This window comes from Oculina patagonica, chromosome 2 (assembly GCF_052425735.1).
Source record: "Oculina patagonica isolate OP01 chromosome 2, crgOcupat, whole genome shotgun sequence".
In the NCBI taxonomy this organism is placed as follows: domain Eukaryota; kingdom Metazoa; phylum Cnidaria; class Anthozoa; order Scleractinia; family Oculinidae; genus Oculina; species Oculina patagonica.
This window is the reverse complement of record NC_135759.1, coordinates 2,647,893-2,708,512: the sequence shown is the minus strand read 5'-3', so window position 1 is coordinate 2,708,512 and position 60,620 is coordinate 2,647,893. Positions and strand designations below refer to the sequence as shown.

General features: G+C 38.1%; 3 protein-coding genes across 5 annotated transcripts; all 3 read left to right on the top strand.

Moving 5' to 3' along the window:
• Positions 1–2,378: 2,378 nt before the first annotated feature.
• Positions 2,379–16,097, top strand: LOC144642579 (uncharacterized). 2 transcript variants are annotated; one of them, XM_078501564.1, is made up of 4 exons: positions 2,379–3,906; positions 7,171–7,803; positions 14,021–14,176; positions 15,203–16,097. In XM_078501564.1, the coding sequence occupies exons 1-4, from the start codon at positions 2,592–2,594 to the stop codon at positions 15,487–15,489; spliced, it is 2,391 nt and encodes a 796-aa protein (XP_078357690.1). In that variant the 5' UTR covers positions 2,379–2,591; the 3' UTR covers positions 15,490–16,097. The 2 variants fall into 2 exon arrangements, with proteins under 2 accessions (XP_078357690.1, XP_078357689.1); XM_078501563.1 differs by having other exon boundaries at positions 14,021–14,182.
• Positions 16,098–21,405: 5,308 nt separating this feature from the next.
• Positions 21,406–30,680, top strand: LOC144641701 (uncharacterized). Of its 2 annotated transcripts, none has more exons than XM_078500735.1 (4): positions 21,406–21,692; positions 22,413–23,880; positions 26,127–26,777; positions 30,105–30,680. In XM_078500735.1, the coding sequence occupies exons 2-4, from the start codon at positions 23,202–23,204 to the stop codon at positions 30,425–30,427; spliced, it is 1,653 nt and encodes a 550-aa protein (XP_078356861.1). In that variant the 5' UTR covers positions 21,406–21,692; positions 22,413–23,201; the 3' UTR covers positions 30,428–30,680. The 2 variants fall into 2 exon arrangements, with proteins under 2 accessions (XP_078356861.1, XP_078356860.1); XM_078500734.1 differs by having other exon boundaries at positions 22,410–23,880.
• A 4,241-nt stretch (positions 30,681–34,921) lies between these two features.
• LOC144642584 (p53-induced death domain-containing protein 1-like) lies at positions 34,922–52,612 on the top strand. Its single transcript, XM_078501570.1, has 8 exons — positions 34,922–35,077; positions 37,463–37,812; positions 38,528–38,754; positions 42,200–42,492; positions 46,908–47,225; positions 48,286–48,418; positions 49,149–49,203; positions 50,962–52,612. Exons 1-8 carry the CDS (start codon positions 34,962–34,964, stop codon positions 51,228–51,230), a joined length of 1,761 nt encoding a protein of 586 aa, XP_078357696.1. The 5' UTR covers positions 34,922–34,961; the 3' UTR covers positions 51,231–52,612.
• Positions 52,613–60,620: the final 8,008 nt, after the last annotated feature.

Sequence of the window (60,620 nt, the reverse complement as noted above, 5' to 3'; positions counted from 1 at the left end):
AGACGATAAACTAAAATTTGATTCACACATTGCGGACATTTGTCGCAAGGTGGGGAGCCAAATAAACGCTCTAAGCAGGTTAAAGAACATTCTACCTTGTAATACGAAGGAATCCTTGTATAGAGCTTTTATTTTACCTTATTTTTCTTATTGTAGTCAAGTTTGGTATCACTGTGGAAGAAGAAATATAGAAAAACTGGAAAGAACAAATGCGAGGGCCTTGAGATTTGTGTACAGCGACAAGACCTCGTCGTACGACGCGCTCTTGCGGCGTATCGGATCAAAATCAACCTTAGAAAATCGTCGCACTCAAGATATGTTATTGACTGTAAACAATATTATTCAAGGCAGGGCACCATCCAGCTTCAAAAATCTTATAACTGAAAAGAGAACAGCGTACAATCTTCGCGGTAATTTTAATCTTTCCATACCTAAAGTGAACACTACCAGATATGGTCTTAAGTCGTGGCGTTATGCTGCAGCAAAGCACTGGAACATGCTACCTCGTGATATTCGTTCCATGGCAGGCTCAAAGGACTTTTTGAAAAAGATTAGACAAACTGATTTCAATGTTTAATAATTATATTTTATCGCTTTTAGATAGGATTTTTATATTTATATATATATATTTTTAGGAATCTTAATTTAGCTAGATGGTGTTGTTGTTGTTTTTTTTTTTTTTTTTTTTTTTTTTTAATCATTTTAAAATAGTCTGATGTAATACTTTTATACCCTTTGTTTTGATGTAAATACTTTTGTAAATACTAAACTTTTAATCGTGGAGCACCTGTAAACTAGCTAACAGCTAAGTGTGTACTTTTTCCACGTTAAATAAAGTATGTATGTATGTATGTATGTATGTATGTATAACAAACAGAAAAATCTTTATATTTAAGAGTCTGAGAAAGTCCAAGAACGACATACAGAAAGAAAAAAAAGAAAAGCAAAGTATGAGGTTTGTGGGTTACTTCTAAAAAGAAAGGAGGGTTTACACCCGGGGTTTACAGTTTAAATCCCGTTGATTATTTTGATCAGTCATATAAATTTAACATGATTGTGTGAAATAGTAGGGCGTAAAGTTCCTTTGTCCGGCCAAAACCTGGATCTAGATTTCGAAATAGCGAAGAATAGTAAGCGTGCGTAATCATCAATTCCTTCCAAACGCGCAGAGCGAACGAACTTGTATTGTTCGTTCGTCCGTTTGAATTCTTAAATTTCAAATGTATTTTCCGGTATCTGAGAGAAATTAAAATCAAAATTTTCCCGGGAGAGCATGCCCCCAACCCCCCTAGCTCGCCCAGGCCACGCTCACGCGTTCTCGATAAGCTCTCTTCAGTGTTGCTTTAATGATGTGCCGTCAATGGACGTTGGACTTCATAGCCCGCTAATTTTTACAGGTACTCCAATAAATTAATTTATTGTTTGTGCATGAAAATGTCCATTTTGGTTGGAGAAAATACAAACATGTTGTTCTTTTTCTGCAACGTTCTTTAACAGCTAAATCCTAGAAAACAAAATGCAGAGAAACTCAGGAACCAGAACTAAAACGTGGAATCCAGCCATTTTTGGAATCCGGAATCCACTGTGGCGGAATCCGGAATCCGGTCAATGGAATCTGGAATCCACAGCACGGAATCCAGAATCCAGGACTGTCTTGGATTACCTTACATGGGGCGAGAGGGAACTGAAATCCATCAAAGAAACAAAAATGTTTTACAACAAGGAAATGGAAATATTAAGTGTTAAATACAAAGTGATTTGTGCTTTCGTTTATAGTCTTCGGTGATAAAATAAAGAAAGACTGCAACGGCTGGCCAGACATCGCGTAAAAGGCGTAAATACAATATATTATATTTTGGCCGGCCAAGACCAGCCTTCTTCAAGTTTATTGAATGAAACGCGATATATATGGTCTTTATATAATAGACCAGAACTAAGACAAATAACATGACATGGCTACGAGATGTGTAAAAATATAGAAAAATAATGATTAAAAAACGGAAATATAGTATAATAAAGAAAAGCCGGAAAAAGCTTGTTCGATTTTCGCGGGTACTTAATTTCGCGAAAATGCAACAGGAATATTTCGCGAGACTTAATTTTCGCGATTTGGCCAAAAATACGTAATTAGCATAAAAATTACAATAGAAATCGTTTAGAATTAATTTTCGCGGGTCTTTAATTTCGCGATTTTTTGAAAATCGCGAAAATCGCGAAAATTAAGTCCCGCGAAAATAAGTAACAATAAGGTACATTTCATCTGTTCTGTTGAGACCTGCAGGCCCTTTCTTCTTTCTTCGGTATTCTGTTTACATATATGGGTTTAAATTTAAGGCCTTGTAGGCGCAAGGTTGGACTCTAGGCTCAGTGTCGGCTCAGTTGGCTCGAGTCTCCACTCTTGTTTTGCTGAGAAAAAAAAAACATTCTCGTAATCTCGTCCCGTTCGTTTCTTTCGGCTTCGTTTCTCGTGGTCAAGGCCCTGGGAACGAGAATGAAATAAAAACCCGCGAAATTTGTGGTGCGCCCGCGATCCTTTCCCAACATCTTTGATTTCATGATTTGTTGTCGTCCATTTTGAGCAGATTTTAGCCATGACTAGCAGCAATGATCCTACAATCACTACTTTATCAGAAATAGTTGGTGTTAAAAAAGATGAGCTGTATAAGAAGTTCAACCTGGAACCCTGGTTCTGCGACCCTCATCATAAGGAAAATTTGGTTTTCCTTTCTCCCACCGTGCTCCTGGATGACAGGGAACTACGAGAAGGCGGCTACAAGGACAGAGGACCGAAGGAAGTTTTGGCACGTCTGACAAATGATATATTGTCTGACAAAAAGTCTAATCAGTGGTCTTCCTTTCAAGTGCCGGAAATTCCTTATCTCCACATGGGCTATGGGAAGACATCGGAAACTAAGAAACATAACATGGCTTTAACGGAGAACGAAGCCAAAGTCTGGATGAATTTTCTTGATCTGTCAAACCGGAAGCAACCTGGGGAAGTTTTGAGAGAGGGTGAAATTCCCATGGAAGAAGACGTTACTTTTCCAAAGCCTGAACGTCCTGAAGATTACCATGCGTTTGAATTTGAAAAAGGAGACGCAGAGGAACTAGTTGATCCGTGCAACAGTGGTCTACAACGTCGAATGAAAGGTTCATACTTGCTGTTTTTTTCCATTTTACTGATCTTCTACAAAAAGAAAGATCCAGCAGCAAATTCAAACAGTAAACAAGAATCAATCGGTCCAAATAAGATATCCGATTTCCTTCTCTTTTGGATTATACCTTATCTTTTGAATTTTACCGAGCAGAAGGTCAATGAGATAAATGAACACCACAAAAATAAAACCGGAGAGGAAGGTGACTCATTTCAAGTTCCAACTGTGCCAAAGTCTGCAATGGCTATTATCCAAGAAGCTATGCAGTCGTGTAATGTTCCACTAGAGCTGGAAAAAAACCTTCTGGACAAATACAGAAAGTATTATGGCACAGAGAAATTGAATGAAAAATACACTTTGCCGGAAACCAGAGCTCACACGCCAATAATTCTGGTCCCTTTGAATTACAAGGTGAGAGACATGCCAGTGGAAATTGAAGACATTGGGACCAAGTGGCAGGAAATTGGTGACGTCCGTCTTTTTGACGAATTTGTTAGCAAATTTGTAGAAATTGAAGAAGTACAAACAGATTTCTTTAATTCCTTTGGATACCTGACAGATAGATTTGCTACAAACTATGGAATTATTCTTCCAGATGAAGCAACCTTTACTGAAGTGATAGAAAAAGTAGAAAAGAAACATCCTGATCTCTTGCGGGAATTGCCAAAACAGGGACGCAGCCTTGCTCCACGTCTAGGCCTCTTGAAGGATGCCGAGAATCAGTCTGTTTGTTTCTCCTACTTCAGTAAAGGTAAGTTTATCGCTTTTGGAATGAGTTGATGTCTGGTTTTGTAAACATTACGTTTTTTAGGTATTAAAGCCCCTCCCCTATAAACCTGCTGTGGTGTCTCTTTTGCCAAGTTGCAGAATACCCTTGTTTGGTGTATATAATAGATACTGGCTTTACATATTTACTATTAATAACACCTTTTATTAAAAACAAACCAATAGCTATATTGCAACTCCTGAGTATTGATTGGTTTTACAGGCCATAGTATATGAGCTCTAAAACTATTGAATACAAATATGGTAGGTGTATTCATCAGCAAGAACAGCTTTTCCCCAGGGTTTTGACCCAGAGGAAAATTATAAGTGGAGAAGTAGCCTGCAGTGCAGGCGTTTTCCGTGGGCGCACCTAATATTAGTTCGCGATCGAGTAGATTCGCCGCCATGTTGGATGAGGACAGATTTGCATCACTCCTACTACCCTAGGACACGTTTCTCCTATCCCCAATCCTCTCCCAAGTAAGAATCTAAGATTTTTTTTTTTTTTTTTTTTTAACTAATACTTTATTGACACTCAAAATAATACAAACAGAGTATATAACAGTTTTAAATAACATCAATGTTAGCAAAAATAAACTTAAATACACATAGAACAAGGAAAAAAAAAGATACAACATAGGAAACGATTGAAAAGCGGTAATTTTAAATATATATTAATGTATCGGCTAAAAGGAAAAGGAAAAAAAAAAAAAAAGAAAACGAGATTCGAGGATATCTAAACGTAAATACTTAAAAGTTAAAGGAAATTCTTCCACTGCTTATTAAATTCTTCGAGTTGTTTATTTTTTATGGCAATTTGCCTAATGGTATCAATCCTGGTACCGAAGAAAGGGGGAAAGCTGTCAAAATTTATATTAGTTTCGTCTTGAAAGCAGCAGAATATAAAGTATTTAGCGACAAGTGTAGCGTAATTTAGGGGATCTTTGTACTTAGTGTTGTTGTGCCAACCGTATAGTATATTACGTTCATTGAGTTCGAAAGTCTGATTAGTTTTTTCACACCACCAAACTTTGAAAGCATTCCAGAAAGCGGAGACTACATTACACAGGAAGAGCATATGCGGAAGCGTTTCTGGCACAGCCTGGCAAGCGCGGCAGAGATCGGACTCAGACAACCTCGCGCGAAACAGGAATATTCTCGTTGGAAGGATGTTTTGTATAATTTTATACTGGAACATTTGTAATTTAACTTCTCGCGTTGTTAAGAAAGGCATCATATAGACATTTTTCAGGCTTTCTTTAGTAAAGCCATAACGTAAAATTTTAGTCTCAGCTGTAGGTGGTTGGAAGAAATGGTCTAGGATGGCTGCGTAAGCAGAGTGAGTAGTGATATTTTGGGTGAGGGGTTCAAGCATGTCAACTGGATTATGGTTGGGGGGATCTATTAATTTAAGTTTGCGCCGCCAACTAGCGGGGATGGAATTTATTAGTCCAAAATATACGGTAAAGGGAACATGCATCAAAAGTTTTTGCTGAAGTTTGTCAATGGATAAAAAAGTAGAGTCAACATCAAGAAGGTCGTGCAGGCGTAAGATTCCGTTTTGAAACCAGTGTTTGAAGAAGATTGTTCTTTTGTCTATTATTATATTGCTATTGTTCCAAATTATTTCATTATGGATCTGTGTATTGTCATCAATAAGATCTGATCTGTAGTCTTGCCAGTACTTCAGTACCGAGCAATAAAAAGGAGGCAGGTTGTGTAACTGGAGTAACTTTAAGTCATACCGGCATTGTGATAAAAAGGAAAGGCCACCTACTTGGCTCAGCAAAAATTCTGGTATGGCTTTCCAGCCAGCATCAGAGTTTTGTTGTATCCTTGGAATCCACGCGATTTTTAGGGCAGATTCCATTATACTAAAATCTATCATCTTAAGACCACCACTGCTTTTCTCACCAATAATTGTGGCTTTTTTTATTTTCGGAGGTTTACCTTCCCAAATGAAATTGAAAATCAGATTGTTGGTTTCATCAACAACACGGGGTGGTACGTACAGGTTGGAGGCGTTAAAGATCAGTTTTGACAGTGCTAAAGTTTTTACAATGTTAATCCTGCCGATTAATGTCAGTTTTCTGCATTTCCATACATTCAAAATTTTTTCCATGTTGCGTATCTTGTCGCCAAAGTTTAATTTGTCTGCTCTAGGTGAGTCATACGAGAAAAAAACACCAAGCGCGCAAATAGGTTCTTGTGGCCAGTTAAAATTGAAAGGGGTATCTTGTCTATCTTTCCAACAGCCCAACCACATAGCTTCGGTTTTTGACGTATTAACCTGTAAACCAGAAGTAGAAGCGAAATTCTTTAGCATATGTAGTAAATGTTCTATTGAATTGAGGTCGCTTACAAAAACGGTGGTATCGTCCGCATACATAGTGGATTTTATTTCTTTTTCTCCGATTGTGATACCTTTAATGCGATCATCACGTTTGACAGCTCTGGCAAATAGTTCAAGGCCAATAACAAAAAGTAAACCTGATAGTGGACAGCCCTGTCTCACACCTCGGTTTATTGCGAAAAAGTGTGAAGCGTGCCCGTTGTTTATAACGCAGCTGGAGATATCAGTGTGAAGAGTTTTAAACCATTGTAAAAAATTAGCGCCAAAATTAAAATGAATAAGGACCTTTTCTAAGTAATGCCACTCAATGGTGTCAAACGCCTTGCGAAAGTCAAGAAATAGGGCAATTCCTGGCAGATTTGTTTTGTCGGTGTAGAACATAAGGTCTTGTATAAGCCTGATGTTTTCGCCGATATAACGCCCTTTTACATAGCCTGTTTGGTCAGGATTTGCTAGCTTCGGTAGAACCTTTTCTAGGCGCTTGGCCAAAACTTTAGTGAGGATTTTGTAATCCACATTTAACAGAGAAATCGGTCTCAGATTTTCCAAAATTGTTTTATCCTTATTTTTGGGATAAGAGAGATAATTCCGCGTAAGAATCTAAGATGGCGCATGATCAAAATGCATTCGAATGCGCTTACTAAATACGCCTGCTCTGCAGGCTAGTGGAGAAGTGGTCACAAGTGCTTGCTCACCATGAGTCCCCCATAGCTCAGTGGTTATTCCAACCGGTATTCTAGAAGGTCATGGGTTCGACTCCCGTTGGGGAACTCGGAAAATCTTTTTTCCGAGTATTTGACTTGCGACCACTTCTCCACTTATTTTCACTTTAATCCAAGTCACCACTTATCCTATAACATAATAATATATTATTCTTCAATTTAATTCTATTTTCAGAACATTCAAACAAGGATTTATTCAGACTCACTAGCTCATATCGCCTCAGTCATTTTAACCTTGTTGTGCTGCATGGTGCATGCATTAATCCCAATGATCCACAATGCAAGTTACTGAATCTATACCCTGTAAAGGCTTATAGAAGGTCTTTGTATGAGAAACAGGTGAGACGACTAGGTGGAAAAAGTGAGGGCAGGTTTAGTAGACTTGAGTTCCCAGAAACATTCAAGAAATGGGAACGAGAGGTCGGCAGTGACAATGTGGTGAAGAAAGTAACAAAAGCGAGAGGTGATCCCGAATTGAATTACTCGCCAAAGTATGTTCGCGAACAACCACTGGAGGTTGTTTACACCACAGCAAAAGATGTGTCAAAATTGAAAAAGGATGTCTTCGGAGCTGCTGTCGCAAAAGGCCTAGAAGACCTGGAAAAATGTCACATAAGAGCAGCAAACTTGAGTGGTTGTTTGTTACCAGACATTGCCAAGAGAGGCCGCCTTACAAATGTGTCAGTTGTTCTAGCCATTAATGATATCCTACAACCATATGGTGCCTGCTTACCACTGCTAGAAGAAGCTATGAGGAGGGTTATTACCCATTTTGTACAAGGTGTTGTTGTTGCTGGTCTTCCTTCAGGTGAGATAAACAATTTCATACTGTCTTCTACAGTGCTGTTGTATTTTTTTTTGTGGGGGAAGGGGGGGGGGGGTTGAAAGGGGGGCTAGAGGTAAAATGCAGGGCTCGAAATAATGGCCAGTCAACAGACAATGTCTGGACTGATTGGGGACTTGACCAGTCAAATGTTTGCCTTGCGGGACATGTTTTCCGGTCACAAGGCGAAAAGGAAAATACACAGAAAATAAAGAAAGAAAATAAAATACACTGTAAAAATACTACAGTAATCAACTGTAAATTTACTGCAGTAATCATACCCCTCTTTTGGACCCCCACCCCAGTCCAAAATCCCGGCTTAGCTTCATACTTTCCTTTTAAATGTTTCGGGTTTAAAAACCTCCCTCCCCTTGGGATTTCCAAGAATTTACCATGTTCAAAAGAGGTGGGTATGGATATTAGTTTTAAAGAATAAATCTTAGTTCGCTGCGTGGCACTTCTAACTGTCAATATTGCGAAAAAAAGTGTATTGTAAGTGCCAAAAAGTTCATTATAAACCAGACGTTTCGGGCTTAGCCCTTCATCAGTGGTGAATTGGTCGTAAATAAAACGACCGTTAAAAATACGCCACAAGAGTATGTATTTAAAGTCATGTCTCTAGCACGCGCGCGCACGAGAACCTCAATAGAAACGGAAATCTAAGTTGAGGCCGCGCGGATGGCAGGTGCCAAGTTGGAAAATTAAGCGCATCTCTTTCGCTTAGCGCTTTCTTTGCTTGTTACCGCCGCAGAGCTTGACGCCGCGGACGTGCGTCCGCTGAGCTGTGTCCGTTTGAGCTGAAATGCTCTGCGACGGGGAGGCCAGGCACACTCTTGGTAATGCTTCTTAGATGTTCCCCAAAACGTTCCCTTAGAGTGCGCCCAGTTTCGCCAATGTAAATGGCAGGGCAGCGGCGACAGGAGATGCAGTAAATGAGTCCTGAGGACGAACACGTGAACAAATCCCGAATGTTAATAGAATTCTTTGGGCCCTGAATGTTGGTGTTACTCGAGATGTGGTCACAAGTATGACAGCGAGAGTTTCCACAAGGGTAAGCGTGCGGTAGCTTGCTTGGAGGCTGTGTGAACCAGCCTCCAATATTAATACTCGTATGGATATTACCACCTTGGGCAGGGGCATATTTAAAAAAAGGCTATCAAGGAGTATTTAACAATTATTCCATTAGCCCGTGTTGGATACGAGGTGGTAAATAGCCAACGAGGCGTTAAGCGCCGAGTTGGCTATAACGACTCGTATCCAACAAGGGAGAATGGAATAATTGGTTTATTAAATTATTTTCAAGTTTAAATCGACTGGACATTTCATTATGATGTAAACGAAGTGATAGTATGAGGAGGCGCGAAAATTTCTGGTCAACGCGGTGTTCACTTCTTGAGTTGAATGAAACATACGAGGAAAGGAAGCGAGAGAGTTTTCTTTCCAAGATTTTCCTCAAACAATCCCCTCTAAAGTCGTCTAAATATCCTGGAAATTGTGACAACAGTTAAGATATACGAGAAGACCTGAAGCAAAAGCTTTTCTGGAAACTACAAGTCTTGTGCAAGTCGAACAAAGCAAGTGTTGACATTGTACTTCTCTACGGCTCCACGGCTGTAATCAAGACTACTATATTATTTGAAGCGAAATTGAGCTCAAAGTGGAACAGGTTTATTGAAGTATAAAAGGAAAAAACCAAGATTGAAAGGTAACAAACTTTACTGAAGTGCTGAGCCTAGTTTTATGACGTACACTGAATGAAACTGTGTCAGTTTGTCGTTCTTTCGTAAATAATTTGCTGCTTTTCTACTTTATTCACTCGCTCTTGTTGTGCGTTGACGAGTATTATTAATTAAACTTTTCACATCAATCGTTTTGTTTCGCGTAGTTAATTTTACTATCAATGGCATTTCTGTCGTGTTTGTAGGCACCGCTGATTATTTCTTATTCATAAAGCTCGCCAAATTTGCTGTTTTCATCCATTTTTCTGATGGAACTGTCGCTTCTCGCGGAAAATTTTTACACTGAACGGCATTTGCCGCACTCATTTCCCCTATAAGGTCAAACATAGGTATACCAGCTGATAACCAGGATTCAGTGAACCAATCAGAAAGCTAAAAATGCAATATCCGAGGTTGAGAATTTAATAAGATATAATTATAGTGTACATATAGAGCCTTAATGATGACTAAACTAAGATGTTTATGTACTACAGGTGTAATACTGTATTGGACTGTAGATTGAGCATATTTCAGGAAGCACTCTGTCTGTGTCCTTCTAAACAGACTTGCAGTACTTCAGCACAAAATGCAAAGTACTGGAATTACTATAAACTTTTAGTTTCTCTGATATTGAATTGTATTCCTCATCTTCTGTACTAGACAGGGATGCAAATAACAGTCGGTCATAGGACATTGGCTGACCAAAATTTGCTCATGTCCAACAAAATCCCAATTGTGGTTGGACATGATGTCCGGACAATTTTTCGATCGTTTAATGGCAACGGGGAATAAAAATCTGTCCAACCACAATTTTGTTTTGTCCGACCAAGATGGTGTCTTAGTAGACATAATTATGTCCTTTCAAGTGAAAAAATTTATTTGCAGCCCTGCTAGAGATTATGTCAACTTTGTTATTTGTTACATTTGTATCTTTTTACTCTCTGATTTTATAGTTACCATAAAAGTTCTATAAGCCCCCTTCTCTTTGAACAGCCCCCCCCCCCAATTTTTAATGATCATTTCCATTCCTAGATTGTAAATTATAAGTTTATGAACAATGAGACAAGTCAACTTTAAGCATTTTAAGGTTAAAGGGCCAACCTTTGTTATACGGTTGCCGTAGAAAAAAAAAATTAAAAAGGCAATTAGGAATTTTAATGAGGCATATGTTTGATATTCACCTGAAGAAATGGCCTCTAAAAAACATCTCAAAATACACATAAATCAATTTATCTAATTGTAATATAGTCCGGCGGCTTAGCTCCTGAATTGTGCGATTTTTGATACAAGCATCAAACTTTGCAGGATTACAAGCATTCGCATACTAATCAATTCTTGATATAGTGCCAACGCCAATTTCCTATTTTCAGCTAGTAAACAGCGATGAAATTTTTAGCCGAGAGGCCCCCCTGCCCCTTCCCCACAAAGTATTTCTTCTTGTACTTTTATAAACCTTTTATTGTTGATTTTTATTCATAAGTACAGATATGAATGCTTTTAATTAGGCTTACAATTGTTATTTTTTTACCATCTGTTTGATACTAATAATTTAATAAAAATTATTGCATGGGAAAAGATTTTTCGTTCCCCGCCCTCTGCTCCCTCGCGTCTTTCGTTTTGCGCTAGCGTCCAGGTCTCTCGCGATTGGTGAACCGTTCGCTAACAGAAGAAAGATAGGAAAATATAGGGCTGTGAACAGTCTAAATTACAGCATTTCAGTCTAAATTTTGTACGTGCGACTTGGTATCACTACCCGGCATAATAGTATTTGTCTATAAACCAGGACAAACAAATATTTCACGAAATTTCATTGATTTTAACCCTATCCAGACCGGGAGGGGCGGAAAGTGCCCGCGCTGACTTTGAACGCTTATAACTTTTTCAAGATTCAACCGAACGCTACCAAACTTTGCGAGTTTATCTAAAATTTATCTGGAAATAATTTGGTAGATTAAGTTGTTGTGTCGGGAACTTGACGTCACCATGGCAACGGCATTTTGACACGCAGGTTTTCCCAATTTTGTAATTTTCGTGTTTCTATTAATGAAAAATAATTTTAATGCAACTATTTTCATCCTTTTACGGTTTTTAAGCACAGTTTTATTGATTTTGAGTACTTTGCAGTAATTTTGGGCGGTTTTATGACGTTTTGGAAAAAATCCGAAATCCAAGATGGCGGATCCAAGATGGCGGCTGTTTTGACATTATGATGTAATTTTCACGTCATGTAACGTCATCTTCCCACGTGACGTATACCAAAAGATAGGTGTTTGGACATACTGTATATTCCTTAAGTTTCATTGTGATTGCTTAAATATTCTGGAAGTTACGGAGGTCTGAAAAGATCCAAAAAAGCCCGGTCTGAATAGGGTTAATAAATTAGGGTTTCCATGGAAACCGGTGTTTTTCGGGCTTGGCACTATATCTGAAAAAAATTCTGTTGGTGACCACTTTCATTGTGCCAAGTTTCATGCTTGTATCAAAAAGTGCACAATTCAACTAAAATTTCGAGCTAAGCCGCCGGACTAATAATCTAATCACACAATTAATAAGTGTATGAGAGTTTATTGCAATAAGGTGTAATAAAGGTTTGAGTTTTTCAGGGTTCAAGTTACATGTATCTGGATATAACTGTATCATTGATAATGATCTGAAATAACACCCCCCCCCCCCAAAAAAAAAAAAAAAAAATCTTTTAGTACTCCTTTAAGGGGTTTTAAAAATAAATTATTACGAAAATTGTGACCACTTTTAGTTCACATTCTTTCATGCAGTCACAACCCTCCAAGTTAAGACCATTTTAGTTGCCATGGCGACTAGAATTTTGGAGCTGGCAACTTAATTCAGGACAACTCGGATTAATATTAATCGGATTAATATTAATCCTAATGATTATTATAATCCAGTAATAGATTATTATAATCCAATAATAGATTATTATAATCTATTACTGAGGTTTGAGCCGTGCCTAATCTTATGTAAGATTAATATTAATCGGATTAATATTAATCTTAATAATAAATCTCAACAACTCAATCCTAGTCCAAAGCTTCCGAAGATTGGACCCACATGTACTTTGTGCGCCCTTGCAAGTCGACCGGAATCTCCCCTACTCCACTTTGCATCTTCAGCTTCAAGCACTAAGCTAGGAATAGATACGAAGCTTGATGTGACATACTTTATTGTTTGAAACAGCTGAAATAGTTTTTTCGTGAACTTGACATCATATACAATATGATTACCACGTCATAGTTGCCATTGTGATATGTCGACTCCGAACCTCGAAACAGTTGGTGTGTTTGGGATTGTCGTTATTTCTTTGCAGCTGGTAACGATTCCCTGTTGTTAGGTCTCCTTTTTTTTTAAAAGAACATGCCCACGGCACAGATTCGCTGACCCAGAGGCACTTGATCCTTTTCTTTTACTTCTAGGGTCAACAACATCATCTAATCTAACTTTAGCATATGCAAAAGTGTTCGTCATGTGACGGATGTGATTAGTGACTTATGTCCTGTCAGACCTGTGTTTTTAGTCTGCAGTGTGTTTGTCATATACATATCTGTCAGATAGTCAAATAGACATATCCAGGGTTTTCATTAAGAATTGTAATAGCAGGAGAATAGTGTAAAGTAACCGGAGAATGATTTTTAAAGGTTTCACAACTTAATAAGAAAATAGGTAGAGGCCTTTGAAATTTAGCCGGAGAATTCTACGTAGTAGAAGGAGAATTCTCCGATCTCCGATGCCTAATGAACACCCTGCATATCTGTTATCGGAACATTCACGGAATTTTATCGGGATTATAATAGAGATTAATATTAATCCGGATTATAATATTAATAATAATCTAATCCTTCCAATTTTTTGCCGTGCCTTAATCTATTACTGGATTATAATAATATATTACTGGATTATAATAATCTATTATTGGATTATAATAATCCTATTATAATCTATTATTATTATAATCCGCGGATTAATATTAATCCGAGTTGTCCTGTTAATTGGAACCAAAGTTGCCTGCCTGGCGACTAAAATTGAGAAGAAGGATTGAAAGCATGACCTTAATAAATTATTAAGTGACTAAAACTTTTCACTGGCGACCAAACTTGAGCAGTCGGTGGCCAAATGGCCACTAAGGAATAAAAATAAACTCTTAGGGTTGAGTCATTATTCAAATCAGAAGCAAAAGACAGCTTCCAGTTTACTTCTGGTGAATTTAATCTGCACGAAAGAATATAAATACATTAATAGTAGTCAGACTTTCAGCTTCTTTCTGTAACACACAAGTTTTTAGAAAAAAATGTTTGCCAACCACATTGTTTCGGATCCCCTGCAATCCTAAACAATTTATTTTGGTTTTCCCTTGAGAGTTTAATAAAGTGGGATTTTACTGTACTAGAAAATCACCTAGAAAGGTCAGTGAGGCCGAGGGTATTAATTTTTGCTTTTATGACAAATTTTTTATCTTGTCAAAAATGCAGTATATCCGCCTGAACCAGATGATGGTGGAGATGATGAATCAGAGGAGGAGATGGATGAAACTTCTGATGATGAACAGCCTGTCACTTCAGGATTGACCAGTTCTGGTGAGAGTGGAATTGTTGCCAGCAATTCATCATCTGAAGCAGCACCAGGAGGTACCGGTTAATGAATCATACTTTCCATACTTGATATTTTGCGTACTAGAGATTTTACTGTGTAGTTCCAGAAAATATTAATGGTCCCTACATAGACATTCCAAAGGAGGATGGGGTCAGGATATGGAAGTTTTCAGGGGGAATGAGTGATTGAGGAAGGATGTTTTTTAGAGGGTTTTCCTCCTTAATAACTTGTATATTTAAGCTTTTAAGCTTTAAAAGATGTTAAAAAAAATAAAAATTTAGAAATTGCAATGACTATTTTAGTTGTGCTAAGAGAAATAAATACTAGTTATGCAATGCTGAGCTCCTCAGCTGTTTTCGTTGGCACGTGTTGGCTACCCTATTTGTGGTCAATGGTATATGAGCTCATATACCATTGGCTGTCAACCAATCAAAATGCAGGAATTGCAATATACCATTGCTAGTTTTTAATAATATGGAATATCCCACAAGTCACTCTTATTTTCTCGGTATACACACAAGCCTTTAGGCAAATTTGTTTACCGAGAAAGTGTTGTGTTACTATTTTATACCATGCCAACAAAAATAAGCTTAGTAAATTTTGTCGAGAATAAGATCACAACACACAATGAGAAGGTTGAGTTGAATACATCAATTGTAGATTAGATGTTCCCACAGCAAGTACCGGTACATCTCATTGTCATTTTTTAGGAAAAAGGATTTAAACTTCCAAGAGATTGGGTGGGTGAAGAGGGAGAAGATTGGAGTTTGCTTCAGAAAAACAGAAAATCCTTGGAATTTCCAGGGAAAGGGGATTTATAATCATAGAGGGGTGGACTGGATCCACAGAAAGAAACATAATCTGTGACGTAAGGTAACAGAGATTTTCTAAAACCAGAGATTGTTTTTAAACCCATTATTATAGAATACCAATTTCCTGAACATCCTGATAATAATCTAAGAGGTTTGTACATGTAAGGGATCATTCATTCAGCACTCCCATGGAAGGTTTTTATCTTGACCCCCATTATGTTTTTATAAATGCCATCCTCTTTTTTGCAGTCAAAGTGGGCACACCCAGTAATGATGAACTGGAGGAGTTGGGAAATGAAATAGCTGAATCTTGGAAGAAGCTTGCACGGCGCTTAAAGGTTGAGGAGGCAAAGATTACTGCCATACATAAAGAAAATGAGGAACTGTCAGAAAAGGCTTACAAGATACTCTTGCATTGGAGGCAGACCAATGCACCTGTTGCACCTGCAACGTACCAGGTTTTATACGACGCCTTAAATCATCCTCTGGTGGGTCGCAGTGATTTGGCCGAAAAATACTGTTGTGAGAAACAATAAGGTTTGCAATCTGATAATGATCATACATGCAGCTTGTCTTTTTGCCTTGTTTTGTTTTTGTTGTAAAGATCAGATCTTTACAAGTGTATTGCAACCTTAATTTTGGGAATTGTTAAAATTGTAATGGTTATGTAGGTAGAACCCTCGCTTGTGACTTGGGTTGTATTATTACATTTTCTATGAAAAAAAGAAAGCAGCAACTTGGTCGAGCAAATTTGAATTCAAAAAATTGCAAGTTGCTTTGAGCAAACTATCAATCAATATTGGTTCTTTGAGTAGAAACATTGCAAAGAACTGTTAAGACTGTGCATAGAGAGACTTTGTTGTAAAAACAATGTGCGATCAACGACTTAACTATCATTTTTAGTTTCGAGTTTGTAACATACTGTAAAGAATTGTTTTTATAAGGTATTATTTATTATTATTTTTTGATAATTGTATAGCTATCATGGTATCCATGTAAAAGTTCAAAGCAAGTAACCTCAAAAAATAATTTAAAAAAATCACTCCAAGTGATTAAAAAACGTATTTTTATAGAATTGTAAAACCTTAGTACATGTAATGTATAGATATACAGCTATTTTAATAAACGTTGTCGGATGACGTGACAAGACTGAAAAGTAGTGTGGGGTAGAAGTAGAGAACCTGATGCCCGCAATGAATACTAATTAACAATTAGACGGCGAGCTCGAGGTTTCTATCGGCCAACTATCAAAGTCGATAGAGACCGAGAGCGGACGTCTAATTGTTTGAGCATAACCCAGCGGCTGATCTTTTAAACACAGAATATCACTCAAGATTTTGATTGGTAAAATTCAGCAAAAAACTGAGCGCGCTCTGCCTCCCACGCAGTCGTTCTTAGGGTCGATCGCGTTACACTCCTCCTAAGAACGACTGCGTGGCAGGCTATCCAGGAGCCGTCTATCAGCTATCAGCCCTTATAGTTCACCACTAAATTTTCTCCGATTCTGATTGGTTTAAACTGAACACGTGGCGCGATAGTGCCCGCGCGCCGGAGGGCACTATTTAACAATTAGACGGCGAGCTCGAGGTTTCTACCGGCTGATAGTTGGCGAGGGGCGAAGCCCCGAGCCAACTATCAAAAGCCGGTAGAAACCAAGAGCGAGCCGTCTAATTGTGTTAGCATAACCCACTGACCGATCTATTAAACTCAGAATATCGCTAGAATTGATTTATTGAAGGATTTGATTGATAAAATTCAGCGAAGATTACGCGCGCGCTCCGAGAGCCTTCTACGGATCGATAGTAGGCACCTGTGTAGCCAATCAGATTGCGCGATTACCAATAGTAGGTCAGCGTGGTTATGCTAACAGCCCATAGTGCCCTGCCGAGCGCACCCGTGCATTTTTTTGTAAACAAGCGTGCCTGCAAACGAAAAAACCCAACCAAATTCACTGCATTTAGTGGGTTTCTCGTCTTGTTTTGTTTCGTTTGTCAAATTTCGGCTTTCAATTGAGTTTTTATCCTCAAAAGTAAAAATAATTCACGATGCTTGTTTTTGTATGTGCGCGCGGAAGAAAATTTAGTGGTGAACAATAAAGACAATAGAGTGTTTCTGTCTCGGAACTATCGGTCTGATAAATGCCCCTTGGAAATTTGATGTTCTTAAAACTAGCATATTTGCCCTCGAAGCTTCGCTTCTCGGGCTAATATTTGTTTTAAGAACATCAAATTTCCGCGGGGCAACTATCAGCCGATAGTTCCTCGACAGAAACACTCTATTGTTAAAATAGTGCCCGTCCGAGAAAAATGCCCGGATGGATCATCCGTGAAAATTTTTTGTAAACAAGCGATCCTAAAGACCAAAAAAAAAACCACCAAGCTTACTGCATTTAGTTACCAATTATATGGTGAATTTCAGCCCGGGGTGAACACGTTTAAAATTGAATAATTATCGTAGCCGCCATTTTCTTTCGTTGAAAACCACCACTGCGCATCCGCAAGCTCACTTTCAGCCCGGGATGTAATTCGGCCCGGGATGAAACTTTCTTCATGTAATCGCAGACATGTTTTTAAGAAGATTATCAGGCCCTTAGTGGTTTTTTTGTCTGGTTTTGTTTTGTTTGTTACATTTAAGATTTCAATGGAGTTTTTTATCCTAAAAAGTAAAAAATAATTCACGATGCTCGTTTTTGAATGGGCGCGCGGAAGAAAATTTAGTGAACAATGAAAACGATAAAGTGTTTCTGTCTCGGAACTATTGGCCTGATAGTTGCCCCTTGGAAATTTGATGTCTTAAAACTAGCATATTTTTAAAATAGCCCTCGAAACTTCGCTTCTGGGGCTAATAATTGTTTTAAGAACATCAATCTTCCGTGGGGCAACTATCAGCCGATAGTTCCTTGACAGAAACACTCTGTTGTTTAAATGGATAACAGTGAGAGAACCAATCAGATTGGCGGTTATTCAATAGAACGCGACCGAGTTTCTACTTATGGCAAATAAGTAGAAACCATTACCATTACCGTTTACCATTACTTTCAACGGAAAACAAGTCTGTTTGACACACTTTGCATTTTAGTGAAGAATTTCGCAAATCAGTGAAACAAAATCTACAGAAAAAAGGACCACGAAAAGACTGGAAATTCTTTATTACTAGGTATACAATGTAATGGCACAAGACCGAGTAAATTATTATAGATTGATATCTCGTATTGTCGGAAATAAGGAGAAGTGATACAAGCACAATTATATTTGCAAATTCTAATAAGAAATTCACCTTAACGTTATTAGGATACGTGTTATAACTGACACAGTATTGATTTTCGGGTGAACTCAATTTCGCGATTTTTCATAATTTTCGAATGTCGCGCGCAGAGAAACCGCCCTGACATGTAAGACCACGACATCCACAATACAGGAAAACGTGGAGAGGGCATATTCCAGCGACACGTCCCCGCATATGTGCTGGACGTGTCGCTGCAACATGCCCCTGATACATTTTTCTGCATGTGTACCCGTGATTTTGTCTCAGCTACATGTCGCTGTGCCATGTCCCTATAACACGCCCCTCTGCAACTCGACACCTGAATATTCGCGATTTCATCCGGCACATTAACGACTGCGAGACAGCTGAGTTGAATAAAATTAAAAATCAATCAAATCAAACTATATTTAAAGGGACTGTGTCACGGGTTTCAGCAAAATTTAGGCATGGGAAGTGAGCATCAAATTCGGCGAGATATAAAAATAAATTCTTAAAACAGTAAAGGAACATTTCAATAACACTGCAAATACAAAAGAAGGTACAGATGGCCAAAAGTGACGACGATTGAAACGGATTCCGATATGGGTTATTGAAATGTTGGGCTAAACAGTTTTTAAAGTTATTTTGTTTGCTTGTAATTTTAAATTATAATGCCCAGGAGACAAATTTGTTTGCCAAGAAGCTATGGTTTTGTCATCTTGATCCAGGGAAAGAATTTCTTTTTTAAAAGTAAGTTTTATAGCGAGTGTTTGGCAGAATCTAATAAAACAAACTTTACTCAGCCGTGACACAGTTCCTTTAAAAAGGGTGTCACCTAATACTTACAAAACTAATTAACTCGTGGGCTTTTTTAAAACAGCTAGGTATGAAAATTTATTTCAAACCTCACTAAAAATTGATTGAAAGCCTAGCTTAAAATAAATTAAAAAAATATATATACAAGATCAAGATATACACTAGAGAAATGGTTGAGTGAGGCTACGATGACGCTAAGTTGGCTAACCGTCAATCTCGTCCTCAGAACCCACTGTTTTTTGGTCAGCACCAAGAACGCACCTTGAGCAAGTGCGATTTGCGCATACGCAAGGGCACTGAATATCAACTGTCAGTCACTCAGCTTCGAATGGCACTTTGAGAAGAATAGACTCTGAGACTGCGCACAACGACAGGAAGTGCGCAAATCGCAATTGCAACTTTCAAATCGATTTTGTCCAGAGTCCGCGTTCTTGTGTTGACGAAAAACAAAACAGGCTTTGGGATCAAGATTGAAAGCTGATCAGCTTTTTTTTTTATTCCAAAGCCTGTTTTGTTTTTCGTCAACACAAGAACTAGGTTTTTATCACAAGGAGTACCTTTTCACCTTTCTATATTTGTGCTGGTACGCATCAGCAAATTTTATCACCTAAATGGTAAGATTTTCTGAGATCTTTAATTCCATCGTTTTATTTCCCATCTGAAATAAATGTTAATTTTACTTGAAACGACACCATTACCACACTTTCTACATTTAATTTCTAGTTTTATTTGCTTTTAATAACTCAAGTTTAATAGACTAAATTTTCTTGGATTTCAAATGATTATAACTGTATCCAATTTAAAGACATTTAAAAAGTCGCAGCTGTTGAAATTTCTTTAACCTCTGAAAAATGCTTCAATTGGATAAAAGTTATCAGCAACCCGGAAAATAATATAAACTCACGTTGTTTTCAGCTTGGCCATGGCTTGAAGAAACTCTGTTTGGGAGTCAAGGGTGGCCGTGGTTAGGGCGCCGGACTTGAAATCCGAGAGATCCTGGGTTAAAGTCTTGTTCTGACCGCTGCCTGGAAAGGTAGACCCGAGTTCAACTCTTTCGCTTCGCTTGTAAATAGCCGGCAACTGGTACGCCTCCTGACAGTATTCTTTTTACCGTGACCTCTCTAGTTTGCCAAAACAATAAAACGGGTATTTGTCTAAATCTGCCATTATGGATTCAAACTACCTATAAGCTACAAAACAAATTGTTTTCTACTCAAAACCTACTAAACTCGGTACTCAAATACTGAAGATTCATAAAGTGCACTTATCGGAAGAAAAGGGATATCTCAGTTTACAACGCTTAATGAAATCATTACGGTAATCGCACTTCAAGACCAGTTCTTCGGAAACATTTTTTTCGGCGCGAGGTTCTTGTAAAATATGGGCGTATCCCGATCTCAGTGATAAGCAGGGTTTTTTTTCAATAATTGTTTCGGATTTTTGAACATCGGGAAAAAACTGAATCTACTTCCCTTGTTAGCCAAACGCATAGTATATTTTTAAAAGTACACCGAATGTATTGAATACCCGATATCTTAATATTTTTAAATATTAAGATATTAAAATATATTAATGCCGCTCAATGTGGATGTTAATGTTAGGCGCAGGTAGGTTTCTTCCGAACACCTGGTAAATATGCATGGGTCTAGGGTGCGACGACACAGACCAAATTGCAACTTGAAATCGAAAGAACTTAATTTTTAAACCTCTAAATACTTTTTTTTTCTTAATATTACTTTCAACCAAGGAATTGATACATCAAAATTGCCCTATTTTTTCGGGGATTCAACCACTGTCTTAACGCAGCACAAACTAAGATAGCAGCCAGAGCAGCCTGGTCCTAGGCGTCTTTGTAAAAGAGAAGTACTCGCAAGTGATAACGAATGCGAGGGAGTCAGGAGTCTGGGTGGTTATTTGCGATTGGTCTAGATACTTGCGTCTAAAATCCATTAGTAGAAACTCAGCTGTGTTCTATTGGAAATCCACGAATGTGATTGGTTCTCCCATTGTTTTCTATTCGCCGATAGAACAGAATCACACGCGCGTTGCTCTTTACAGGGTCAATTTTTCTTGATTTTTGGACTACAATTAGACTGCAATTCTTTACAGTTTCTACTAAAACAATTAGACTACTCGCCCTCGTTTTCTATGAGCGATAGTCAACTCGGCTGCGCCTCGTTGACTATACTCTCATAGAAAACTCGGGCTCGTAGTCTAATTGCAGGGCCGTATAAACTAGCAAGAGGCAAGACGAGGCACTTGCCTCGTCCAGATTTTTGCCCAAAATTAAAAACAAAATATATTTTGTTGCGAAAATAATCTGCAGTCGAACAAGATTGGGTTTTCTCAAGAAATACGTCATGAAAAATGTCTCCGAAAGGGTTTCGGAGCCTCTAGGTTTCAAAATTTTCGGGAGGGTATGCCCTCAAACCCCCCAAGCAAGATCTTGCCTCGTCTTTGGCAAGGGTCTGGTTACGGCCCTGAATTGTTAATTATAAAACACGAGAGCATTACATATGTGTACGCATTGCAGACCTATACTGGAGACGGGATTGGAAAAGGCTCATGGGATACACCAAAATTGGCGCCATTTTACCCTTCCTTCATGTTGATGTCCATTGCGTGTCGCGAAACTAGGATGGAATGGGATGATTTTCGCCAATAATACGAAGGATTAGAGGTATGAACAACGCAATATTTGTTTTAAACTAGTTTTGAGCCTGTTTATGGCATGCATGGTGCCATCGTTCAGTCTTGTTTGGTGAATGTACAATGTAAAGAACCGTCACGCTTGGCTCGGTTTATCTTTCTCGTGCGAGCCACTTCCGCTTTTAGCACATCTCGTAATATTTTAAGGTTACACATGAGGAGAGGAGGAGCATTTTTGCTAGCAGTTTTCGAACACTGATTTCTTTAGGAGAAATGGATGTGTTTACTCCTCGAGTTTGATTGGAAAACACTCAACGACATCGATGTCGCGCCGACAAGCGAAATCGGCAGCATTCAATAAGCTTAAGCTTACCTTTTCTTTACAACAGAAAGAAATAAACTGGAGCAAAGTTATCAGTGAATAAATAGGCAAAGAATTAGATATAGAAAAATTAGAAGACGAGGAGCAGGGATGGTGCATACATAGGTGTGAGCGCTCGCCTCCCACCAATGTGTAGCAATGTGGCCCGGGCTCGTAAACACAGTGGTTTCGTAGATCGATTTGATCGGAGCTGTTCATTTCCAAATTTACATGTAAGCTTACTGTTCAGGTTATCACTTGGACATATCATCTCTCAGGAGTGTAATGATTTTGCTATGATCTTTATCTTTATCAGAGTATAAGGCTGAAATAAAATGCCATTTTTACACTGTAATTTAATTAACTTAAGGTTCTTGTTTGTTTTAGCAGCATTCTGCCGTGTGGATCCTACGTTGTTCAGATAGGGCATAGCCAAAACACAGTATTTCTACTGGCTGGACGGCAGAATGTCATCTTTATCAGAAATCACAGGTGTAGAAAAGGCAGTTTTGAGGGAAAAGTTTGGGCTGGCTCAGCCTTTGTATCAGTATGACAGAAATGAGAAAGAGAATCGTGTATTCATGTCTCCCACTGTACTCCTCAAAGATTCTGAGTTGAGACATGGAGGGTATTTGGAAATGGGGGCCAAGAAAGTCCTGAGTCTTGTGACAAAAGACATTTTAGTGTCAGAAGACTTTACACTGTTTCAAGTTCCAGAGATTACTTGTCTACATATGGGGTATGGCAGGAACTCTGCTAACAAGGAGGGCAGGATGGCATTGAGTGAAAAAAATGCCAAGACTTGGTTCAATATACTGAATTTGTCTGCTTCAGACTTGCAGGATTATGACGAGGTAATGGATATTGATGATCCTCTAACAGGAAGAAGCACTCAAGTTGAAGAAAGAACAGAGGCAATGGAGGTTGATCCCTCTATTCATGGCAGGTATGATGACACAGTTTATCCACCTGATAGCGGACTTTTGATCCCTCAAAAAGGATCACGCATCTTATGTATGTCCATCTTGATCATTAATGCTGTGAAAAGAAAAATAAAAAAAAAAGAAAAAGTCAGATAGTTCTGAAACACACCATTCAGAGAGCAAGGAGCTTCATGTAGAGGCTGAATCCACTAGTCAGGGAAGTAAGAAGACTGCTGAAGAGATTGAATCCAAATGGATGATTGGGGCTAACAAGATTTCTGACTTTCTTTCATTCTGGATGTTGCCCTACTTGCTGAACTATACTCATCGAAAAGTTCAGGAAATTATGAAGCATCACGAGGCTCAAAAAGAGGACCAACAGTCTCATGTCAAGACTGTAAAGAAATCAGCATGGGATATCATAAGAGAAGCCACCCAGTCAAAGCCTGATGTTCTACTGAAACTAAGGGAAAAGTTGGAGAAGTACTATACTGCAGAAAAACTCCAAGAGCAGTACACTTTGTTAAAGTGTGCTGATGGAAGTCCAGTGGTACTTGTTCCTCTTCAGTATGTGTGGCATAAAGGAAAAGCTGAGCCCTTGAGAATGGAAGACCTAGGTCGAAAATGGGAGTGGGATGGAAAGGTCATGTCCAAGATGGAATTCTTACATGCATTTGTTAAGAGGAGAGAAGTTCAAATGGACTATTTTTATTGTATGAAGGATGCAAAATTGAGGCAAGGTGTTGACTATGCTATCATTCTCCCTGACCAAGCTTCATTTGGTTTTCTTTTGACCATGCTCAGGGAAGCTGACCCCAATGTGCTCACCAGATTAAAGGATGTGAGGCCTCAGGGAAGAGGAATGATAAGCCCTTACCATTCAGTGGTGAAATGCGGTGAACAGAATTTAGTTGTATGTTTCACCTATTTTCAAGGTATGTTTCATGCTAATAATCCTTCTTTATTGGAAAGGTTCACTTTGCAAAATAATTTACATTATTATTCATTCAAGATATTTCTTCATTTCTGATTGGTTAACAATCCCCTGCTAATCCCGAGAATGACAAAGGCAAAATTTCCAAGTAATTAGTTGACAAAAATAGCAAAAACACAAAATGAGCTTTGGAGGGAAATCATTTGATTTATTAAAGCCTACTGACTGTAAAAAACATCCAAATTATAGCAACAGCGAAGGAATTGGCCATGCTTTTGCAATTTTAAGTTCTATCCCATAGTGAGAACCTACAGTGTATTCAAATGCAATTTGTGTTTTTGGTGCTGTGAAAGAATTTTGAATGAATAATAAAACAATATTATTGAATTTAGCTTTTGTATGATATTTAACAATTATTTCCATGAGCGCTCATGGATATGAGATGGTAGATAGCCAAAAAGATGCATAGGGCCGAGTTGGCTATAACTATCTCATATCCCAGAGGAAGTCCGAATAGTATCCCAGGATGCACTGCAGTTTATCTTATATTATCACTTGGAATCATGACGTCATCATTGTCTTCTAGTCATACATGTAGAACGGATAAAACAACTACAGCGGTCCCATGTTGCATGTGCGAACTTCTTTTGGCATGAAGGCTACGACCTTCAATAACATGGAATTACTTTACGTTCGTTGTGTAATGAAAGAAAAGTTTAGTGTTTACCTGAAAGGTTTTACTTGCGTTACCCTGGTTTTTCATTAAAAGCTTACCCTGTGTCTTGGGCTATGAACACTGGAAGGGGATGAAAGCAAATCGGTCAATGGACTGTTTCCTGGATTCTGCACATTTTCGTTTGTAAAATCCAATGGCTTTCTAATCCGGGATCCATTTCTGCAATTAGATCTGTCTCGTGTCTTTTTTTCTGCTGGTTTGTTTGGCGTTGAGCCAGTGGAGATGTGGCTCCTTTTTCCCGAACAATTTGTTGATGGATCCATAACTTGGCACTCTTAAGGTCAGGAATTGAAAGTATATGAATTCATTACATAATTTGAGACACATACTTGTATTTACTTCCATTTAGCCGGGAAAAAGGTTAGCTTTCATCAAAATGACCGCTTCAAATAACATAAAATAAGAACGGTATCCCGCACGTTTTTTCAACGGTTTATAAAGTCGAAACCCAACTTGACTCGTGAGCACATGTACACGTGTCAGCGAAGAAAAATAACGAAACCTGTGAAAATTTAGTAAACTTTCAACCCCTGAAACTTGAACAAAAAGCGAGTTCTACTGGGTTCTTCTCTTCCAAAGCATAAAGCTGGGTCTAAATAACTTAAATGTTATCGATATTCAACAAAGAATCGATTTGTAATCTGCATAAATAAGAATATTCATCACGTTGTTGCGGGTCAATGACCACATTGTCAAAACAATGATTATTTTCAACAGCAAATTAGAGTGCATTATATCGACGTTCTGGGCATTCCGATGAATGCAATAGAATACGGGGAGATTAAAAAATGACCAACTAAGATTTTCTTACCTTTTCCAAAGCAAATAACGTAGATTTACCCGAAAGAAAAACGGACCATTCCTCGGTGCGAAGCCGCTGTTTTCGATCTCTTGCTGTTTATTTGGAATTTTTCTGCTCATATCCAACAAGTGGGAGTGGAATAATTGTTTTATTAAAAACAATTAAAGAATTGCAATATTTGAGCTCCTTGGCTGTTCCCGTTGACATGTGCACCTACCATATTTGTGCTTCATGTATATGAACTCATATACCATTGCCTGTTAACCAATCAAAGTTTTAAATAAGGAGAATTATGCAGATCCCGTGATAATTGGCTACTTCGCTATATAGTTCCCAATCATTTCCCAATGAACTTGGCAATGTGGCACAGTTAAGTAAAAATGTAAAATCAACTGTGGTACATGTAGAAAACATGTACAGTTTTGGTGCAAACAATAATTTTATGCTAACCTTACATTTACGTCCTTGATCGGTTCTCATTATTTTTGTTGTAGTTCGCTTATAAATTTATGCATTAAATTTTTATATGCTAATAGTCCACATTTTATACCCTAGTCTATATTTTGCACCTAGTCTGCAGTCTGTACCTCCCTTTTTATACTCCAGTCAGTGTTTTATACTGACTGTCCATGTGTCTTTCTATATAGATACATGTAAATCAAGTGCATTATCATTTTTACTTGTATTCTTATTCTTATTCTGGCTCTAGGAGCAGACAAATCTTCAGTGGCAGCATTGTTCAGAGCAGTTGGAGCACATTACTTAAACCACTTTACTGTGGTCTTTCTACATGGCTCAACTTTAAACAAAGATGGTTCTGACTGCAAGCTTGGAAACCTCTATCATGTGAGAGTAGCTGAACAGTTGTATTTTGAACAGCTAGGAAAGCTAAGGAAGACTGGCAAGATAAGTTTCTGTCAGGGCATTTCAAAGTTTGCAGAACATGAATTCCCATCTTCGTACCGCTGGTGGATCCAAAATGTCCGTAACGATCCTGATGTGAAGGCAGCAATTGTGAACCATTCCATTGAACCCATGTTTGACTGTACCAAGCATCTGAAGGCTGCTTTTGCTAAAGCATCACACGAGAGAAGTTTAAGAAATGCTTGTCTCAAAGAAGATGAGACAATTAGAAATTCTAATGTGCGAAAGCTGTCAAGGTACCAAATCCAGGCAGCCAATTTAAATGGTCAACTCCTGTCAAGGATTCAACAGTGTGGGCGAAAAGGCAACATTGGAGTCACCCTAGCCATCAGCAACACCCTTGGGCCTGATGACCCACCTCCCATGCTTAAGGCAGCACTCAACAAGATTATTTGTTATTTTGTGATTGCTGCTATAAGTGCTGGACTTCAGTTAGGTAAGATGTTTAAATAAAGAGCATGTTCTGTTCAGGTGTAAGGAAAGTCGTCATAACAAGTGTTATCCACAAGGACCCACCTTTTGTTGATGGAGGGGGCTATGCAAGATACCTCCTGTCTGATTAGCCAATTACAAACAGACAAAATTTATAGGCCTCAAAATTTGAGTTGAAACTTTCATGTTAGGTGTGCATTAAGCTAAGTATTACTGGAGAAAATGGCACAAGGAGATTTGGACCTTTTTTGAGATTTCTACTCCTGATAGAGTAGGGGCTATACAAACAAGACACCACCGTTCAATGTGGGGAAGGGGGGTACATGCAGTGCTCGAAATTAGAAAAAAATCCAGGTTGTTCTTATGGCAAATGCCGGACAACCTAACCCCTGAGTTTGGTTGCCCTGCTAAGGGCTTGGTTGTCCGTATTAAGTGTTGTATGTTTTTTGGTAAAATTTTGTTCTCAGGCCATGAGACAACATTTATTTTACAATTCACAGCGGTGTGAAACAGCTCATCCTTAACAAAACTGCAGACAACACTTTCACATACTTTTAATGTTAATGAAAATTACATGAGGGTGTCAAATCTGTGCGTTTAAAAAATTCTGAACTTAACTTGAAATATGAAAGAAACTTGAATTAAACTTTGCTCAGTATTGAATTTCATTCAAGAAGAAGGCAAGAAATGCATTCAAAAGTGCCAACATATTATCGTGAATTTTGAAGTCATGCAAATCTGCATGCGTAAAATGGTCACTTTCAACACGCTTGCACCAAAATATTTGGACGAGGTCTGTACATGTTAGAAGACAACTCAGCGAAGCTTATCCTTGCTTATTGAAGGTGACAAATGTCCAATTAACTTCAACCTTCGATTTTCTTTTTCTAAGAATTGTGGTGGATTCCATTGGTTAGAAGAGAGCTTTTTTTAAAGCTATTTTCGTGTTTTAAATTTATAACTTCTTTTGTTTATTCTGTTGGGTGATTACGGTAATGTACATTGTAAGTTTTTGAGTTATCCGGGGTTTTTCTTGGACAACCAGGCCTGTAATTTTCTTAAAAACTGGTTGCCCAAACACACTTTTATAGTCATCTCGGATGATGGAAAACCGCTAATTTCGAGCACTGCATGACTGAAGAGACCTGTCTTTTTCCAGAGTGGTGGGTCCTGTCTGAGGACAAATGTTTTGACCATTTCCCTTAGTGATGAGGGTTGATACTATACATTGTACTGTGATTTCATTACTTACTGCAACATCTAGCCATGTTAAATCTGCTATAAAGGTGGCTCAACTGGATTTTTAGGGGTAACACCGCACGGCCTCCAACATACTGACTTTTTCTTACAGATTTCGTGTTTACAAGCGAGTGTCCTCATTTTAAATGGGTATTGTTTTCAAGTTTCATATCTACATGCACGACCCCAGAAAAAATCCATTTGCATTGAGCAGGACGCTCTTGCTAATGCTTTCCGAAAAATTTTCCGAAGCATGCTAATCTTCCTTGGGATGAGAATAGCAATGACATCTGCAGAATAATATCTTTTTCGTTTTCTGTACAAAAAGGCCCTTGACATGACTGTATTACAGTTTATTACAAATTAATAGCCCAACAAATGATGTTACAATTTTTAAAGCAATATAAACATGTTTCGGAAAATTGTTCGGAAAGCAGTCAAGTGTTTTATTTAATGCAAATGAATTTTTTTGCTAAAGTTGTACACGTGGATATGAAACTTGAAAACAATACCTGTGAATAATGAGGACACTCGCTTTAAACACAAAATCTGTGAGAAAAAATCAGTACATTGGAGGCCCAATTTTATTGCCTTAAATGTTTTCAGTGAGTTTGAAACTTGCAAGCTATATCAATTGATGACAAACCTCGCGTTTGTGAAATGAAAAAAAAAGTCATCAAGCGGTTTAAATTTATAATATTTTATCACTTTTGTAGGCATAGACCAAAATTTAAACAAAAATGGCAACAAGAACAAGCTCATCAAAATAGCTCATCAAAATTTTTTTCTCACAATCGACCAAAGAAATCCCCACCACTGTTTTACACACTATTTTAAATGGAATCGAACTACTATAAAGCAATCTGCAATCCATAGGCACGTCGTTTTCTTTAGATATTTCTCCATTTTCTTGTTAAAAAACCGCTTCATCCAAAAATATTTCGAAAACGCTCTGATAGAATTTGTTCAAACTTTGCCAACATCAAGGCAGCCATTTGTGGTACAAGCTACTTTGAAGGCTCGAACCAATCGTTTTAAACATAGCTTTTTTCCTTCTATGGCAAATTTTTAATATAGTTATAATAGATTTTAATAGTTGTTTATTTTTTTAAATAATTTATCTCTTTGTAAATTTTTACGCAATTCAGTTTTAGACTGTCATGTAAAAATATCAATAAACTATCTATCTATCTATCTATGAGCAAATTAGGTAAAAAACGTAATGACGTCATTTTGTCGCTATTGCAACTCGGATGTCAATATAACACTGCTCATAAAAAATCTCATATTTATCTAATACAACTGTGGTGATCGTTTTTCGACAGCATTGTTAATGGCGACGTAGTTAATTCTCAAATAATGTGTTTCGATTATTTTTGAAGAATCGGTTGTTATATCTTTAGGTCTGGTAGTGTGTTAGCTCTGCAATGTATCATGTAACTTAGAAAACCACTTTGTTTATTGGATTTTAATAATTTCAATGTCTACATGTGTTGTGGTTCAATGTAATACTTGGTTTTAAATTTTAATTTTTTCCTTTGTTTTAAACTCCTTTTAAACTCATAGGAAAATAGCATTTGAACCAAGGATAAAATTGAACCAAAACACATGTATGTGGTTACCGTATTTATTCTAATAAACGCTGCAGCATTTAGTAGATTTTTCGTGACTCGAGTGGGGCATTTATTCCAGGGCGGCGTTTATACGAGTGCAGCGTTTATTTAAAATACAATTTATTTCTTGCAAAGAATAGCATTGTAACTGAACATTTGTACTTTAAAAACAGGGACATGGAGTATTGCTTGTCTCAAAAGTCATTTTCATATATCTCAGCATTGTTGCAATCAAGGAAAATAATTATTTTAGGCTTGCTCACACTTGATAATTACTGCATTTGCTGTTTAAGTCTATAATTTGAATAAACGCGGCGTTTATTTGAGGGCGGTGTTAATTAATTTTTCTGCTCTAAAATGCGCCTTTTATTCGAGGGCGGCGTTTATTCGAGGACGTCTTTTAATCGAGTAAATACGGTAAGCCACATTGCATTTCACTATCAAATTATAACTCTATGGCTTCCACTGTACGTCCCTAGTCTTTCCTTCTGATGAGGAAAACAGAGAAGAAATTGACTGTGAGGAGGAGGAAAAGAAAGAGAAGGAGGGGGAAGAGGAGGAGGAGGAGGAAGAAGATAAAGAAGAAGAAGAAGAAGAAGAAGAAGAAGAAGAAGAGGAGGAGGAAGAGGAGGAGCAGCAGCAGGAGGAGAAGAAGGAGGATGAAGATGACGACAACAGCAGCAACAGCATGGAGGATGAAGAGGAGGAGAAGGAGAGGGAGAGTGATGCTGAACCTGCTGCAGAGCCGGCCAGGAATCTGTTGTCTAAGGGAAAAGTGCCAGTCAAAAGAGGTTTGTGTTAAAATAAATATTTCACTATCCCAATTAAACTTTACTTATAGACGACAGAATCATGTCAAGATGATAATAAGGGTGTGTTTGAATGTTTTTTTTTCAGTTCCACTTTAAATTTCGGACTCTTATAATCTTTGTCCTTGGATTCTTACAGTGCGACTACTCGAACCGGGGCACCCTGAACAAAATTAACCAATCACAGTGTTAATTGAAAACAAAGGATAGGGACAATTTTTTGCAACGGACCGATAACGTTCTAGAACGTAAACAAAAGATTACCTACAAAATTTGAACTGTCAACAAGGTTACAAACAGATGCGGACCTCTCAGGAAACTCGCCTTGTTTTTGTTTTTGCAAAACTCACCCACGGTACATCTGTGAGTTTAGATTTGTCTGTGAGGCAAAATCACCCTGGGTAGTCTAGTGGGGCGACGGCCTCGTTTGCCTCCCTCCCGTACGGGAAAAAAGGTTTGTCACCTTGACAACTATCGCCCAATCGCGAGGCTGCACGTGAAAGGCAAGGCTAATTAAAAATGCGTCGACTCTATCGGAGGCAAGGTGTTGGAGAAAGCCAAAAGTGTACAAACCTTGGTTATTTTTTCCGTATTCTTAAATCGCAGAGATAGGCAGACGGTTCAAAAATTTACTGTAGTGAAAGTATGGTCTTCGAACTATACCCATGCGAAGTTTTGGAGTGAGCGGATGAAATTGAAAGCAATTTTTGGCTTGTTTTTGTCGAGCCGTGGTGTTTATCGAGCGTCGCAAGTGTTCACCCTTGAATAAATTTAGGTAAGAGTAAACTAAAATTAAAAATATTGGTTAAATAGGGTTTAAATGCTTTAAAACAGTCAAGAAACAAGACAGAGACAACATATGATGTAAAAGGTGAACTTTACTAGCTGTTTATTATATTTTCTTTCGAAATAAATTTTTGCTAAAAAGCTTCATACAAATCCTTATAATTTTGACGCCGCCATTTTGACCGAGTTGTCAAAGCGTGAGCCTGGGCGCCCTGTGGTCAAAAGAACGGGGAGTGGTTGCCCAGTCTCCCGAGCCAGAGGCTCATGATAAAAGTGTTTGACGTACATGTTAAAAAAGATTTAAAAACTATATATTAAAATATACAATATTATTATACTATTAAAATCTTTAAAAAAAAGCGTTAAAAATACAATATTAAAAAAACGATAAAAAAAAACAACATGTCTGTAAAAGAATCATTAAAAACAAGAACTGCATTGGCAGCCACCAAAGTTTGTTGCATTAAGATGGTTAATAAAAGTTGGAACGTTTGGTGCATTTTTGGCTGCCGGCGGTAGCTGATTCCAAATTCTAGAGATGATATAAGAATACGAGGCGTGGAAGTATCTACTATTGTAAGGGCATTGTTCTACGTTTAGCCCGCTGCTTGTAAGATTGTATGGCGCGACCCGGGGCTTGAATAAGTTGGTGATATAACATGGGCCATTTTCTTTAAAACACTTAAAAAATATTATTAGAGATTGTTCAATACGTCTATGTTCTAGCGTTCTCATGCCCAGCAGTTTGAGTAATGACTCATGGGTCTGACGTAGTGGTTTCATTTTAAATAGCTTGGACACGTCCAAGAGGTCTTCTGTTTCACAATGACACAAAAAATGTAGGCTGCATGGGTCTGGAATGATTTACCGACAAAAAAAACAAAAACCAAACCAAGCGTGAGCTATAGGATAAGTGGAGTTCGTCTAAATATAAAGCCAATAACTAACCACTAATTAAAAGTCTTCTTCTTCTTTTGTTGTTCGAATTTGTTCACAACACATGGGTAACCAAGCTTTTGTTGAACCGAGAAGTCCTGGATGCTAAACTTATTAACTGCGCTGTGCAGTTCTTGCTCTGCACGTTGTTTCTTTTTTTTTTTTAACTGTGCTGCGCAGTTCTTGCTCTGCACGTTGTTTATTTTTTTTGTTTTTAACTGCGCTGCGCAGTTCTTGCTCTGCATGTTGTTTATTATTACTATTATTATTATTTTTGTTTTTAGTTTTGTCGGTGACCAGACCCAGACCTCCACTCGGTCAGGCTTCAAGTCACGTAATGTTTAGAAGCTACAAATCAGTTACAAATGGGAAATTTTCCTATACTTTGGTCTTTGCGAAGCATGTTAAGGTGGCCCGCGGGTATTTCCCGGAGCGGAGGTGCTATTTTTTAAATCAATTTTTTGGCATGGAAACCTTAACCGATTTCTCTGATTTTTGGTAGTCGAAAAAGCAAATGTTTAAGTTTTATAAAGCTTTAAAATTTGGAACAAACAAAAACAGTGAACACGAAAAATTAGCACTTTTAAATTAACCTATTTTTTAATAAAACGCGAATATTTTCTAAACGTGAAGATAGATTTTTTCTTATTGCTGTCAATACGTTCAAATTATCCAAGAATTCATGTGAGCAAGTTTCAACGAAATCGGCTGGGTAGAAATTGCTGCACAGTTGACTGTTAGATTTTAGCTTTAAAATATTATGCTTGTGTATTTTTGCCAGTTGTTACAACAAAGCTTGTGTAATGTTTTGATTGCATTGATTAGTTGAAAGCTTAATAGGTTAATTTAAAAGTGCTAATATTTCGTGTTCATTGTTTTTGTTTGTTCCAAATTTTAAAGCTTTATAAAACTTAAACATTTGTTTTTTCGACGACCAAAAATCAGAGAAATCGGTTAAGGTTTCCATGCCCAAAAATTGATTTAAAAAATAGCACCTCCGCTCCGGGAAATACCCGCGGGCCACCTTAAGTGTGAAATGTTCGATTTTGAAACGTTTGAATCAAAGAAAATACTACAATTTCATGCTACGAAAGAAAAATACGCTTTAGCGGGGCAGAATCTATAATTAAACAACATTACGTTTGTGTCATGGAATGTGCTGGCCTTGTAAGTTTCACTTTCACAAGGCATCGATGACAATCGGCTAGAATCACGCAATGTTTTGAAAGCTTTAAATCTGCTACAAATGGAAACTAAACAAAATTGAAATGTTTGATTTTTTTAGCATTATGTATTTTTGAAGCTGTGCCATCTAGAGGATTTCAGAAATCTGAAGGAAAACCATCGAGACAAGCATGCCCTGACTTATAAGGTTTACGTCATTGGTAAATTTATAAATTCCCCGGGGAATTCCCATTCAGCTAAAACCATCTCGAGCGTTCTTCTCAAATTTGATTTAATTATTATTTTGCTTCAATATTTCATTTTTGGAGTGAGTTATTCAATGTTTAAACACTCAGGAATTTGATACAACACTGGATGTTGATTTAATAGATTGTCTGGCTTCACGGATCACGATCGTGGGAATTGGGGCAGCATTAGCATAAACGAGAAATAATTTATTGCAGATGGAACTAGCCAACCTTGAAATGTCACACAAGGTGTTTCTTACCATTTTGTTTGCCAATATCAACATTGTTTGACGCAGGTAATGAGCATAGGGGCAAGGGGGGGGGGGGGGAATTTTTTATTCCCCCCACATGGCTTCCCTTGGGTGGTCATGTGACCAGTGCAGTTTTAAGCTCTAAGGGCTTCTTGTTTGTTTTTAGTTTTGTCGGTGACCTGTCCCAAACCTCCACTCTGTGAGGCTTCAAGTCATGCAATGTTTAGAAGCTACAAATCAGTTGCAAATGGGAAATTTTCTTAAACTTTGGTCTTTACAAAGAATGTTTAGAGTGAAATGTTCGATTTTGAAGCGTTTGAATCAGAAAATCCTTTAATTTCATGCTATGAAATTATGCTATGAATTGGGCCAGAATTTACATTTATTTAAACACCATTACATTTGTGTCGTGGAATGTGCTGGCGTTGCACTTTCACTTTCACAAGGCATTGATGACGATCGGCCAGAATCACGCAGTGTTTTAAAAGCTATTAATCTGCTACAAAAAGAAACTTAATGCAAATTCTTCGAACTTAACTTAGCATGTTAAGTGTGAAATTTTCGTTTTTAGCGTTATCTATTTTACAAGCTGTGTCATCAAGAGAATTTCAGAAATCTGAAGGAAAACCACCAAGACAAACATGCCCTGACTTATAAGGTTTATGTCATTGGTAAATTAATTCCCTAAGGAACAAATTCGCGTTCTTCTCACATTTGATTAACTATTTGATACAACACTGGATGCTGATTTAATAGATTGTCTGGCTTCATGGGTCAGGATCAAGGAAATTTGGTCAGCATTAGTAATGAGAAAAATAATTAATTACAGACGGTACCAGTCAACCATGAAATGTCACACAAGGTGTTTTCTTTAATACCATTTTGTTTGTCAGTCACAACATTTTTTTGATGCGGGTAAAGGGGATGGGAGATTTATCATCTTGTTAAATTATCATCTTGACATAACATGCATCATTTTAGCATAATTTTTTAGGTTGCCTGAACAAACTCTTAATACCCATTCATACACTATGTGGAGAAAGACACTAAAAGAGTTGGCGTAAAATGATAAAAGGTCATTAAGGGTAAATGATAATCAGTAGTTTTTTTGATTTATTGAAAAATTAGTCTCTCTGGAAGAAATGGATGTGGATGAGAATGAAGACAGGAAGATGGATGAAAACATTAAAGTGAAGTTGGAGAATGAAAAAGACACAACCTTGGGTATTGACGGAAACAAAAAGACTGCCATCAAGAGGTAAATGTCTATTGCACTGATTGTTTTAGTGCAGGTCATTTTTTATTGTTAAAACAGTTCAAATCAGATGCAATTCTCTGTGATGTCAACTGATTCCCAACCTGACAAATGTATTTTCCTTTTACTGAGCAAAGCCAATCAACCAGATTTGAACAGAAGAATGATAAGATAAAAGATAAGATAAAATTTTTTGACCTTGGCCACTTTCCAATCGTTTGGAACACCTCCAGTTGCAAGGGATAAGTTAATAAAAAATGTTGAGCCACTCCCGGGGGTTTTAGGGAACAAGGGAACTGGAGCATTTATTTTCAGGGAACAGTGGATATTTTCAAATTATTTTCAGGAAACAAAGGAACTCTTGGGTAGATTGTTGGGAACAAGGGAACACCAATCTACTTTCAATAATATACATTTTTTAAACTTTCCATGCCCTTAAAATATAAAATTTGCTAAATTTAACTTCTGAGAGAGTCTTGTCTAGAAGATTATCTGGGTAACCTCTGTCGCGTGATTTACGCTTGAATAATGTAATGTTTTCTTCAAATGTAGCTTTTGAAAAATTGGTTCTCAGGAGCCGTAATCAATGGTAATGCTTCGCCTTTGATAAAACCTTTTCAGACACCTGGAGGGTGACAGGAGGTAAAATTCATGTATTGGAAAGTGTCTGTCGGTTTAAAGTGCATGTGCACATCAAGAATTGATTCTTTCTTAAGTCTTACGCCCTTGTAAAAAAAAGTTATAAATTTCTGTATCCGAAATTTCAGCTGTGTATTTAAAGGTCGGACGATAGTTATTTGCTAGCTCTATCAATGCGTTTATTTCCTCTTTGGTTATGTTCCACAGAGAAAAGACATCATCTAATCTTTTCCAAATGAGCGGCTTTATTGGACGGCGTTCAATGATTTATTTTCCAACTGCGGCCATAAATTTGAAAATGTTGGCAAAAGGTTCTGCCATTTTTGTGCCCATTGCGGTACCATGTGTGTGAAGATAGTTTTTCTGTTGAATTAGAAAGAGTTTTCTTTTAAGATGCTGATGCTGATAAGCCTAAGCATAACTCTGAGAAAGGGTGTTGGTATCGAAGGTTTGTATCTAGGTGGAATGTTTCGTATGTTTTACATACAATGGTGATTTTTTGATATGATTTCTGTGTTTTAGCAATCAGCTGAAGGGGGTAATCAACAAATGGTGAGATTCGTTCTGTTGGGCTGTCATGGGTTTGGTTTGTGAATCTTTGTAATGGTATGGAATTCGTGGCAGATTTGGTGTTAGGGATAGCCATTTTCCTGTCATTTCATCAATATGGTTACCATGGTAGAGTGCTTTGAAGGACATACTTGTTAGAGCGAAACTTTGAAGGTGACACAAAGTTACTACTATCTTGACCAATAGGAGTTCTGTTTGGCCTGTCAGGGAGTTCTGTTTGGGGATCAGGGAACAATGCAAAAATATTCAGGATCAAGGGAACATGAGCTAAAAAATTTTTTGGGAACAAGGGGTTGTATTAATGGGGAACAAGGGATAAAATCCAAAAAGATTAAGGGATCATGGGAACATGGACCTCCCCCCCCCCCTTCCCGGGAAGGGCTCAATGTTAAAGGCTTTGTGATGACCTCTGTGGAATATTAAAGTAATCCAGGGGGAGATTATCAAAACCAGTCACTTTCTTCCCTTTTTAAGATTTTTTCAACTCCCTTAGAATCTTGGCTTTTTCACAGCTCTAAAAAGGAATTTCTCTTTGACTTGAGGGGGTTTCGTTCCATTAGGTTAGCACCATACAAACTCACAAAGCAAAAACGACTTTGTTTTCAGATTGATGGCGACATTATTTAAAAGTCACAAAAACTGTTTGAGTTGAATTTCTTATCAGTTGACTTTTTTCCACTTATCTGAAAAGCTGATCCTTGGTCTGATGGTAGTTTTGTTGGATACAGCTTTTTAATGGCAGAGCAGAATTTATCAGGAGAGTTGGCCGTCACTTAATCTCTTAGAATATTCTGATAATATTTCCTCTTGCATTATTTACTAAGGCCTGTTACACTGTCGCTTGTAGGATGACCAGTTCAATTCACAGTTAGTCCTACTAGCTTTCCTAAGTAAACCAACCCTCACGTTCATCTCCCGTTTGACCTCTTGAGTCAACCATGGGTAGGTCTCCCTTTGACCTTTATTTCAATGAGTGGCACATGTTTGTCGATACACTCTTGTAAAATGTTCTTTAAAACACTCCAAGAAGTGTTGACACAGGACGATGAAAAGACTTGCACAAGAATCATTAATATAGATGTGCGTGACAAAAAATCATAAAACTTAAACTTAAACTATTAAAATGAATGTTGTAAGTACATGTATTAATTATCATAATACTGCTCTTTTAATTTTTAGAGGTACAATAATAGACAAAGGTGTCATATGGAACCTTAGAGAAGCTGCTGCATCTATCACATATGGAGCTGCAACAACATCCTTGGTGATTTCATGTTCATTATGGAGCCCCAAAGCTCTGTCTCCACCGCTTGGCAGCAATGAGGTCTTGGTGAGCAATGTGATTGAACTGTCACATGATGGTCCACCTGATCTAGAGTTAAGTGGAGATGCCAAAGGAAACATTACTGTGGCTTTGTTGCACAGTGCCTCTAATTTGAAAGGGTATGAAGTGGTTATCAAGCAACTGGTTGACCCAGAATACAATAAATGGAAGGATTTGGAGACCAAGAACATCTGGGACGCATCAGGTATTTAATCTAAATCACTGAAGATGCAGCACACACCATTACTGGTAAATGCCTATTGCCTGTTGTACCAGTAAGCCGTGTGACTTTTTGTAAGCCATACGTTTTTAAAAAAACCAGACTAAGTAACCACTGGTTTTTCTAGTTCACTTGGGTATGAAGAGGTCACATACAGTGTACTAAAGAAAGCTACTACCCACGGCACTAATACCTGGAATGGAACCAGCTACCCCACCCACTTCCGTTGACAGATTCGAGAAATTTCTGTGATTCACGTGCTGCCTCTCACTGGCTGCAACTGTTGTTGACAGTTGCTAGCTTTAACCCTGCTGGGAAAGTGTTCTCAGTTAAATATATTTTTTCTCACCAATAAATTAATGGAATTGTGACCAAATTTTTGAGACACACTTCTTTTAACCGAACTTTCATTGGATTGCTCTTTTACATACTGGTTCAATTTTACCCTTGATACAATTTGGAACTTTCCTTTGTTTTATATTCATTATCATATATTACCATACATCAGAACAAGGGTAAACCACAACACGTAATTGTTGTTGGGCTAAGTATTCACTTGTACCTATGGGATAGTCAAGTTTCTTGACAATGGCCCTCGCCATGATTAACTCTGGAACCCCAAAACACTAATTAACTAAACATTAGTTATTTACTTAATTAAACCTATATGTACTTTTACTTTCTCTGTCTCTTTATGCAGTAAGACCAGGAGTTCCTGATTGGCTTTTTCCTTTTGCTGAAGCACCATGCACAATAACACGTCATTCGTCCTTTGCTGCAATCTGGCGTCTCAAGTCCTTTACATTTTCAAGACCCACCTCCATGGCTTCTGGATTTACCTGTAACGTACCAGACTTTCCAGACATCAGTGTTGAAATTCCAACAAATTTTGTGCCTGCTGGTCAAGACTTCTGTTTGACACTAAAGGTATTGAGGTGTCATATGAAAACTACATTAAGAATACTGGAGGTAGCATGGCCTGGGTTTAGAGCACCGGAGGTCCCAGAGGTCCCAGGTTCAAATCCCATTCTGACCACTACCTGGGGTTGTCTCACAGTATACCCGAGTTCAACTCCTTGGCCATGCTTGTAAATAGCCAACTAGTTCGCCTCCTGCCAGGGATTTTAACCTTGTTCTGTTTAATTTGTAATATTTGTTCTCTAACGTTTGAATGCTTGGCCCCATTAACACTTGTGCTAATGGGACCTGTAATTCCTAATATTTTAACACGTAATTTAGTCATATTGACTGCCCTGTTTTGATTTTTTGAACATTAAATGATTTTGCCTCTTCTAAACCAGTTACCGAGGGTAAACAAATGTTATTCATTCATTTTTATTATGCTGGTAGTTACTGTGACAATAATGTCATTGCGTGACACTGTCACAGCCTCGTGGCGTGCCTACATCAGAGCCTCGTTCCGAATAAAGTACTTCTTATTGAACCGCCATCTTGAATCAGGGCTTGTCTTTTCTCTCTCATTCCCAAACAAGAACTTAGTGTATAACTTGTTACAGTTACGTACTGTACATGTAGTAATATAACAATTCAGTAAATCTGGGGTGCTTACCAAAATTCCCAGAAATGTCGGTTGGAAAGCAAATGGAACAGTAATTTTTTTGAAAATCTGTTCGGAAATTGTGGACTACGTTTTAAGGTAGTTCATTCATTCCAGTTGGTACGAACCATAACCCAGCATGTGCAATTCACTCATCATAGTTCCTTCTCAGATAACACTGAAGACAGTTTAATTTTATTAAGCCCTGTTTGCGAGGCTTGCTACCACGTACATGTAGAAATGCTGCATAAGTGAAAGCCATAAATCAGCATAAACAAAGTATCTGAAGAGCTTTAATAACTTCTTGAACCTGACATTCTCCTTTCGACAACGAAAACTGTAAGTGCCAACAAAATTTATGCCCTTTCCAGGCGGATAATGGTCCCATAAGGTTGGCTCTGTTTCTCATAAAGGTCTCCGCACACGCAGGGACAAGATGCAGGGACATGACTCAGCAACATGTAGTAGCGACAAAATCATGTGTTGTTCATACTGAGGGGACATGTAGCAGGGCCCTGTACTGGGGACACACAAGTAACTGTAGCGGGGACCTGCCCTAGGGACATGTCGCAGCGACACGTCCTCTCATGTGTGCTGATAATTTTTGGCACGTGCAACACTAATTCCTGAAACATTTTGTCCCTGCGACATGCTGCACGAAGTTCAACAAGTTGAATTCCTTGCAACATGTCGCAGGGACAAAACCGCTTCAAATCCGTGTTGTGCATGCCAAAAATAATCAACACACACGAGAAGACGTGTCGCTGCGACATGTCCCTGGAACTTGTCCCCTCTACATTTTCTTGCGTGTGTACACATTGTGATTTTGTTGCTGCTGTATGTCCCCACTCCACGTCCCCTCAGTGTGAGCAACACACGATTTTGTCGCTGCTACATGTCGCTGCGATGTGTCCCTGCGACATGTCCCCACGTGTGCGGAGACCTTAAAGTGCCTATGAAATGAAAATTAAGTTGAACTCATATGAAAGGCCTTTCAAAATGAAGAAAGATGGTGTTTTTCTTTTTCTGATATCTTTTCTCGTTCCAAAGATATTAACGATTTTGTATTATGCAAATTAGATAACTGATGACGTCATAGGTTTGACAGTAATTGGTGTAAAAACACAAAATCAGTAGTATCCCTGTAAATACTAAAGCAAAATAATTGAAACTTGGCACCAGTGTTGTGCCCTAAGAAATACACCACATGTTGCATATTTTGGTGTTGCTATGGCAACACTCTCGGTTCCAGTCTTTTTCTTCTTTGAATCAAATATCACTGTTTGTGGCTTTACAGGGAGAAGTAAATGGTGTCATTCCAAACATACGTAATGCGCTCATTGCGCTAGATACCCAAATGACTCTAAAGGTGGGAGATGAGGTTTGGAATGGATCAAAACCCGGGATTGCTGTATCCGCATAAAAGAGATCTGGAACCGAGAGTGTTGCCATAGCAACACCAAAATATGCAACATGTGGTGTATTTCTTAGGGTACAACACTGGTGCCAAGTTTCAATTATTTTGCTTTAGTATTTACAGAGATACTACTGATTTTGTGTTTTTACACCAGTTACTGTCAAACTCATGACGTCATCAGTTATCTAATTTGCATAATACAAAATCGTTAATATCTCTGGAACGAGAAAAGATATCAGGAAAAGGAAAACACCATCTTTCTTCATTTTGAAAGGCCTTTCATATGAGTTCAACTTAATTTTCATTTCATAGGCACTTTAAGTCAAAGCAAAGCAAAACAAAGAAGTTATCTTTCAGTCTCAGCCGTCATGAATTTCTATTCTGCATGCAACACCAACCATTCAGACTAAGTTCTTTAGAGCTGTGAGAAACAAATTTGGATTGACAAGTCCTTTCTATTCCACCAAGGTACCACTCATTTCTACATGCCGATTTTCTTTCACATTTGATGAAATAGCTGCATTTATATCAAACCCAGAAGCACTCCTGAAGCAATGCGTGCTGAACTTTTTTTCCAATCTCGTTTCATGTGGGAAACCGATTGAGTGCAGATGGCGCACGCTCAGCCAATCAGGATCAAGTAATCATGCCCTCTTGATTACCAAAAGTGCCCTTGTGATTAAGAAAAAAATGCCCTCTGTATCAACCAATCAGCATTCAGTAATTTTTCCGTATGTGGTAAATTTGAAAAACAATATACTACGGTTCCAAAACACTGACATGGCAACATGTCCCACGAAAATCAACGAGTTGAACTCCGTGCAACATGTCGCAGGGACAAAATTGCCGCAAAATTCGTGTTGCAATATTGAGCCAAAAATTATCAGCACACACAATGGGACGTGACGCTGAAACATGTCCCTGGGCCATGTCCCTTGCTACATTTTCTTGGGTGTGTACATATTGTGATTTTGTCACTGCTACATGTCCCCACTACACATCCCTGCTTCATGTCCCCAAAGTGTGCACAACACTTGAAATATAGAGAGGAGTCTGGACATCAAATACAAACATGGCGGAAACTTACTTCCAGTTCGGCTTACGGAAGAAACCAAGTTTTCAAGATGTTTGGAAACCGCTACTATAACGAGAGATGTTTCCGTATGTCCGCACCCCTGATTTTTGACTTTAATTTTTAGGAAAGAGGTGCGGCTTATCTACGGAACTTTACGGGGTACATGGGAATGTGTTTAGCATTGTCGCATATGTTTGTGGAGAATGGAATGTGGCATTTATCGATGAAGTTGTTAAACAGCCAACATAATGAAAACTTTTCAATTAGCTTGGGACAGTGGCAAAGTGCAAGTCATTACACTCATTTTGGCTCTTTATCCTAGGTGCAAGAATTTCCAAGCAGTGAGCCAGTAGAAAAGAGAATATTTATTAGTCCAGTCCTTCACATTTCGTGCACTCAGAATGTTGCATTTCCATTGCCTGTAACAATCAAGCTTCCTGTCAGAATTCCTGAAAGACAAGAGCTGCCTCTGGATTTTTGTATGAGGATACATGTATTACATGATCTTTCAAGAGATACATCCCATGAGTGGCATGACATAACAAACGTACTGGAAGAACCAGTAGCTGTATCTGCAAACGGAATAGTGGCATTCAAAGTGAGACATTTCTCTCGGTAAGTTATATAATTAAAACGGATAGAATCTCTGTTTCTGTTAGATTCCTAGTTTGCAGTTCAAAATCCGTCGAGTTTGCTCGGACACTCTTTACATACAGGAATTGACACATGCCTTTGGATTCTTCAGAGTTTTTGGTTGCATGTTTGTTCTGTTTGGTTCATCTACTGACGTTTTATTTTAAAATAGATTGACTACCTGTAGATGAAATTAAAAAAAAATCTGCAAGAGCGTTTTTTTTAAGTAAATCAAGAATTAAGGTTTTGCGCAGGATTTGTATTTTTCCTCATTAAACAGTCAATATCTTGCAAGAAATTATAGCAATAGCTACCTCCTTTTTGTTAAAAGGTCTTTGATGGTGATTATTATTTTATAACATAAAAAGAGGTTCTGTGAATGACTACAATTATGAAATATTTATTTTGAAGAATTGTGCTCAGACCACTTGAAACAAGATTAAAGCACCTAATTCACTTTAGCACAACCATTATTCTTGTTGCTGACCACGTTTAAAAAAATCTGTTACAGCATTTTGAAAACATCCCGTTTTAAAAGATAGGTGCTCTGATATTTTGTTGAGGTGTCTGAGTGCAGTTCTTCACAGTTAAATATTGTGTAATCGTAGTTGTGCAAAGAGCTCCTTTCATGGTACATAAATAGAGATTACTTCATGGTTAGTGAGCGTGTATGTTATTTATTCACGCGTTGTGAAGAATAACAGAACAAACGAGTGCAGCAAATGAGCAAGTGAATGAGTTCATTATTCTTCACAACAAGTGAATAAAAATTGTACAAGGAAACTAACCATGAAGTAAGTTGTTATTCTATGAGTACTGAGATATTAAAAACTTCATTGAAAAAAATAATTACATCGCCGTGGGAGAGTCGCAAAGCAAAAATTTTTCACTACAACATTCGGCTAAATCAACTCATTGCCAACGAGACAGCCGAGCCAAGAGGCGAGGCTGTCGAGGCGGCAGAATCATAGAGCCGTGTGCGTATGAGTGTATAGGCAGAGAAAATCTTAAGTTCTGCGTAAGGGACTTTTTTTGACCATATTTGGGTGTAAGTAAACCCCATATTTGGGTTGTATTGTTCTTCCCAACTGGTTCCCAGTCTCTCACTCCTTGCTAGAGAGCAAATGACCAAAATGGCGTCCACGCGGCTCGCTGTTAAAATTTTCAATGTGGTCATTCATCCCTTTACCGATAAATACACCTTTAGGGAATTATAAATCGAAAGAGAATACCCTACAGAATATTCGACCGCCTAAAAAATGAACATCAAGGTCTTCAAAGCGATGAAATAATCTTTCGACTTTGGAGTCCTTTGATTTACGATCGAAGAGAGACATGAAAATCAAAAGCGGACTGTTGACTTCAAATAGAGTTTTCTTGACTAATGAGAATGCTGAAGTCGGGTAAATGCTTCCTTTTAGTGTTGATTGTGTTTATAGTAATTGTTTGACCGATGATTTATTCCAAATCAAATACCGTTTATTATATTTTATTTGGCACGCATTTTCGCTCCGCGTAGGAATAACATCAATACAAAGCGACGCTCACTAAAATTACTGCATGTCATACACACAAGAAAGTCAAAAGTTTTTTGCTTCTAACGGCAAATGTAATGTTAACTTGAATAAAAATTTTGTCTCCAAATAATCCTTGACCGTTCAAGTTTTGTTTTCTGTTCAAATTTTTCAAGTTTTGCGTAACTGAACATGACACTTCGCATGCGAGACTGAAATCTGACCCGTGCATTACTGTCTCTGATTACTGAAAATTATTTTTAAAAAAGCATCTTAGCAGTTTTGATTTTGGGATTTGATTTATAAGAAGTTCTTGAAATGCAAGTATCCCTTTTGTGGACGGAAACATTTTAACCACCGCGTGTTGTAAAGTATTTAAAAAACAGTGATTAAACCTCATTTATTGCCTACATTTTGTGACATTTTAACGTTGAAAAGAATTTAAAGATTTGTCAAGAGTTATCAATCTGTCAAACCCGTAGCCTGCGTAGCAGACATCTGTGTACGTTTTTAGTGTGTTTAAAAGAGTGCGCGATCGCGAGAATACGCGCGCTGGAAACTACGGCGCCTGCTACGCAGGCTATCAAGCCTGTGTCATTTATGAACACCAGAGAAATAGCACTTTTTTCGCATATTACCTAAAATACAATTTACCATATTTTGGTCATTTCAAATATAGTTCTATCAAAAACCATTCAATATCTGTTCTTATGAACAAACATGAGTATTTCGCTCGTTGGCACTTACCGATAGGTACAACTAGTCATAAAGAATAAAGAATTCTGTAAGTTTATTTCTACATTATAAGTAACCTACAGAGTAAATAAAAATGCGAATAACTATTGGCTTACTGTAAATTAGGAATAGAGTCATTTTGTTTGCACCATGCCACGACCACGGCCATGTTTTACGCAGGCGAGCAGCGTAGCCAAATGAACGAAAGAATCAAAGTTGAACTCGTTTTATTCTTTGACTTTCCGTAAACAAAATTGATATTTATTAAAGTAATTAATGCATTTTTCATTCGCAGAAGGTCAAGGAAAACTAACCTGAAACTAGCTGACATGAAATGTTCCTTTATTGCTCTTCAGAAGTGATCTCAATCCACCATGAAAGTTTTGAGACGACACAGCTTTAGGTTCATCCAAAGAATGTTGTGTTTATTTTTCAAAGTCGAGGCCGGGCATCGTTTGGCCACTTCTGTTTTTGATATTGTCCATTTTCTACAATCCCTGTTGAGAGTTTTTCTTTGTATCTTGATTTCTCCTCTCAACATTTAAAAAATTCTCCAAAATCCGTCGGTAAAGCAATTTTAGAATATTATATTTACAGGGACAAGTAAAGTTCTGCCAACTCAAATGGTGGGAAAATCTGATACAATTTTTTTTTCACTAGTAAAAAAATCGTATCAGGCTTATGATTGGTCATACTATTTTTTTCACTAGTGAAAAAAATCGTATGACCAATAGGATTGCTTCTCATCAAAGTGAGACGATTTTTATTCGAGGCTTTTGCTATGAGTAAATCTCAGTACTTATATAATAATATTATTGATGTGAAATTAAACCTGTTGCTTGAATAAATCCAGAGATATGCGCTGCTAAAGTTGACCTAAAGTCACAACTTTTGTCATGCCACTGAGGGTATTTTTAGGGGGTGGTCTGTTCTCGAAATAAATCAAGTCAATCAACAAGAAAAGTTATCATGGTCACAAGATGGGTTAGTTTAGACCCGCTTACAACATAAATATGATGGAGATCGGCAGACCCCCTTCTTCCAACCTCTGCCTGATTTTCTCAGACAGTGACTTTTAAGATCTCAGAGATGGGCTTAATAATTATAGCTTGCAAATCTTGAAAGTCCAGCAGATTATATTCCTTTGTAATCAGAAAATCTTGGAGCTGCTAAAAACTTCACATTTGGATGTGTCAATAGAGAAGGTGTCCTGACTGGAAGAAGGGCACAAGTAGTCTAAATGGTATTATTATGTAAGCCACAAGCAATCATTTTGTCATGTCATTGTTAAGCAAGCTACCGCAAGGAGAGTTCCATAGTCCATATGTATACAGTCGACTCCCGATAACTCGAACCTTCAAGGGAAATTAAAAATGGTTCGAGTTATCGGGAGTTCGAGTTATTGAGAGTTGAAAACAAATGACAAGAAATAAGGAAAAAAAGGTGTTTACTGATTTTCTATTCCTACAATGTATACCAGTGTACATTTTAAACAAATTTAATTAGAGTAGAGAGAAGCCAAAAGAAAAAGGAACAGTATATTTCTAAATCTCTGTATGGACCAGAACGTAACTTAACGTAAAACAAAGCAAATCAGCTGCGAACGTTGCAGGTTTCAATTAATTCGTCCAGTCGATAATCCTTTAAAGTTTTCTAAGGTTGGATTTGAAAGAAACGGTATCAACCTGCACCAAGAAACTAAACGTCTGTAGCACATCAATGACGTGGCACATTTCGTGTTTTGAGGGGCGTTTCGGGGACGGCTCTAACTCTTGTTCGTTTTTATTTCAAAAATTTTGGACTACAGTGTACTGTTTGTTTTGACCTGTCACAAATTGGCAGACATGGTTCGAGTTATCGAGGGTAAAATTATATAGAAAATGACCTGAAGGGAAACGAAAATTGGTTCGAGTTAGCGGGAGTTTCGAGTTATCGAGGGTTCGAGTTACCGAGGGTAAAATTACAGTAAATGTATGACGGGAATCCAGGGGAAATCGATTTTGGTTCGAGTTAGCGCGAGGTTCGAGTTATAGAGGGTTCGAGTTATCGGGAGTCGACTGTATCTTGTATTTCCTATCCTTGCCCAACAAGGTGTTTAATGGCTTATTTACTTATTTAAAAAATAATTAAAAACACATTGTTTTGCAGATTCTGGGCGTGGGTCACAGAAGCTAGACTACCTCAAGTTGTAAAGGATCTTGCTTCAAAACTTTCTTTTAGATCTATGCCTCAATATGTAAAACTTTCAACATGCTTATGTGAGAGCACTGTTCCAGAAGACTTCGTGCTTAAAATTTTCTGCTATCCAAGCACCCTACAATTTCAGGTTGAAAAGATATTATCGAGATATAGAGTACCGTACCAAGGTGAAGGCAAGTCCGTAGAGCCAATATGCAAAGGAGACAAGATTTTGGTTACTTTCCTAAGTGCACTTATACCCCAAGAAGAGGAAAATGTATTTTTAAGGTGGGTTTAAAGGATTTTTTTAACATAATAACATTTCATGTTAATATTTTAAATATTAAGAATTTTCAGCAAAATCGTTCTTTGCCATGTAGACTGAGTCAGACTAACCTCTGCTTATTTAATAGTTTCTTGTGTAGCACATTGCCCAAAGCTCAATGCGCTTAACAATGAAAGTCATGGGGGGAGACGGGACATCAGCATATCATGCGCCTTTGGCAGCTGCTATTCGTCCAAGATCACCTGCATTTCTTGACGCTTTCGGTAGATGTTGTTATGATACTGTACCATGAATCTTGACGTCAGAAATGGTACTCTGGAACTTGAGGAGTAATTTTACTTTTCTAGCGACGTTTAACCATAGTTGTGGCTTTTATGTATGCACTTTCCCCTTGGATTTTGCCTTCGAGCTCATTTTCTTAATTACTTGTTCAAAAGTTAAGGCATATATAACGTACATGTTGTTAACGTAAAACAAGCAAAAAATGAAAGATGAAAACGAAATGTTTTCTTTGGGGTGGTTTCGATGCAAAAATAAAATTTGGTCTGTAGTCAGAAAACGCATGGACACTTGTGTGGCAGCCACGTAACGCAGCAATGAGATGCTGTAATGGCCCCCTAAATAACTTTTTTTTTTTTTCATTGCCTCTACAATTTTACCAGTTCTCCTTATTATGCATTTTGGTGGAAAGAGGGCACTGCAAGAGTGAAGCATCTTACTTATCTCTCATAGCCATTCTTTCAAAACCCACTCACTATATTTTCCTCTTAATTAAGGACGTGGTCATGTTCACATGAAATTAATAGGGCTTGTGTTTGAATCTGTGTCTATGGATACATACTTTCTGAGGCTAAATACACTGCTTTCTTTCCCCCAAACGTTTGGGAGCACATTTCTTGGTCAAAATGGTTGCTGGCTTCTAATGAGGTTTCTATCTTTTTGCTCAGTCTACTAAGGGAAATAGTAAGGGATATCCCCGTAGAAACTAAAGCCACAGCAGGTTTTGCATATTTTTTTGTTTGTTTTGTTGTTATTGTTTTTTTTTTCTTTTTTTTTTGTCAGATTCCTTGGGGATGAGGTTGATCTTTCAACTGATTTGATTGTTCGTGTTGGCAGTGACAGTGTTCCACAACTGAAGTTCGTCAGAAGCCAGGACTCACTCTTTTTGTGTAGAGTGGCAATATTACCAACATCTGTAAGTAAAATGTCTAATTTGTCTGTGGATTGTGAAAAGTTGCCCTTTTATTCAAGAGCCTATGCATGAGAGAAATTAAATAATTATGCAAAATAAGGGTTAAAAAATAAACAAGGTAGACCGCGAGCAGTTTCTTTCATTTCCGAGTGTAAGTGAACACGCTGGTGCGAGGGAGAGAATCAACGAATCGAGGGTGCAGTGCAGGCATGGAGGACGGAAAAGAAAGAGAATGTAGAGGCCTATCATACCTAGTTGATTTATCATTCCACCCAGTTTGCAAAACGATTAATCCCTACAAATTGTTGTTGTAATTGTATTTTCTTCCTTTCATCCTTGCCAAACCTTCTGACGAGTACCTTCCTCCCCCTCCTAGGGAGTCTGGGCAACCATGTGATGGGTTCTTGTTTTAATTAGTGTTTCTTGTTAGTTCAAAGGGAATATAATAAGTTTTGCTATTTCTTTCTCTTCTTTATTTCTTTCTCTGTTACAGCCATAATATTATAAACTGTTGAAAATAGATACAAAGTTATAAACAATACGCAGATTATTTTAGAGTTACTTCTTCATTATGGAAATCTGAGTCAAATCTGAGACAGTTCTTGCATGTTTTATGATGCGCGCAGAAAGAAGACGTCTTTCCTTGCGGTACCCTGCTATGGGACTGGCTTTTTTAATTAGATACTCTGGTCATTTGAGGTCAAATTATTTTATTTCTGTTGTTTGGTTGCAGCCTAATCGAGAAGTTGCCTCAGCTGCTACGCCACAAGTGGTAACTGAGCAAAAAGGTTAGTCACCTTAGTAGACTCAATTATTAATTTTGCAGTTCCATAGCTGCTACTGTTGATCGTTCGGTAACATGTACGAAACTGAATTTATTATATGTGAAGAATGGATAAATACATACTACTAGGATACGTGCGTGACAGTGCAATAAATATAATTATTAATACATTCTTAGGTGCAAATGAATGTGCAAGTGATAATTACATAGTGCAACAGTTTTATTGTCATCTAGCTGCCTATCGAGAGAAGGCCGAAAGGCCAAGTGATAGAGTTCCCATTGGTTGCAAATAGTTTTCTTTATTTTTATTTTTCCTTTTTGTTTTTTAAAGGTTAGGCAAAATAATAATATCATTAGAAAAATTAAGTTTTGGTCTATTTCAAGAAAACTGACATTAATACAATATTTCGGCTGGTAGTTAAGCATGCATGTACCGTATTTATTCGGCTATAAGCCGAGACCCTAGACTTATTTTTGGAACCAGTTAGACTCTGACAAAAAAATAAACCCAAATCACTCGGCTATAAGCCGAGACCCGATTTTTCCTTCAAACTATAAAACAATCCACGCGGACTATGTAATTGAAAAACAACAAATCATTGATAAAAGATGAATTTAAAAATAGAACCGTACAAAATAGAACTGTACTGTTACCAGTATTTGTCGAGTATCCTCAATCCAATCAAACTCTTCTGAAGTGGTTTCTTTTAGCAGAGAAGTCGTGGTATTTTAAGTTTTCGCTTTTGAACAAAAATATTGCATGCAGCCGATTTGTGTCAGATCGTGTTACAATGTTTACCAAGCGCGTGTGAACGACCGCTTCTGATTGGCCAGTTTTTGGTGTCGCGACAACAAGTCAAATAGATCGATTCCTTCTTGACCTTTCTAGGCCCTTCTTCGATTCTTTTCTTAAAAAGTCACGTTCGCATTAATTCTGCAAATTAACTAAACTTTAAAGAAAGGAACAGAAGGAAAGGAACAGAAACAGTCTCAGGCAGAAATAATTATTGTAGAAAATATTGCGAGGAAATTGTTTAAGACATGCTATTTCCCGCGCCAGCTACTTGTATTTGCTTTGAGTTTTGATTGGTTCACTGGATTGTCTGTGTCCTTTGTGATTGGCCAGAGTAATTACTTTGGTTTTGGTTTTACGACACTCAATTAAAAACTGCTCTAATAACGAAATACTGATTCAAATATACCTACCGATATTTTGTAAAGGTGTTTTTTGTGCAGGGGGGGGGGGGGGGGGATACACGCAGATAGATCAGATCAATGTTTATTTGGAAAGAACTCAGAGCACTCTGCCTAACATAGCCTGCGTTGCAGACGAACCGGGGTTTTGTTCGTCTGCAATGCAGGCTATGCCTAACACCGTCTTTGTTTTTATTAATGCCATCCTTTCGCTGCCGTCAGTGGGCACCTCCAGTGGTGATGAATCGAAAGAGTTGGCAAATTAAAAGAAGTAGCTGAATCTTGCAAGAAACTTGCACTATGCTAAATAGTTGGCGAGTCAAAGATTACCGCCATAAGTTAAGAAATAAAAAACTGTCTGACAAGGCTTTGAAAATGCTCTTGTATTGGAAGCAGAGCATTGCACCTTAGCAATGGCTTCAAAAGATATTGTTAGGGGCACTAAACTCTTTGACAGCTCAAATTGAGATGTGCATCTGAATTTGATGTTTTTGTTTGTGTCACGTAATTGATCAAAAAATACCAAACACGTTGTTTCATGGCTTCATTTTTGTCTTTCTTTTTGCAGTCAAGGTGGGCACACCCAAGGATGAAGAATTAGAGAGTTTGGCATTGCGCATTATTTCTTGGAAGTCTCTTGGGCGACGGCTTGGATTTGACGAGGCAAGGCTCACTGCATTTGAGAGGGAAAATCACAGTTTGTCTGAACAAGCTTATAAAATGCTCCTTTCCTGGAAGGAAAGGAACGGACGTTGTGCAACTTTTGAAGTTTTATACAAGGCACTAACTCATGAATTGGTTAATCGGAGAGATTTAGCCGAAAGGTATTGTTTTTAACGAAAGTGAAAGTACAAATCCACGCTTGTAGCAGATTTAAAATCCTAAATGCAAATATATCAGCTTCTTTGCCAACTGTCAAATTCCACTTTTACAGCGATCTAGTTATGGATAATACAAACACACAGGGGACTTAGGGGCTTATTGCATATTGCAACTGACTGAATTGAAGACTAATATTTTACCACTTGGTAAAGAAAGAAAGATGGTAAAGTTTTAACCTCTGTAGGAAAATGAAAAAGATTTGATGTCCATGTCATGTGCGTCGGACGAAAAAACTCTGCGTCTTGTAATTTCAGTACATGTACATGGTACTTAGATAATAGTTATTCTGTGTTTTATTTAGACTGCTCGCCCTCGGTTTCTATCACTTTGATAGCTGGCTCAGAGCTACACTTCTCTCCTACTGTTAGGTACAAACACGAAGCTTGCAATCTACATTGTAGATGTTTTAAGTATATTACTTATTTTTCAACCTTGTATATAGGATGTAAAAAGAGTTCGAAGTGACAGAAATTTGTATAAAATTTAAACCACCGTGCTTTGCACCCAGGAACAATACTACCAGATTACTAACCTTTTTACAAATACCCCATAAAACTATCAGTTTTAGTTCTTAGTTTGTAACATACTGTGAATAGTTTTTTTTTGTAATGTATTATGATATTTTTAATAGTATACTGTAGAGCTATCATGGTATCCATGTAATCTAAAAGTACAAGGTACAGAACCTCGGAAATTTTTATAAAAATCACTCCAAGTGATTAAAAAATACAGTATTTTATAAGCTATTTCTATTAACGTCGGATCACGCGGCAAGACTGAAAAGTCGTATGGGTAGAAGTAGAGAGCCTGCTGCACGTGGTAAAACACGATTTCGTTGTTTTACCACAGGTAGCCCAAGCTCTTAAAGGAGCCGTCAACATAATATGACAGCGATAGCGATTCCAGTGGGTTTTAGGTTCACTGTTTTCCTCTCCATCCATATATATGGAGAGTAAAAGAGTGAACCTAAAACCTACTGGAATCGCTTTGAAACGCCTCCAAATGACATAGAAACACAAGATATACACAGAAGAGGGCAGGTAAGTCGATTTTATTAGCTCATATTCCCCTATTTTGAATTATTTTTTTACGATCGCTATATTCCCATACAAACTCTTATAATAACGTTATTACGCAATGTCATATTTTGTTGACGGCTCCTTTAAAGGCTTGGGCTACCTCTGGTTTACCATTACTATCGACGGGTAAACCTTCAGGCACATTGCATTTTAGAGAGGAAGTTCTCCAATCACTGCTTTATAACAGTGAAAGAAAAGTAGCAGTGAAAAGATCCACAAGAAAAAAAGTGTATTTCATGTACAACCAAACTTGCAGATTTCCTCTTTTTACCGAATGGTAATGAGGTGTAGTGATCATTCTCGTTCTCGAAGTGACGTATTTCCGTCACTCCATTCTGATATTAAACCGCAATTAATTCCTGCATTTAACAGTAAACGTGCTGACAGAAAGGTTCTTTAAAACGCCATTCAGCACATGCCAATCAAAAACAAATTACCTTATTATAGGAAATTAACGCTTGTGTTAATTAAGGTATTGGAAATTAACGCGACTTAAATTAACGCGAATTGAAGGGAAAATTACTTCCCAATAAAGGAAATTAACGCGAGAGAGGGGGTAACATTTCAAAATGAAGGAAATTAACGCGACGTACACAACAGGAACAAGTTTATTTCAACACTTGTTGGCGTATAATCTTAAACGAAACAATGTTCGTGGTACTTTTCCCACTTCGAGCGCAGTATCAGTGATAGCGGCAAATGTCCACCCTGATAAAATACTGATAAAATACTGTAACGAGAAATTGGGGCTAAATAATGGAAATTAAGGTCATGAAAATTAACGCTCCACTTAATTAACGGTGCGGAAATTAACGTTAACAAAAATTAACGCGTTAAATTCGCGTTAATTTCATGACGTAAAAAAACATGCAAAGGCAAATAAAGTGAGATTGTGACATTACTGATAGCAGCTATAAGCTACGTGCAGTTACGCTTGCCACGTGAACGTTTTAGTAAACTCAGCATTCATGGACACTTTCATGCACGTTTTTGCTTCGCGTCACATCATCGTGTCACGTCATCCGTTTTTCATCTTTTAGCTTTTTGAGTCGAGCAGAAACGCTCATCTGTCCCTCAAATTTTATTCGCATTTACCTAATGCTAAAAAGGATCAAAGGTTACACTTTAATAAATATTCTTGTGATGAAATAGAATTCGCGCTACGAAGCCTGAGAGCGGGCCTGAGAGCACGAACCATCAATGACGCAATTCCCTTGGAAAGTGGAATTGTGTTACTTTATCGAACGCTTATTTGAAGAGAAAACCCTATCAATGACCCATTCACGCGAGCAAACATTCAAGGGCCTATTTAAAGTTAGCCTGCGTTGCAGACGAACAAAACCCCGGGATTTTGTTCGTCTGCATCATTGAACGCTTATTTGAAAAAAAAATATATCAATGACCCATTCACGCAAGAAAACATTCAAAGACAAATTAAGTGAGATTGTGACATTACTGATAAAAAATTATTACGTTCGCCATCGGTTGTGTTTTAGCTTTAAACACCACATCCACAGCACGTTTTTGTTTCGCGTCACGTCACCTCGTGACACGTCATCCGTTTTTCATCTTATTGATTCGAGGAGAAACACGAAGTGCTCGGGCGTATTTTTCTCTCAAAGTTTATCCGCTGCTCAAAAATAACGCTATCTGTGCTGAAAAGAAAAGAAAAGGAAACATTTTCGCAAAACAAATTCACCAATTGTTTAAAAGGATCAAACGTAAATATTTTGGTGGTGAAAACTGAACACGAGCCAAAAATGCGAAGGTCGACACTTTATTCATCGAATTACCATGAGGTTAGTCGAAGAGCCTTTGATTTCATTACCTACCCAGACCACCATTCGGTCTTATCGCCTAGGTCTTTACGCTTTTATATCCGAGATCGTCTATTGAAATAGCTGTATGATGTTTTGTACAGGAACATTTTCTATTGTAGCCTTTTATTAATAAAAGACTATTTTATTATCAATAGACTGGAAATTCTTTTTTGCTTAGTATACAATGTAATGACACAAGACTGAGGAAATTATAAATTGATATCTCGTATTGTAGGAAATAAGGAGAAATTATACAAGCTCATTTTGCAAATTCAAAATAAATTCACGTGTTATAACTGACACAGTATCAATTTTCAGGTGAACTCAATTTCGCGATTTTTTATATTTTTCGAATGTGGCGCGCTGGTAAACCGCCGTGAGATGAAAGGTTACGACATCCACCGATACAATGAAACGTGGGGGGGGGGGGGGGGGGGTGGAGAACTTACAGCGACACGTCTCCTCGCATGTGCTGATACTTTACGGTGGATGCGTCGCCTCGACATGCCCCTGATACATTTTCTTCCATGTGTACCTGTGATTCTGTCTCAGGCCCCCCTTTCAGCTAGAAGGCACTATGCCATGTCCCTATAACACGCCCCTCCGCAGGTAGACACCTAATAGTTGCGATTTCATCCGGGACATTAAAGGCTACGAGAAAGCCGAGTTAAAAATAAAACTAGTGGTAACCACAGGTTAGAAAGTGCGGGCCTAGATGCACTTAAAGATCCTTCACTGTCACCTTTACCTTCCATGTGACAGAAGCGTCGATCTCATTAGACAAACTTTTGTGATTTACACTTCGCATTTCTTCGCATTCTAATCGTTCTTTGTGGAGGAAAAAATTCTCAACTTCCTAATTGAACGACACAATTTCGGATCCTTTTGCATTGTAGCCGTTCATGGTGGAAGAACAAATAACTTAAGTCACCTCAGTTCATAGCAATAATTCCAACAGATCGCGAAAATTTCTCAGACGGTGTCGATAAAATCACTGGACAAGAGACAGTTATTCCGAGTAGCGCGTCACGCAAGGAATGCACGATTTTATCGAACATGCGGTGTAATTGAGACGCGATTTTCCTCGGTCGGTGAACTCGCTATGTTGTCAGTGTTGTAAGGGATTTTTCGAGATCAATCGTTGTTGGAATCATTCGTTTTGCCGTGGTTTATCTGTAATGCAATCACAGTAAATATTCTCAAAACCAACGCCGAAACAACGCCTGCAAAACGTAATGTTTTGAATCTTCCATGTGGCAGAAGCCTCGATCTTATGTGACACACTGTTGAGATTGACACATTGTTCTTGTAGAACAGATTTTCAACTTCCGGTGTTTCGACAATCTGTTGTGATTGACACATTTTTCGCATTCTGATCGTTCTTAGTGGAAGAACAAAATTTTCAACTTCCGCTTTGCAGCTGGTCTTTATAAACGTGGCGCGCACGCGTAATACGCAATCCGCTGGTCACTGTCAAGATTAGGGTTGCGGGCCTCTCTTGGGCCCGCAACAATTTAGTAATCAATCAAATCAAACTTTAACAATGTTACGGTTTAAGCATAGTGAGTAGACCAAGGTTTAAGTGAAACTTTTGTGCGATAAGAAGCCATGTTGGCTAACTCGCGCTACAGTAAATTTCCCCAGAGTCCATATGCCGCGTAGTTGGCGGCTAATGCTGGATTTTCACTTGCGCGTAATTTTTTACGTGCGGGAAAAATTTAGAGTCAATGTATGAACGACTTGCTAACACGTTTACGCAAGTTGTTCATACATTGTCTCTTCTTCTTATTTTTTTTTTTTTTCACGTACGTAAACGCACGTAAAAAATTACGCGTCAGTGGAAATCCACCTTTAGTTGGGGTTAACGCGCGAATCCGCTAGGCCTTGATGCGTCAGCTTTACAAAATTCGCTAAGGAGGTTTTGTTACCTTTATCAACTTCCAGTTAATCAATTAAGTGCGACCGACTTTTATGAACTCTCCCGGGGAACCTGCATGGCACCATACCACCAAGTATGCGAACTGGTATACTTTTCTTTTATTCACTCAATATCTATCTAACTTGATTTATAAAAAGGTGGCTATCGGGCTGTTAAGGAATGTATGGGGTTTCATTTTTTTTTTCTTTTTTTGAGGATACGGAGAATTGTTCGGCTTTCTTCCAGTGAAATGTTGCCCTGTCTAATGTAGTGATTTCAATCTTACTTTTTTTTCTTCCTCCCTGTCTCTCCCCCCCCCCCCCACCTCCCCCTCTCCCTCCCCCTAGATTTACTTGTGGTTAGTCTAGCCCAGTCTCTAACTCCAACCCCTCTCTATCACTTGAATTCTAGTTGCGCGCGCTAAGTAGTAGAACAGTTGTGAACTAGCTTTCCATTCTGCTGTCTAAAGGAAGTTTGCCGGAGGACATCATTAAGTCCTATGAAGGTGGAAGTCTAACGATTTGCAAGTTTTGCGTCGGCTGTTATTGTACCTTAGAACAAAGCTTTAACGGGTTGAACTCTTGACTCGGTACGTTTTGCTTGGTACAAATAACATTGTGCTTGCTTTAGACAGCAAAGGTCTTCAGCCACATCAACTAGGACTCGGAACTAGACTTTAGGGCTGATTTGAAGGCGGTCATGGCGATATTCGGCTTGAACTTTTCCTTGGCTGGAGACTTAGAAAAATTCTGTTGTAATGTCCGGAGGTATTGGTTCCCTTTTAAACGATTTTTTCCACATCCGGGGTATTACATTGTGAATAAGATGGAAAGGTTGCAAAGAGCACAGCTGATGGTCGAAAGGAAATCACTTGAAACCCTTATGTGAGTAGAATTCTCCTCATTTGATGATTATTTTGCCGTTTGGCTCAGTTAGCGATCAGCGCGTTTTGTGATTTGTCAGCGAGAAGCAATTAGATATGCGTGGTTTCCGGCCGTGAACTGACATGAAACATATCGAATTGTCTCGCTGAGTCATGAATTGTTTAGTTATTTTATTCCCCAATTCCTTGAAAATGAAGCGAACGTCGATGTAAAACGCCTGTTGAACGCCTAGTTCATTTTAGACCTAGTTCATTTTAGACCATGCATGGATTTAGAAAGCTTCAGTTCAGCTCTCGCTCTAGCACTTTTTAAGTTGGTTTTCAGTTGATGCTATTTCATGTTGTAAACAAGTTAATTAAATTGTAGAATTCATAATTTGAACAAAATGCCGTAAATGCAGTCTTCTTGGTTCGAAAAGACATAAATTAGAGTAATCAACGTTCACCTCGAGCTAAAACTAGCCCTCATTCAACGCTCTCTGCCGAAATATGGCTCAGAACTATAGTGTTGTGTCAAAATTCGGAAGACACCTTTTATCAAATCAAGGTAGAATTTGCTCAAAGGAATGTTAACCCTTTAAGTCCTAACAACGCATATGTGCGTGGAAAATACCAGCAGTGATTGAAAAAGCTCTAGCTTTTACATATCTGGGCACATGATAGTAATGACTGCTTTTTATGGCAAAGTGATAATTTTCATTGATAGCTTTAAAAGCCAACTAACTGACTAAAACTCTTGATTTCTGTTGCATATGGTTGTTTGTTCAGCAGCAAATCTGAAAATGCCCGTTTTCTACGTAACAGGACAACAACAAAAAACACACATCTTTGCCTCCATTTTTTTAATGAAAAAATAATTCTGACTTCAAAAATATACATTTGCAGCAAACTTTGACCCTATTCCCTTCCGTTCACCAAGGAAATTTCCCATCAATCATTCAGCAGACTCAGCAATTACTATTCGATTAGAGCTATGCTTGCAAACCTGTAATTTCCTCGTTGCTGACCGAAAGGGATGCTTGGGAAAAACAGTCATGGCGGCGGCAGGAAAGGCTTCCTACCTTTATTCCATTCTTTGGAAGTCAGAACTCGTCCAAAATGCCTTGGCAGGTCTTGGAATCCACCCACAGAACGGCCAGAGAGACAACTTTACCAATGAACCGCCATCTTTCGATTCGAATATTTCTGGCGTTCCAATCAAGACAAAATCATCTCTCACCTCTGGTTTCTTTCAGATGCTGGCCTCTACCCACCATTCTAGCTTAATGATGCCAGCCTGGGGGCTTCTGCAGTGGAAAATGACTCGAAAAAAAAAAATTATAAACGAAATATTTGCCAGATTCGAGCCCGTATGCTCGCTCAACAAGAAAGAAACGGTTGAATGCTGACGTCACAATGAAACTTTGAGCCCTCAGTGTTTTGAAACAGCACACATTTTTACTTGAGCTTCTTATATGCAATCACGAAATTCGACAGATTAGTTTGAGCCCAGAAAACTGCTTAAAAAATACCAGAACCTTAGGATTCTAAGGGTTATGTCAAGGGTAATTCTAGAGGAAATATTCAACCAAAGTCGTGATTTTACACTCGTTTACCCATTCCTTGTCAAATCAGCGGACAGACTCGTTTACTGTTAGGTTTAAAGGTCTTTAAAAGGTCATACTGCGTGTGTGTGTGTTACTGCTTGGTGACATCTGAGCGCTAGGATTTCGTTTAAACTACTGCAATTAACTCATTATAACATCTTATTATGACTCTCTAAGTTTCCGAGAAATCGTCGGAACAGAAACCTCGATACAATTTGATCATCAAAATATTAATCTCGGGCAAACTTCAAGGCTTGGAACGCTCCAGCTCTTCCACATTTTGCCCAAAAGTACCATACCCGAAGACAAAGAAAGTTCAATTCATCAGTTTTGTTAGCTCCAAATCACATTCGGCTATTTACAACGATGAAAAAGTTTGAGCAAATACTATAAACTCACCATTTGCGTCAAAATGTAGGAAGGTCGCCAAATTAACGTTTTTCTAAATTACATGAAAACTATCCGTACAAATTCCTTAAAACAACCGGAACATTAAATTGAACATCTTACACAAACTTTGTGCTACTCTACATAGACATAGTGGGTCCTAACAGTGCTACGAATCGTACGGTTCGTACGATTCGTCAAACAATACTATACGAGTCGTGCAGTTGGTGAAGTGCATATGATTAGTGAGACATAGTGGGTCTTAACAGTGCTACGAATCGTACGAATCGTACGGTTCGTACGAGTCGTCAAACAATGAGTTTACGAGTCGTACGGTTGGTGAAGTGCATATGATTAGTGAGACTTAGTATGATTAGTGAAACATAGTGGGTCTTAACAGTGCTACGAATCGTACGAATCGTACGGTTCGTACGAGTCGTGAAACAATGAGTTTACGAGTCGTACAGTTGTTGAAGTGCATATGATTAGTGGGACTTAGTATGATTAGTGAAACATAGTGGGTCTTAACAGTGCTACGAATCGTACGAATCGTACGGTTCGTACGAGTCGTCAAACAATGAGTTTACGAGTCGTACGGTTGGTGAAGTGCATATGATTAGTGAAACATAGTGGGTCTTAACAGTGCTACGAATCGTACGAATCGTACGGTTCGTACGAGTCGTGAAACAATGAGTTTACGAGTCGTACAGTTGTTGAAGTGCATATGATTAGTGGGACTTAGTATGATTAGTGAAACATAGTGGGTCTTAACAGTGCTACGAATCGTACGAATCGTACGGTTCGTACGAGTCGTGAAACAATGAGTTTACGAGTCGTACGGTTGGTAAAGTGCATATGATTAGTGAGACTTAGTATGATTAGTGAAACATAGTGGGTCTTAACAGTGCTACGAATCGTACGGTTCGTACGAGTCGTCAAACAATGAGTTTAAGAGTCGTACGGTTGGTAAAGTGCATATGATTATTGTTAGTTTTAGACCACATGTAAACGCCGGGTTCTCCAACAAACGCCCCCGGCGTTTATTTTAAAATGTTCAATTTTGACCAGGCTTTTATATGAGGTCGGGGTTTAATCGGGGTTCGGCGTTTAATAGAGAAAATAAAGTGGAATGGATGTATATAGGATTTAGCGTATTATGATTCCTGTGCCTTACAAGCAAAGAAACGTTTGTTTTATACAGTGTTATATAATTTTGGATCATCTAACTACCAGAACGAAAAATATGCATAAAGTGTGTTTGGGTTCCCATGTTTTTAGAACGAAACATAAACATTGTGTTAAGATGACTCGATCGAAATAAATGACGTGCTGTATGCCTTTCAAAAATGTCTTATAACTTTACCATTTCTGACTCGATTTCCTTCAAACTTTCGCATTTTACTCGAAATTTATCGAAGAATAATACACACGTCAATATGTCGATGTAATTATCGTGAGTTTTGCGCGATGTTAACTTTATTGAACACACCTATTTGGATAAAACTGCTATTTACAGAAAACTGAGCGCTAGGATTTCGTTTTAACTTCTGCAATTAACTCATTATAACATCTTATTATGACTCTCTAAGTTTCCGAGAAATCGTCGGAACAGAAACCTCGATACAATTTGATCATCAAAATATTAATCTCGGGCAAACTTCAAGGCTTGGAA

Bases quoted from the DNA above. Each gene is read 5' to 3' on its own strand.
- LOC144642579 (XM_078501563.1), top strand. From the start codon at position 2,592: ATGACTAGCAGCAATGATCCTACAATCACTACTTTATCAGAAATAGTT. The intron at 7,804-14,020 runs GTGAGATAAACA...TCAAAAATGCAG, and splicing joins TGTTGCTGGTCTTCCTTCAG to TATATCCGCCTGAACCAGAT. The intron at 14,183-15,202 runs GTTAATGAATCA...TCTTTTTTGCAG, and splicing joins AGCAGCACCAGGAGGTACCG to TCAAAGTGGGCACACCCAGT.
- LOC144641701 (XM_078500735.1), top strand. From the start codon at position 23,202: ATGATTGGGGCTAACAAGATTTCTGACTTTCTTTCATTCTGGATGTTG. The intron at 23,881-26,126 runs GTATGTTTCATG...TTCTGGCTCTAG, and splicing joins ATGTTTCACCTATTTTCAAG to GAGCAGACAAATCTTCAGTG. The intron at 26,778-30,104 runs GTAAGATGTTTA...GTACGTCCCTAG, and splicing joins AAGTGCTGGACTTCAGTTAG to TCTTTCCTTCTGATGAGGAA.
- LOC144642584 (XM_078501570.1), top strand. From the start codon at position 34,962: ATGGATGTGGATGAGAATGAAGACAGGAAGATGGATGAAAACATTAAA. The intron at 38,755-42,199 runs GTATTGAGGTGT...TCTTTATCCTAG, and splicing joins ACTTCTGTTTGACACTAAAG to GTGCAAGAATTTCCAAGCAG. The intron at 49,204-50,961 runs GTTAGTCACCTT...TTCTTTTTGCAG, and splicing joins AGTGGTAACTGAGCAAAAAG to TCAAGGTGGGCACACCCAAG.